We start from the raw sequence: 60,948 nt of genomic DNA on the forward strand, positions 1-60,948 counted from the left end.
TCCGTATTCGTTGCAAATACGGATTCTGTATATAAAAATAGCAAATGAAAGTTTACTTCTAAATAGCCTATTTTCTTGTAAGAGTAAAGAAATAGTCTGATCATATATTTGTCAGACATTTGACAATTAACACAATGCAAAAAATTTCCTGGAGTTATTAACGCGTTCCGCCTATATGACTGGAAAATACTGTTGAGAAAAAGGCGTAAACTGAAAAGCAAACAAACAAACAAATATTAACGTGCGTCAATTGCGTACAAATAAATCATTCAGTGCACAGAACGTGTAAGACATCCACCTGTAACATGCAGACGCACTATTCTAGCTCAATTACGCTTGTTTGCTTTTTAGCATACAACCGCAGATAAATAGCGAATACTTTACAATTGCGATTGACAATTAGATAGTACTGTTTTGCATTTTGCATCTATGGTGAATCATGTTATTTTGTAATTTCCTTTTCATTATCATTATAATATTTTATAATGATAAGCCAAACATGAGAAAATGATAAAGTTGAAATGTGATGTTCAAAAACATGAATTAATTATAATAAAATCGTGAATCTGTGAAGTTAAAAATCGTGAAAGTTAAAATAATTGTGAAATCACGAAGATGAAATCGGGATTGTCCACACCGCATTTTAAATTTTACGTATAGGATATCGACCGAGTACGAGGTCTTTCCTAAACAGAAAGATCGATGTACGAGGCCGATATCCAACTTACACACCGTAAAACTATATTGGCTTGAGCAATGGCTGGTCCGAAACATTTGATGTAATGCTTTAACACAACGCATATACAGGTAAGCTTTATCAACGTTCTGCTTAAATGCAATATCTATTTGCATTTAATTTTGCCTTTCCCTATAAAATAGTAATAAAAAAAGCTAAATGTGCAATTTGTCAATAATAAAGTGAATAGATCTGTAATAGAAGGTATGTTAAAGAGTGAATAATTATGTTGATAGTATTTCGTATCAGACAATGCAGATTCTATGACATTTGCGCCGGACAGTTGCCCCCCCCCCCTGTTTTTTTGCTGTTGTTACTTGTCACTTGTCATCTCGTGTATAGATTTTTTATGCCAATGGAAATATTATAGTTTATCACACACCCGTGCCGATTTTGCGACTCCGTAAATATGGTATTGCACGGCCGTGCATATATTTTGACGTGACGTCATTAGCGTTATACAAACATAGTGTAAAGACGCGCTAAATGTTGGCGTTATACTATATGCGCGTCAATGAAAAATGACTCTTATTTCACTTTAAACTGTATTTATTTTTGGTATGTGATAAATAGAATATTAAATTCGTGTAAGTTCATTTCTGAATTTATTGCACTCGTTGAATAAAATAATATTATGCTCGCCAGAGGCTCGCTCGTTATTTTGACTTTCAAAAATTTGCGTGAGAGTTTTTGTGTATTTAAGCACAATACAATTTCGACAATACGCGATGAATTTTGGTAACAAACAATTAAACCATAAAATATTTTAACATTTTTAAAACAGGGAGGGGGGAAAATGTCCGGCCCTTTCAATGATATGAGGGGGCAAATGTCTGCCACTGCAAAAAGGGGCAATTAAACTTCCAAGGGAACAACTGTCCGAAGGGCAATGTCCAAATACAAAGCAGACCACGAAAGACTTAAATGTACATGTATATTGGTGGCAAGTGTGAGATATATGAACCATAACTGTATTTTATATAGCAGATTATGAAATGTTCTAGAATAAAATATGATTGTTCATCATAAATCTTTTATACTAAATCACTTATAACTTTATTAACATTTAAAAATCGTAATAAGTATGCTGTGATTACTGCTATATAGTTTCATTGATGTCCATTTTGTTATATCGTGAACTTAATGACAAAACAACAACTTAGATTACTATTACTTTGTAAAATGACGCGATTAAATAAATGTTAAATGTGTCCTAACTTTGATATGTTTTTTTTATTCAAAGATTTAATATAGGGATGCTGGAATAATTGCTAAGTGCATTCAATAAAAATTAATTTGTATAAAAAATGTATGTCAAGACAGGAACATTATGACAATCATTTACATTTTATTTCAATTTTTAATTTTTAATTGCATTTCATGTTTTCTTTGTCTGCGCATTGACAGGTCTATTTTTCACGTGTATTTCATGACCGGGTCTGTCCGACTAGAATAGACCTGTGCACGTGCAAAAGATAGACCTCATAACGGACTTTCTTTTGTTAAACAGGTCTATCCGAAAAATATAGACCTGTCATAAACAATAGAGGAGGTGTGTAAGTTGATATATATCCTATAGAAATAGGCTATACATAATATAATACATGTACTTGCAGGTGTAAAAAAAACAACAATGATATCTCATTCATTCATTCATTCATTCATTCATTCATTCATTCATTCATTCATTTTTTCGTTCATTCATTCATTCATTGAATCAATCAACCAATCATTCATTCATTTATTCATACATTCATTACTCTTTTATTCATATATTATTTTATTTATTTATTTATTTATTTATTTATTTATTTATTTATTTATTTATTATTTATTTATTTATTTATTTATTTATTTATTTATTTATTTATTTATTTATTTATTTATTTATTTATTTATTTATTTATTTATTTATTTATTTAATCAACCAATCATTCATTCATTTATTCATACATTCATTACTCATTTATTCATATATTTCTTATTTATTTATTTATTTAATCTTTTTTTTCAGGAAACAAAGATTTGCATTTCTGTACACAAGTTTTGAATAGAAATCTTATGAAGTTCCGAATTCCCCAATTTTGATTCTTTTCGCGCGGTCTCATTTATGACATAATATTGTGTAATAGCCACGTGCTGTATTGCCATAATCGAAGACAATACTGATTAAGCCGGATATTGATCCGGATATTGATCATAAACGCAGCAGGGTATATCGAGTGTCGGTTTTCTCCGATTAGGTAAGTTAGCGCAATTGGTGTTGAATGTCTTAACGGTATTTTTTACTGTCAATTTCTAATATAATTCATGTACGAAATAAGGGAATTAAATTGTGATCTCATAACCGAGTCTCTATGTGATTTTGTTCCAGATATTATAAAGACTCTAACCCGTAATATTAAATTGAAACAGACATATCTGCTGTATTCTTTCCAATTTTTATGCAGCGTCGTGTTGTTGTTATCCTTTAATTTGGCGGAATTCGTCATTTAAACAAGACACAATTAAGATTTATCTTAAAGTAAACTTTGAAGTACCCTGCCGATATCTAAGTTAACAAGCTAGAATCAGATGGATGTCACTGGGGTGTATGTACATGAATTGTTGATAGATGATGTCAAATTATTCGAAATAGCATTTCTTGAAAAATATCATCATCATCTCCCGAGTTCCCTCGTCTCCCATCAGCCGTGTTTCTGCATAATTTATTGACTTGAACATTGTTCAGGACAGGGGAACATGACCGTGTTATGTAAATTAACATTTGTTAACTGGTTAAAATAAAATTATGTATTTGTAAAAGTAAATTTCTGTTTAAAAAATAAAAATTGTCGTAGTTTGATTTAAAAACTCAAGTTAAGAACATACTAAATTATTTATTGATAGTAAAATCACTTTTTAAATTGGACTTTTGAATTTTTACCGATACTCGAAATATTCTTATACTAATAAAGTTTTATTTTAATTATGAAATCCGCAGATAATGTGAAAGGATCTTTATACTTCATTTATGTGTATAAGTAAGTAAGAAAGTAATTTATTTATTTTAATGGGGATACGGACAAAAGACCCCCCCCCCCCGGACGAAGGACGAAAGACCCCCCCCCAAGTCCATCAAACAATTGTTATTGAGAATCTCGTCAGTTTAAATCTGGAACTTGATGTATTTTAACAAATAAATGCAATTGTTTTAAAAGATAATTTACATTAAGATTTAAATTTAAAGGTACAAAAGTTCTAATTTGATTTATTGTGTAATTCGTACTTATAATTCATTGATGATATGAATGTTTTTATGTTTACTTTATTATATATTGTGCAGTACAAATGTAAATGATATTTTCAGAGAATCGCTTTTCAAAGTTTATCAAGGAAATAAAAGTGAAAGGCGCATACTTGTCTAGATTTATTTGAAGTATAACCCAAGTTCCCGAACACTGGACGTGTAAAAAAAGATAGTAATCAGTCTGGTCTATGAACCTTAGGGGGGGGGGCTTTTGTTTGATGAACTGGGGTGGTCTTTTGTCCTACCTGTATTTTTGATGGGGTTTGGCTTTTGTCCTATGTGTTAATTTAATGGGGGGCTTTTGTTTTACCCGCTTATTGTAGTTGTAACAAAAATTTGTGTTATTTATACATATTTCTTAGCGCTTCTAAAACGTCTTTTATTATTATCATAAATATTGTTATTATTATTAACATCATCATCACCATCATCATCATTATTATTATTATTATTATCATTATTATCATTATTATCATTATTATCATTATTATCATTATTATCATTATTATCATTATCATCATCAGTTTTATTATTATCATTTATTATTAATATTATTATAATAATTATTATCAAAAAAATAAATAACCGATTGAGCATTAGAATCAAAGTTTTGCATATGAAAAAGTATCAATGGTTATGTTATACATGTATGCAAAGTTATCTTTTATTGATAGATGATATTTCCAATTTAAAATTGCATTATTTTGGATCGAATAAAGGTCTTAGTATGCTGGTTTCTTCCGCATTATAAATCCGTGGCATTATTAATGCTAAATGCTTTATTACACAAACGGTATCTAGGCATATCACGCGTTTCAAAACAGCCAATGAGTTTACAGCGTTGGTTTTGTATCACGTGAATCCTATCAACCAATCAGAAATAGCGCGGGCAAAATGAAAAAAGAAAAAACGGGATTGATAATGGATAGTTAATAAAATTCAGAATATTGCAAAACAAGGTAGGTTAAAAGTTATTTTTTATCGTTGCAATATCAATATGCGATCAATAGAATAGTTGCATTTTGTGAACAACAGCTTATTTCAGGGTTAAACAGATTTGTTTTTAGAAAACTTTAACACGTACTGTTTAATCTGTTTCGCTATCCAATATGGCCGCCGGATTAGATAATTAAAGCAGGGATGTATCCCTAAAAAAAAGGGATGTATCCCTAAATTTAGACCGGGAGGTTACGAGTTTGATTTTGATTTCTAAACTGTGTCTTGTTTAATTAATAATTTGTATGAAAAATGCAAAAACAAAAAAATGAAAAGGGCATTTGTTAAATGCGTTAATCATAACTTCCCTTCAGGGTAAAAAAGACACCGAGTTAAAAATTACGACATTTAAACATCGAAGATGTCAAGGTATTACAGCCCCTGGACATGGTAGTACAAAGGGATTAATCAGTGTGTGTGACACGACCTCTGTATGCTTGATTGGTCAACTGATTGGACTTTATAATCTTGAGCGATCTCAATTATCACTTAACATCAGGGGAAGATCATATCAAAAAGAGACACTCAAATTCTATTTATTTTAATAGTAATTTATGAAATTGATAGCCGAAAAATAGGTTATGTTTTATCTATTCAGTATAATAACAAAAATTATCAGATTTACAGATAAACATATTTTAAAAGAAAATTGCTTAGTATTTCTAAAAAGTAGGTTTATAAATTTTTAGATAAAATTGTTTCTCAGTCTTGATAATTTAACGAGCAGAATACTTGTATTATATTCGCAGTTTTTATTTTTATACAAATCCCCATTATTTGATGCAAACATAAGTCAATTTAAAGACTCCGCTATTTTCAATTTTATACACATTTTTTAAGTTTCTGTACACATGTTGTTATATATTTCTTATTTATATTAACCTATTCTTAAATGAATACAAATCTTAAACAAAAATAGGAAAAAAATATTTCTTTTTTATTTAAATCATTATACATTTAGATGAATAAATAAAATAAATATATTTGTCAAAATTTTTTATTTATATTAATACAAAGAATGACAGATACATATCTGTATGATTGCATGTAATATGGCCGACAGGTGTTAAGTTTAACAGTTAACTGTTAATTCACATGTAGGCTTTGTATTTATCTTCGATACATTGATTTATTATTGTATATGCTCTCATTACATACTTTTTATGCATGCATGTAAAATATTATTGTTTAATCAATATGCTGTTTGCATACGATTTATTAATAAACTTATGTTCTGTTCTGTTCTGTTCTGTTAATTCACTACCCTTGGTGTCAAATGATAATTGAGCTGCGTCACGACAAAACCAACATAATGGGTTTGCGACCAGCATGGATCCAACCCAGGCTGCGCATCCGCGCAGTCTGATCAGGATCCATGCTGTTCGCTATCGGTTTCTCTACTTGTTTTAGAGTTTGTAAGCGAACAGCATGAATCCTGATCAGACTGCGCGGATGTGCAGGCTGGTCTGGATCCATGCTGGTCGCAAACCCATTATGTTGGTTTTTTTCTTGACGCGGCTCATATGTTTATTTTTACATTGATACAAACCAGAAGTTTTAAAACGGTTTTGTTTGTATTGTTTTAGCATTAATAGTAATTAGCAAGATCGAGTTTACTCGCATTTCAGGACAGACAACTCTTGGTTTTCATTCGATATTTTTGGTTATTTATCTACGTTATTCAGGATTACCCAGATTTTAAATTGTATATACATGAACTGAGTTTTCAACAAAATTTAAATATTTTTTTCTTATTATAATTAAAACTCTTTGTTTAGTTTTTAAGATAAACATTACGCATAAGGTGATATCGCATGGGTCAGTCACAAACACGCGCCTGTTTGAGGTAACAGTTATTTAATATTTCATTATACATAAATTCAAACGCTTGAAAAACTATATTGAGTCTTTGTACATCACACATTTTTCGACATTCCATATATTGACTTATATTTCACATAAAGCAATATGGTAACACACGCACGCACGCACGAACACACAAAAATACATAACTACACATGCACATAAAAGTGAACACGTTCCTACAGTATTAACACTTTCGCACATGTGATCACTTATGAAATATTTTCAATGTGCTCTTTATCATTTTATGCTGAAGTTATATTATGATTTTTCAGGACAGTGTACAGCGTGTTTAAATCTTCTAGAAATGCAGCTGTGCCCTCTTTATAGCAATTATAGATGAAGCAAAGTATGGTAGCAAGTTATATAGATGTAAGTTCATGTATATACATTGTTGTGTTTTGTGAATAAAATAAGACAATTACACGGACGTACTGTCTGTAAAGAAGAGTTACCCAGACTCATATATTCCACTCTGTACTGACGTCATGTGTTTTATTCTTTCTCAAGGCAAAGTCAAATTTCCTTAATTACACGCATTTATTTTGACATGAATAAATGTGGTTAGTTATAAATACATTGGTTCTCTTTTATATCTTGTCAGAATCAATTCTTAGGCGAAATGATGTCACACTTCATAAAATGATGTCAATTAAGGCATTTATGATATAAGCATTTTGCCGCGCATTTGAAAATGCTGAAACATACTTGCTTTTAATATGCAAAAATCAAATATATATAAAATATAAGAATTAACTCGAAAACACACACAATGGTTTGATATAGATGCAATGTGCATGCGACTTTATGTTATTAAATTAGTTTTCTTTTCTTAATCAAAAATATGTATTTCTTTACAGTTTGATCACTTTTATATATGTTAATGATAGTAATTTATTTAGTTACTACGTGCGTAAGCCGCTTTGATAATGTGAGAGTGACGTTACATTTTCTTTTGTACATGTACACTAAAGTTAACAACATTTGTCTCAATAGGTAAAACAGGGTTTTCAAAGCGAATATAATGTAAGATTGAAATGTCTTGATGGCAAAGTTAGTAAAGTCATTAGAATGTCATACACATTAAATTTTATCACAAGTTCGAGCCTCACAAGTTGTCTTTTTAATTTTACATTAGAAAAATGAATTGGGATAGAAAGGCAGTTTTGTTATGATATTTAAAAATTTAGATATACATGCACGGATGATAGTGATTTTTATCCTGTATAGTGTGTAGTATGTAGTAGTCATAGTACTTTTGCAGTGCAATAGTATTTCGTGCAAACTTAACTATAGTTGAAACAGTCTGTGTACAGTATCATGCATTCCGTATAAGTTTGCACCAACTTGCTAAATAGGGCTAAATATAGCTACATTTAAAACAAAATGAGAAGTTAATAGAAAATATCACAGCATTTATAATCTTTACAATAAATGACACAAAACTTTCTTACCTGATTGATAATTATAAAGCAATATTTTTGGGGAAAAGGTGCAATCCGAGCCTAGCTGTCTTGCATTGATATTTACCACAACCTTACCTACTGCATTACGCTGAGAGTTGGTTAATTTGTTGATAATTTAATTTATATAGCTAGCCTGTTTGAAGATAATAAACACAATATGATAGCTGTTTTACACCTGGATAGTGGACTTGACCACCTCGTCACTTAATTATCATACTAAACGCACAGTACTTGTGCGCACGTGAAACATATTGCGTTGATACGTAAATGTTTCACGTGCGCACGTAATAGTCGCATTCGCATGTATTAACTAAAATATTTCCTATGTTATTTTATGCAATTGTCACATATGATACGTATATTTTATTATCTGAATTTGATTTCATACTATCAGATTAATGCTATAGGCAAGGGAGGATATTTTGATTTATATTTTGTGAGAATAATCACTTTATTTTTAGAGATGACACACTGTAAGAGATTCTATATTCAACTTACCTAGTTAAACAGTCTTAACAATAAAAAAATATTAATCTACACTATAGTATATTGAAGGTATTCATTCGTTGCTGAGATAGTTTTTGAAACAATTGAAATTGAAACAAACAATAATCCAAATTTGTTATGTTTAACGTTTTATATAAATGAGAAGTATAGCTGGGTATTCCGCCTTTTACTTAACTGGATATCATTGTGCAAACACGGATCTACATCTGAGTAGCAAATATCTGTACTTTTAAAGCCCTTTTTCAAACGAATTGACTCCTACTAACGATGCTAATATACATCGTAAAACGATCAAAAAGATTATGTCAGCACTTTTTCCCAATACAATGTTATTTTGTATTAATATATTTTTAATCAATAAAACACTCTTTACATAGAAGTAAGATACCATTATCATTTATATTACAGGTGTGAAATAAATATATTCGTAAAGGTTTTATAATAAAAACATATAACTTACCATCCGTCATAGATTAATCATTTCATTTAAATCCTGTGTAAATGGTTCTTTATCCTTAATAATATAAAATAATTTTGAAATTTGCGTTAGAAAAAAATGTATATATGTATACGCTCATAAAATGCTTGTGTATAGTCTTTTTGAAAGTTATGATAACTATTTCATGACACTATTTAAACAGGATTTTAAACTCTCTTTTTCAGATACACACATGCCGAAGAAGATTGTAATATCTGGAGATAACATTTCCTACATCACGAAATAGACACCGTCACACTGGCCTACGTAACATTCCTATAGATGATTGATATATTTAAGTGCTTTTAAGAACTGTGTTTGTATGACGAATTTCTGTGAATACGGATTTTTAGTTTTAATGATTATTATTAAAACTTTCTGTAATAATCAATTTGTGTATGGACTCATTTTCCTAAAATAATATGTGAATGTTAACACAAATGATATGAATATCTTTAAAATGTTTTATGGGTGTAATACAAGTGGCTCATAAAAATCATTGTTAAGATAAATAGAATCGAACTTCAAGTTGGTATAGTTTGTTCTAGATTTAAACAACATGCAATTCATAAAGGTTACGACTTGAAAATATCGAAAAATGTACATGTATAATTCGATCTCTAAAGAAAATGTCGCAGTGCGGATTTTCTCCACTGTGATACGTATTTCATGACTCTGTATCGCAACATACCGGTATATCGCCGTTCCGTTGCAACGCTACATTAATTTGTCCCTCTGGAATAAGGCTTGCAACAAAATATGACTTTTGTAGCGAAAACATGTTTATTTGTTTAATATATGTATACATATTGAATATATGTTTATGAAATAATAAATATTTAAGAGTGACTCGATTTGGTTTTTACTTTATTATTTGAAATACTCCAATTGTGAAGATAAAGTTCTTAAGCATATGACTTTACAGTTCCCATTCAAAATGTGTAATAAAACATGTTCTATTGTACAAGTCTGTATTTCGGTCATGTATACGTGTCACATATATGTAAATGCATGCTTTTGATATTATCTGTATCTTCTTTTATCAAGAAAATACAGCTCTGTATTCCCTGTGGACAACTAAAAAATGCAATTCCGTATATCTCCTGTATATATTGAAAATACGATTCCGTATATCCACTGTATATGTAGAAAATACGATTCCGTATATCTTCTGTATATGTAGAAAATACGATTCCGTATATCATCTGTATATGTGGAAAATACGAGTCCGTATATCCTCTATATATGTAGAATATACGGTTCCGTATATCCTCTGTATACAGAGAAAATACGAGTCCGTATATCCTCTGTATATGTAGAAAATACGGTCCCGTATATCCTTGGCATATTTATAGTATACTAGGGATAACAACCTTGATATAGTCCGTATACGGGATTTTATTCTCCGTATACTTCAAAAGTACGAAAAAATATACGTACATGTATATGGGGCAAATACGGAATTCCGTATATGCCTGATGCATATGCGGACTTCCCGTATACCCGGTGTTCCCTATACGGACTCGTATACTTGGTCCGTATATTCGACGAATACATCCCGTACACGCCCGTATTTGTCAAAAATACGGGACCGTATATTCCCGTATATCAGTATAATTTTCGCAGTGACATATGAAAAACATATGTTTTTAAACACATCATTTTCAAAACAAATGAAAATCGTATTTTATATGGAAGTCAAAATACATGTACTTCTTTATTTATATCTTACTACTTTTATGACAAATAAATTCAAAATAAGCGTTACTTTCCTTGTGAAAGAAGCAGCTATATGCTCTAAATCCATTGTTTTTAAACGATTAAAATATCATGTTTGTCTTTTTCTAAAGAAAAACAAATTCGCTTCTAAAGAATAATGTACCTTTATACTTACAAACAGCACGGAATTCGCTTGGACATATCTAAATGTTTGTAATAAGTAAGGAAAATGCTCAGCACAACATTTGTTCCAATGTCAATATAAGGAGATAACGCTACGATATTAGTCTATGCTTTGTTAAATACCTGCAGTTGATCCTGGGCTTGGCGTAGTTGAGGATGAACTAAACATGTTGATACTTCCTCCAGAACTTGCTAACGGTGTGTAAGAAGGTCCTTCGCCATACTGGATGGCTTTTGGCGGGAAAGATGTCGGCGGATTAATATCATGTGAAACACCATTGTCTATAACAATTCTAGGCCTATTATCTGCAGCATTTCCTTCGGTATTTGTGGGTTCCTCAGTAGTAGAACTAGTAGTTGGGCAATCGATTGTTTCCTCAGATAGTGGAAGTTTAAATGACGTCACAGGCTCTGTGTGAAATAGAGATAATAAAAAACGGTGGTACTGTGTGTTAAGTAACAACAGATGATTTGTTGTGCGTGTTTCGTTTAATGATATGATAATGCATACAGTAATACGACTGGATTATTAAACAAAAACTGCATCACGATGTTTCTATATTTTACAAAATCATCATCTACATTTCGTCTTGCAAGTTGTCAATAATAATTTGACATTTCTTCCATATTTTAGTTTGTAGGACAAACATTTTTTACGTTAGTCATACACAGTGCATACTACGTCTAGACCAATCTGACTAAAGTGCAGATCTACTAATTTCTTACAGGTAGATCTTATATTCGCCGTATATTTTCACCTTCATTATGATTCGGATTTCCCGAGAAAGCTATATTTAGCCATGCAAGCAAAAGGGTTTTTTACAGATAGGCATTTGAAGAAATATCAAAATTTCGTCGTGCGCGGAAGTAAAACAAATTCTTGATTTTTGCTACTATTGAAAACAAATATTTTGAAGTTCCCGAAATCGTGAAACCGACTCAGTATTGGTTTTCCAGCGGTTAAAATTAGAAATCAAAAATTGTGAAAGCTCGCCGATGACTGGCTGAATGTGACATCTATTGTTTATCGTCAGATCTTAATTTGGAGCTGATTTTAATCAGATTGTGACAAGACTTTCAGAGAGGAATTTTCTCTGTTAAAGAATATCGTCTATTAAAGTCATTGTGAGTATAAAATAGCATTGTATGAATAGGTTAACTATATTTTAACAAGGTTGACTAAAGGAAAACATTTTTATCAAATGCTTTAAACCATCTTATTAAAGCAACAACGTCAAGACGAATTGTTAACAGTGAACTGCCGTTGATTATTTACTTCTATTGTCGTACAAGGCAAAACATGTTTATAGTTTCAATTAGTAATTCAAGTAAACGTGCATGCATGTGACGGTTACTGTTTTAATATTTGTAATGTTTACATTCGGGTTCAGAAAAAATGAAACAACCATTCTTGATATAGTATTATTTAAAACATCATGTACCTACCTGTATTTTGTTCAAATATGTATTATATTTTTTTCTATCAGTACACGATTTATTTTCATCCAATATTAATTTTTCATAAGTTGCGGTAGCCATGAGTGAAACATAATAATTATGATATCATAATGAAAATGAATCCTATATTAATAGATTAAAAAAAATAAAAATCTGTTTATCATATACATTTTTTCTCTATTTTGACATTACAATTTCAAACAATTTTCCTTAAATTTTGTCTACTGGCAAAATTTAGAAGAAAAACTGCCAAGACCACCATTGAAAAAAACGAAAAAATATGTTTGACTGTAGTGAAAAAAATGTTTTTTCAGTGAAAATACGGAAAATTAAAATACGCATATATTTTTTATCAATATTTCTCAATATTTCATTCATAAGTATTATAATAATAAAGAAACATACTTGGAGTTGTCCCATTTGCACAGTCTTCATTCAGAGCGCCATCTATGTCAGCGTCTGTAATATAAACATGTTTATAATCTTTCAGTAAAATATTGTGTAGTGCAGAAATTTATTGAAATCTATCAAATTCTTACTGAATATGACTACTTTGAATTACATAATACACAAACTGCGTATGGAAAGGTGCATCCCCAATTTCTAGTTCAGTGAAGTTGGCCATTGTTTATATAGACTGCCAGTTTGTTGTTATTGTTTTTCCATTACACTATGTATTCATACTAACTCACATGTTGTGTATTGAACGTTTTACATAATACTATATGTGTACTCAAAACATGTTTAGTTTACCTTTTTAAAGGGACTGTGTAGCAATTATTAATATTTTCATACATCCAGTTTGAGCATAAAACATCTTATGTGTTAAGTCCTATTCAATATTTGTTATTATATAATAGCTCTCAAACAAAGTCAAACAAACTAAACATGTAAATTAAGTATTTTTTGAAAAATAAACATTGTCTGCGCAGATCTCGGGCACAGTACCACATTAGATTTAATATATTTTGTCATTCAAATGCACAATTCCGTACAAACTCATCGCCGGTTACCCATGGTTTAGAGCCCTTGTATCATATTTTAGGTCTTTTCAGTTGAATGTGTCAGAGTTAAATCGAATTCACATCCATGCAAAGTGCGTTAACTGGAGTGCGTTAGTTTGTTTGATAAGTGATCAGTATATTTATCAAATCATATTTTGGATGAAATAGGGTACAGAATAATCAAGTATTTTATTGTAACATAAGTCTGTGGTACTTAAACGCGCATTCTATAAGATATTTTAAAGCATAACCTAATAAACGAGACGATTTGTCCACATTTGTGATCCATTTGGGTTGTATGTATAAGGAGATAGACTTGAAGCAAGTAAGTGTTACAAAAGAAGGTGACCATATTTACCTATTTCACCAGGTATAATATCGACCGTACACTGTTCCTCGTCAACAAGACCATCACAATCGTTGTCAATGTTGTCACCCGGTACACCTTTAGTTATTGTGCACACCTTTAAAAAAAGAAATCAATGGCGATATAAAAGATATTGATTTATCTAAGAATATTCTTCGCAATGATGCGTCATAATAGAACAACAAGAAATAAGATAATAACAAAAAGTATATATAACAACAGCACATCATAGAACAACAAGAAATAAGATAATAACAAGGAAACAACGACTTGCCCTGACAGGGTCTGAACCTACGCAATTAGCAACTAGACATAAGAACACATGATAAAACATTTACAAATGTTAGAAAATTAAGACATTAAAACTGCAATACGTTTTAGAACAACAGCATACAATAAACAACTAAACATTATAGAGCAACAAAACAGTAAAGAATGAAAAAAAACATAATAACATAATAGAACAACTTGATACCATAGACTAACAAGACAATATTTAAGGACGTGATATTATAGAACAACAATATATTATAGAAATAGAACCATTTAACATCAACAAGGTATAAAGCACGACGAACAGAACAACAAGACATTAATGACTAACAAGATATCAAAGAATAATAACAAAACATTTTTAAAAACGATAACCAACTGATTATACGATGACATTTAGAAACAAAACGCACTACAAATGTTCGACAAATTAAAGATCGATCTAAAATTTACACAAACCTTCTTACTAGTGTACATCACATTTCCGGGAACAAACAGTTTGCCTGGAGACGTCATTTCAACAGTAAAGTATAAGTCTAGAACAAACGTTTTACTTGGACCGGGTTGTGAAATTGTATTGGCAGCAGGCAAGATTAGTACCTGAGGGATAACTGCACCATTTTCATCAATCGCATTTCTTGTTATTTCGTGTAATAAAAAGGATAAAAATCATCATGCATTATTCTTAACATCTTTTAACATTTATATTGTCTGGCAATATTGAACTGAGACATTTGAATATTCAATGACCTTTTGTCGATAATTATCGGACACAAAAGTAAATATGGCTTAACGAGACTTGTATACGATTTGTACGAGGGGGGGGGGGGGGGGGTAGCCCCCGAGTATAGTGTTTTGATGTTCTTTCTCTTTGTATCATAGACAAAAATAAAAACACGTTCCTTGTTATGACAATATGAAAGCCCAGAGAAAAGTAACAAATGAAGGAGCATCTGGATATGATATTTATATCGCTTCCCTTTATCTGTCGTCAAAATAAGTAAACCCCAGCAAAAATGAGCCAATCAATAGGCATGGTTTGGAGTGCGGGTAACTAATACCTGCACCCCAGTTAACACTGTGCATGTATATGTATACGAGTTTACACATTTTCAACAGACAGGTACATAAACTATGACACAAGCATAACTTAAAGTTTCTAACATAAAACCTGCCTATCTAGCCTCAGTGAAAAAGAGTTAAGAAAATCAGTTTAAAATTGAATTTAATATGTTTAAACCTTAATTCAACATTTTTTTAATACTAATATGCTGTAAAACTTGGTCACTATGTTTTGTGCTTATTGTACGACTCCAGTCCAACTATTGAAAGTATGAAACATTACATACATTTAATGAAATAAATAAAAAAACAACAACTGAAATTAAACGAAATGATTTATCAACTATTTTTGCATATAATTTAAAGAAAAAAGATCTAGAGAAAAAAATTTAAGTCGAAGATTTGAACTTGCGAACATGCTATTGCAATCGTACTTACAACTTTAGCTTTCGCTTCGTACTGATGGATTTAACTGTCTAGAATTTGCTATTATTATGTGGCAATATTGACCTGAGACATTTGAATATATATAATGACTTTTCGACGATAATTACATGTATCGGATGCCGAAGTAAACCGTACGCATTTTGATGTATGGTACAGTAATAGACGCGTGACTTAGAATTACCAGCATAACACTTGACTTACTTGTTTTGGTGAAGAGGTATAAGACTTTACGTTAGTTTCAAATTAAAAATTACAAGCAGGTTCGAATACAAAAATCATGTTTTTTATGTGATTTCATTTATGTTTTGCAAAACTTGACCACTGTTTATGCTTGCATAGCACTTATTGTACAATAACATATTAAAATTAATGAATTGAAAAAAATTACATTCATAAGAATGAGAATGAAATGTAAATAAGAGGTTGATATGAAACACACAGTGGTATCAGAGTTTTCAGACCTTTCTGTTGGAAATGTGTCAGAGTTAAATCGTATACCCAAACATGCACAGTGCGTTAACTGTACTGCAGGTTTTGGTTACACGAACTCAAGTTACTGCACTGTCTGTCGGGGATAACGTTAGACATCCTGCTCGTTGATTGGCTCATTTTTTGTCTCGTTGCTCGTTCATTTGTTTACTTTTTGCTTGGGTTTCATATTGTGGCGTAAGGGAACATGTTTTTTTAAACGTTTGCCTATGAAACAAGAGAAAACACTTAGCAATCTGATTTATACTTATGTTTTGGTACTCTTTTTATTACTCAATCAACACATGAATTAACAGATGCAAAAATGCAGTTCATGAATATTTAAGCTAAAAAGACAAAACTTTGTCCAGAATTCAAACTTGCAACTGTGTGGTCACAATTCCTTTGTCAGCATTAATTCTCTCGAAAGTCATAACAAATTACGAAAACTAACGAAAAGCTCACGAATATTAATGGGTATCTGGTCAATTTTGTCAAACAATATTTAATATCAATGCGTAAATCATGATAAAATTATGGAAACTAGCTCAATTTCTGGTAAAGCATCATCCTATCTACATGTTTCAAAGATATGAATTCATAACTTTATTTTATGCTTTCAGTGGGTTACTGATTTATCCGTGAAAATCATATCTGATAAATTAATGTCAGAGTGGAAATTATCAAAATATAATTTCACACTTTCCGAAGATGAAACTACAGTTTTTTAATTTTCCCCATGTGGTTCCTCTGACAATTCTGATATTGTAATTCTGATATTCTGAGAAACGAAAAGCTAAACTTGATAAATAACTTGAATTTCAAAAGTAATAGAAAAGAAAACTAAGTTAAACTTCAATTCATTCAAATTATCAATCGCCTAAATTTTTTGTTTTATTTTTACAGTCTGAAAAATACAATTCCTTCCACATGCAAAACTCCTCTTGATGAAATTTGGGCATATTTAAGTATCATACGAGCAATAAGTGCCTAATGCCATATAAAAACTTGAAAAGCAATGGCAGCCAACAGCCCGAAGAATAAGTAAACAACCCAGCGTTCGTAAGGCCAATTTCATAGCCGCCTTTTGAATGTTTACACATCTGTCAACACTTATTTATTGTCTGTAACAATCCTCAAAAAAGTTTTCTTTCTTTTAAAAAGATATATGACTAACAATTCCAAATGATATCCCTCTGAATCAAACACAATTAGTTTCCTCCAATGAAATACACAACTTTTAAAAATGGCGGCCGCTTACATTTAACAAAGTCAGGTATAATATAAATTCTCTGTAAGTAACGGAAAAAAGGTCGGATGGTGAGACTTTTTCTTTTACTACATTTGTTATTTTAATAATTAAAACAAACGATTATTCATATTGTTTAATAACATGAATGATATCACCGCCACTAAACATTGATTGTTGAACTTATTTTTCAGTACTTCTTGTATTTCATGAGAAATTCGACTAATAGAGGCTACCAGTGGGTAAAACAGATTTTAATATTTTAAATAAATATAAAGGAAATTTCGTTTTAACTTATTTTTTTTGACTAAAATAAAAAAAGAAAATTTGTTTGTTTATTGTGTAAGTTGTAATTTTATTTCATCTCGTGAACTTTTAAAACAGTATTATCACTCGTGGCTACGTCAGTCGTGAGAATACTGTTTTTAAGCCCACTCGATGATATAAAATTTCATCTTACACACAAACAAACAAATATCCTCTATGTATTATAGGTTTAAGAAATGTATGCATATTAACAATCCTTGTATCTATATATATATATAATTTTGTATGATATATATAATAATTTTGTATGACGTTTGCAAGATCGAGCTGACTATACTATCTATACGAAATATGGACATATTGTGACCTATGTTAGGATATTTGTGAACTTTAAGGCGGTGTATTTACTACTTACTAATATTTACAGCTAGATCTTAACATGAAACTATTTGAACGTATTGTTTCACTTATTTTAACATATTGATAGGAAAAAAATTATATTATAAAGTCATTATGAATTAAATCAACAAAGCCCGCAAATATAATATAAATCAATATTCTGCCGAGCAAACTTGCCATGCGTTTTTAGTTTCGACATTCCTAATGCATTACCTCCGCTTTGAATAGTTTTAAATAGTGCTAAATCTAATATCGAATATGAAACCTGATGTATTTAAAGTCTAATAAAATCAAATCTACACGGTGAAAGTATTTAAAATCATTTAAAATACTTTTGAGAACATTGTGCGAAACTTTGAAAACAGCCCATAAATTTGATAAATCATAGGGATTTTTGTAGTTAGGTTCCTAAGTAGGAGAATGGTCAGCAATACCTTGAGTCAAAACCTACTCACCTGCTGGAGCTGAGAGTTGCATAGACTCCAGTTATTTGAACCAATTTAGTGGCTTCTTACGATCAAACAAAGATAAAAGATGGCTGCAATTCTGATGGGAGTTGGGCCATATGAGCTTTACGCCGCTTTGCCAATATGCCGCTAACTTGCAACTAACTTTATCTAGATAATGGAATCTTACCTTGATTGTGGTTGAAACGTCTGGTCGACATACAAGTTATGAAAATGGTGCTCTGTTTTATATTGTCTCACTGGAGGGATAGCAATAACAGACGTCCAGAGATAATCTTTTATCTGGAGTAGCACTAAAATAGGTTTCGTTGATGAAATGTTGTAAACCTGAAGAATAAAACAAACTGTTAATATTATGCTAAGACAAAGGGACTTACGAGTACACGTGGTGTTTATAAGAACGAAGTATTTTACATTCGAAGTGTAGTGATCATATACGTTAGATATATAGATAGATATATAGATAAACAAATACTTTAAAGATCATGTATGTTGTAATTAAGGATGTAACAACACTAATGTAACAACACTTCTGTGAAATTTTATATATGTATATAATTATTCTTTCTTTACCAATTTTCAAACATCTAGAAATATGTTAAATATGTATTGCAAATGTTAATACGCATTATTATATATGTAATCATTAAAATATATGCATTCCTTTCTTATTTAAAAATTTGGATTAGACTTTATAGAAAATAAATTTCAGATTACCTCCCTTTATTTACATAAAATGTTAACTCGGTAATATCTTAACAAATAATGCTTTTGGAACTTACAATATTGATAGATCTTTATTTGAGCTTCATATTAAATTTGGACATGATTCCAACACATCCCCTTTACTCAGAATATGTCTCAGAAATATCTTTTTCATTTCTAAAAACTGTTTATTTTTGGTAGAAACCTGACCGTGTATATTTTATTATTATTTGCAGGAATCGATGACGGAAATGTAAAAACAAATGTTGGGCATGAAAAAGAGATGCATGCACAACATTGATATGCATTTTGTTGTTTATTAATTATGTTTAAGTATGTTAAATTACACTAGTTATATGGAAAGTGTAAAATTTAATTAATATTTTATCAATTTTGTGGCTTCAACGTTTTGACTACGTGCAGATAGGTTTTAATAATTTAATTAACGGTTTTGAAATGTATGCGATTTTTTCATTTAATGTAATATCGGTTGTGGCCACCTCTGGCTCCAAGTAGTGCGTCAACGCGTCGACGTATAGAATTGACGAAACGTTGAACAAGGTTATTTGGAAGATTGTTACATTCCGCTATCAATGCATTTGGAGGATATTCTGTGGGGCGTGATGTCGTCGGACATTTCTGCCAAGCACATACCAGATATGCTCTATATGGATTCATATATGCAGACATTGCTGGCCATTGCAAGGTATTGACGTTGGCTGCAGCTAAGCGAGCGCGAGTTATCCTGGCCGTGTGAGGACGGGCGTTGTCTTGTTGAAACACAACGGACCGTTTCTTTGCATAAACGGAATAGCCTCGGCATTCAAGACTTCGTAAATGTATCTCTGGGCGTTTAAGTTGCCTTGTATAACAATAAGCCGGGACTTTCACCCATTATCCCGCCCAATACCATGAAGCTTCCACCGCCGAATCGATCTTGCTTTCTAACACAGACAGGTGCAAACCTTTTGCCCTTTCGACGGAAAATTCTTACACGGCCGTCGGCATGACTGAGATTGTAACGAGACTCCTCTGAAAACAGGAAAGTATTCCAGTCACGCGCCGCCAGTGACGGTGCGCACGTGACCACCTAATACGGGCCTGACGATGGCGTAAAGTGAGAATACCGGCGGTATATGGGCGTTGCGCTCTATTCGGGCGTTGTTATGCGCGCACCCGATCGCGAATGGTTTGTACAGTTACGTTAAACGCAGGCGCGGTCAAGGTCGCCAGTCTGAACCTGTCACGTAAGTGAGTTAAAACAATTGCCCGGTCGTCCCTTTGGGTAGTTGCCTTTGGCCTACCTGGCCTTTTACAATCGTGCACATCACCTGTAAGTCTATAGCGTCTTATAAGTTCATGAACTGTGTTGCGACTGCAGGTAAACAATCTACTCACGTCAACAACAAATGCCCCACCCAGCAGCATTCATATTGCTTGATTTCTCTCTGCTTCTGATTGGCATTATGAAAGATATCAACTTTAGGTGTGATTAACACTAAATTGTTACTGAACACATGTATAGTGCCTTATATCACGGTCTATCTGACGTCGTTCAGCATGCCCGGGGTTCACGTGCAAAAACTAAAATTTTACGCTTAGCTGCATTCTACTAACAATACGCGGTCAAAACAAAAAAACGTTATTGTATAGTGTATCTAAAGTACACGAATACTCACTACACATGTTTTGATTTAAATCACAAATTAAAAATAATTTAAAAGAAATAAAGTATCAGGTTTCTATTGTTGTTGAGTATAGTTTCCAATAACATATTAATTTGCTATATACATGAACAATATTTTGCATCTTTAGTTCTGTAGGCAATTGGAAGAATAAAAGTAAATAAGTATTTGCACGTATGTCAGTATACTAATTTGTTGATATTTCAGTACCTTTACGACATATAACTGCATGTTCAGCGCTACTTTTGGAGCCGAAAACATTTAACATGCAATTAATCAATCACCTAAACTTTATTAAAGACATGTTTGACATTTCTAAAGAATTTTTTCTTTGAAAATACGTAATTTTTAGACATAATGTGCCTTTAAACAGATCTTCTATTCTTCAAGACTTGATTTATCATGTAAATGATATTAAAATAAAATACAGAGTACGGATTATTTTTCAGTGTAATGATATGAGTGATCTGTTTTGGACTATGATTAAAACAGAGTATATGCTTTCTAAAACAGAGCTCGTAAAATATGAAAAACAAGACCAACAGGGAAAGCCGGCGTTCAATGAACGCAACCGTCATACGTCCCAGCAACACGGGACCACCTGCAAGGAGCCGAGCAGGATACCAAACAAAAGCAGTTAAAAGGACAAGACAAATCCCGGACGCGTTAGATTATAAAACAGAGAAAACAAGAATCCCTAAAGAAATTCCAAAACGGCAAAATTGAAAATATCTCAGGTTTGGTGTGATTGAACCTATTCATGCACAAGCATTATTGGCTGCACTAAACATAGTTCGTATAATATTTACATGATTTTTTTATTTTCTAAAGTGATTCAAAGGTATATATGATGCCATAATGCAAAAAATAGCAGTTTAATATTGTTTACTGATGACCATACCATATCTGGAACGACTTTCCGTGTATACCCATTCCCATTAAGTTCGATTGTGTCTAGATTATCATAATTCCCGCGTATTGTTACAACTGTACTGTCCTCACTGGCGACTAGACGGATCTCTGCCTCTTCGTCGAATGCAATGTCTATTTCAGGAATGAAATGCTGAGTTCCCAGACTCTCGCGAGGTGGAATCTGAACCAAATAATTGCTTGTACCGCAAAACACAGCGCGTGGACGACCTTCTTGGAACAGGTATTGATCTGCTGAAGTTACTGAAATGATGAAGAAAGATGATTACAGACCAGACATGATATAACAATGAAAAGGGTACTGTTAAAGTGGTTAATTTTGCGACGTGGAAATATTTGCAATTTTTGCTAATTGAAATTATTCGCAAATATTTGATCGCGCAAAAATTATTTCTTTTCAGACAGGCTTTCTTCTATAATTTAAAAACACGTGTTTATACAGCATCTTTCATGAATAAGATTGACTGTTCAGGTAGTGAGATTTTATTTCACATTGCTTGTTTGTTTTAAAGTTTGGTCATAACAAATCACAAATGTTTTAATGAAACAAAATACGTGTAAATAATACAAATAGCAAAAAAAAATATTTCAAAATATGACAAAGAAAATTTGTCATCAGGTTCTTTATCATACTAACAATATATATTTCAAACAATTATATAAATAATAAATATATTTAACAACTGAATAGAAGGATTACAATAACAGCATATTCTTAACAAGTACCTGCTTAATTAATGATATCACTGAAATAAACAGCATTGAATTAAAAAACATGTTTTCGCAAATATTTCCGCACACAAAAAGTCCACTTTTTGACATTAGAAAAATGTTTGTGACGCATAAATATCCGCTTATGCACTATGTTCACGAATCAACATTTTTGATGATCCTATCAGTTCTATGAACACTTAAGTCAATTAGTATTTGTTTTCATAGAAATAGATAATCATTTTGCTCTAAACAAAGGCTTATATAATCAAAACGTGTCAATAGATGCTATTAAAAGACGTTTTTACGAATAGGATTTCTTCGATGGTGTTTACGGATTCATTCAATATAATTACGCTTAAATCATGCATTACTTGAGTGAACCTTACCCTACCTTCACCGACATTGACCTTATCTATGAAGATTTATTTCAAACGGATTTATTCTTGTTGTGTGTACTATAGAAATATCTTAAAACTTATATACATTTACATAGAAATGAAATATAATTAAGAAGTTGTGTTAAATAAAATGAATATTTTCAATTTTCTTATTTTCACTGTAAACTTTTTTCACTGCAATAAAACATATTTTCCGTATTTACTCTGGGTTCTTATCGGACTTTTGTCCTCTAAAACTAAGCCATCTTTATAATCGTAAGGTAAATACATGGAAAAAATATTTAATAAAAAGAAAATTTACCATTTTTTTCTATAATCGTTTTTTTTTTTTTTTTTTTTTTTTTTTTTTTTTTTTTTTTTTCATTTTCATCTCGTGGTAAGAAAATCATGATATTTCACACGAGCTACAGTGACTCTTGAAATTCTACTTTATATACCACTAAGTCTTGATGAAAATAAATTCCGTATTTAAAGAAAAGAAAATGAAGATCCTTTATTTGTTTTGCTGGAATTGGTTATTATCCCCAAAGATAAACAATAATATTTCAAAGTATAAACCATTATACCGTAAAGTGTTGTTTTGTTTGGTTAAACAGTTTAAGACAAATGGCGCCGAAAAAAGAATGATGATATTGGATAACCAAGGGTGTCAATACCAAGGATCAAACCAATTAACCTGATGGGGCTAAGATATGCAGTACTTCGAACCCATTAAATTGCCTAGATTATTGTAATTTTCTAAAAAAGCAGTGAGTATGACAACATAAGATGTTTAACAGAACTAATTCTATAAACATTGACTTAGAATTACCGAAGACGATAAAGAAGTATATCATTTATTTTAAAAAATATAAGTTCGAACACCGGTAAAATATAAGTCTTAGAACAAACTGTTATTACCTTTATAAGGTTTTGTCTCTATAACAGTCTTATGTGAAGAAATATTCTGCGAATGAATAGGACGTACATCTCCTCTGTAAAATAGATAGGAAAAAAAAATAATAACTACATGTACAGCTTTCTGACAAAATGCAAGGAAATAAGCAAGAATTTAGTGCAAAATGCTAGGATAAAAATGTATACATCATAATACATTTACCATCCAATCTCGGTTTACTGAAAACATCGCCTTCCAAAAACATCTCGTCATTAGGACTGTGATGACAGCATTCAGAGAAACACAAGCATTATGCACCTTAACTTACAAAGCCTTTCCCCTAAGGCTATAGACATACTAGAAATTAAATAACAACCTCATGATATTATTATTTTCTCTTAAAATCCCCTCATATTGAAAACCATGAAAATAAAATACCAAGTTTAAGAACTCATTTACGTTGTGTTCTATGTAATAGAGCTGTTGGTGATGTCGAAATTTATCGAAAGCATAGTCTAACTGGGACAGTCCGTGATGATGATTTATCTTTACCCGATCCAGCGACTCTCTGGATTGACATCACACAGAAAAATTAAAAATCTTTAATCGGTGAATTTTTTAACCCCCGAACGCTGGCAATAACTACGTTTTAGTCACTATAAGAAGAAAGCGCTGATAGAGCATATGAAACAAACATTCATTTCAGGAGACTTTCACTGCAATTTGCTTCATAAAAAATCAGAGATACAAAACTTAATAACTTCATATAACATGCATCAAACTATTGCAGACTATTTACATATATATCGCCAGAACATCTTGTTTGGTTACCGATCTTTTGTTTGTTTATTTTTTTAAGATAAAATTATAAATAATATCCTCGCAAGTTTTGTAACTGATCCCTTTGTACCTCATCGCATTAGATATCTATCGCCGTCCTATTGGCATTATCCCAAAAGAAAAATCCCAAAACAAAAATTAAAAAAACATATCTTTTGATGGACGTACATATCTGAAAGAGTGATCAAGGTGACTCCGCTTGATCTAGAAATATGTAACTTACTGGAAAAAATTGAGAACATTTATTATCTAGTAATGATCCTGGTCTTCTAACGATGCAAATTACAAAATTAATTCTAAACGTCGCTTGAGAAACAATAGATTACAAATATGTAACTATTGGCTCAAATGGTGTTCTATGGTACATGTACAATTCCAATGTAAGACAACTAGCTCATACTCGAAAACGTCTTAACAACATATTACAAACGTAAAACTACACTTTATAATTGGTCAGAAAGTTCTGAATAAAGAGAAAAGAGTAAACATTAAAATATGGTAGATAACGTTAGCCCACCAAAACAGAAATTTGTAGATAAAATCAATGATTACACAATAAGTCGAAACAATGGTGTTAAAATATCAAATACAATCCTTTAATTCACTAAGACTGGTGACCCTATACTAACAACTAACACTTTATGTACACATCTTTCAGGCAACAGCATACCAAGACAAGGGCAATCTACTTAACAATTTTTTTCAGACAACAATCAAGCAGTATATAAATAAAGAACGCCCTCCTCTAAACCCCGCACTATCTGCATATCTGTATCTTACAACAACATTACGTTATCATCGCAAGAAGTAAAAGATACCATCCTATATAATATTATTCCATTCAAAGCATCTGGTCTGGATTATGACTCGGTCCTCGGCATCTAAAAAGAAACACCAATTGAACTTGCTTACCAACTTTCTCTTTTCTTCAACAAAGTATTGTCTCTGTTGTACGCACCTGGTGAAAAAAGAAAGGAAATAGCACACACCACTCCTGTCTTTATTAAAGTCTGATTATTCTAACCCTTGAAACTAAAGTCAATCTCCTTTCTTTACTGTCGTGAAACAAATGAATCGTTGTGTCCATAGATGTTTACAACTTTATTATTCAAAGTAAAATACTCTCTTTTTTCAATCTGGATTTATTAATGGAGGTTCAAACACCAATAATCCCTATATACAATAAAATTTGTAAAGCCTTTGATGGAGGCAAAGAAATAAGAAATGTGTTTTTGTGACATCTCGAATGCATTTGACCGTGTCTTGCATAAAGGTCTTATAAGTAAACTTCCATCTATTGGTTTTCACGGAACAGTACTTTAGTATTTCTACTCATATTTTAAAATAGACAGAAGCAAGTCATTTTAGCAACCTCTTAATCTCATCGGTGCCTCTTTGAAGCTGATGTCTCACAAGGTTCAATTATTGGTCTCTTCCTCTTCAAATAACATAGTTTCAATTCTCTATTCAAGCACACGTCTCTTTCTTCATGACACTATCTTATTGTTGATACACCTCACACTACTGCATCATCACTCAACACTGACTTACAAACAAAAGAATCATTCATCGGCTAAATTGTCATCCAAACATATCTATCAATAATTGAAATCACAGTAAATGCGACGAATTCTCTTTTATAACTTCACAATATGCGCTTCGTGAACTCGTGATGTTGAAATAGCCACTGAATTCATAAATTTACAATGTCACCGCCCGTCTTTCGTACTACCTTCTATATTGTCGTATACTTTTGATATTTAAAGACAAGTACAGTTATCCACTCTACATTGTCCAATGACTTTTCAAAGACTTTATTGTCGGCATTCGGTGTCGTAGCAAGCGATGTAGCAACAATACCTTATTATAGATATTCTTATTACATCTATATACCCTTTTGATTACATTTCAGTCTCTTTTTTTCCAACAACTAGGGGAATGAATTACTATAAGTATTTTAATACTTGTTTCTATATTCATTTCAAAAATTAATAAAAAGTAATCACGTGGTATTTGTGTTTATCCTCCATGTTGTATGTAATGTACATGCATATTTTAGTGGCTGAAAAACTGTTTAAGCCATACTGTAACCCTTGGTATTTTAGTGACAATTTTACTATAACTTTAATTTTAAACATAAACACAACGCAACTATCGCTATGGTATCTTATATACTGTATACTTAAACAAAACACGTGTAAGTAACCAGTTAAATAGCTACCTAGAAATCTTTTCCCTTTTTATAAAATATACTTAAGGACAATGAAAACGCACGGTCGGGATAATTGCATTTTAACAAGGAAAATATATTTGAGCCGCGTCACGACAAAACCAACATAATGGGGTTGCGACCAACATGGATCCAGACCAGCGTGCGCATCCGCGCAGTCTGATCAGAATCCATGCTGTTCGCTTACAGACCCATAACAAGTAAATAAACTGATAGCGAACAGCATGGATCCTGACCAGACGCGGATGCGCAGGCTGGTCTGGATCCATGCTGGTCGCAAACCCATTATGTTGGTTTTGTCATGACGCGGCTCATTTCTTTTAAATATTTTTTCACAGTTTCATAACACCGAATGCATTTCGGTCATTTAGATACCAAAGTTATGAAAAATGATTGCATTTTAATGAAGTTATTGCATGATAAAGACAGTACCCGAAAAACAGAAAACAGATTTAATCAATTCATGGTTACTTAATGAAATGAAATTATTTATTTTTTTAATCTGTTAATTTCACACCTTTCTAGAAATGTTAGACACAAATGAGCAATTAAAATTCTTATGAAAATGAATATTAAACTATGCCAATGGTCAGTAAAAACTCACATTGAAATTGCATATACACACTTTTCCTCTATTAAAGGTGCTTAATTTCAAACAATACTGAAGATTTGCTAGCAAATAGTATGCAATGGTTCTACAAAAAATTAACCGCTGGATAGATTTAGGACAGATTCAGTCTGGTCTATCTTACAATCAAATTTTGTATTATCAAAGCGCCAACCGTTTTGGTGTCCATCGGTCTACAATTTCTCGGATTCACCAGCGTTTTATCACTACACTACAGGCCGAATAGCGTCAGATTCCACAGGCGACTATCCGCACCGTAAAGTCTATGAGGCGACGATGTACATCTGTAAGAGACGCTGATGGAGGATATTGTCGTTTCTAAAGATCCCGACGGTGACATTACGAATAGACATTTATGAGTGACTTTGTTTTGGATTTTCATTTTGGTTTTTGCCTTTGCTAAGTTTGCATTACTGTGATGAAAAAATGTAATTTTCGGATTTTCACCTAAGGTTCTTCGATTTACTGTTGTACATTTGATTTCAAACATTTTGAATTATTTTCAGTTGTTAAGTTTGCTTTTTGTATTGAAGTTATGATATATATCTAATGGAGTCGTTAGTGTTTTGTTTTCATGTAATAAAATGCATATAGTGCGGGCGTGCGTTTTCATTGTCCTTAAGTATACATATACATCAAACTAGTATAAGTATTTAAAATTTAAATACCACTCAAAATGAAATTGGGATTGTATTTGATTTACTGCAAATGTAGTCAAGCGCTGGCAAAAGGCGGCGCAATATACTCCCAGAACATAATTTGTTTGAGGAATGAAAGAAATACGAGGGCTGTTCGAAAATAATTGCTTATTATCCTCTATATCGTGATCCACGCGGGACACGATAAAAACCAATACATACCTGTATAGGGTTATTCAATACCTACACAACGGTGTATAAATGTATATGTTAGACTAAGTGTAAAAATCTGGAAACAAAGTGATCCCCCGGAAGCATTAATCACAACAAAATTACAAGACATACAATTTGCCATTTAAATACACGCAGTCATTGACCACTGTAGTAAAAATGGTTGGTAGAAGCGTCGACAAAAAGATTGAAATACGGGCTTACATCAAAGCTCGCTCAAAAATGGGTTGCTCTTTGAAGCAGTTGATGACTAAACTCTCTACTGCTTATGGGCCTTCTTGTGTGTCTAACGATGGAAAAAGTAATTTGAGTCTGGTGTAGAGTGCATCAAAAATGTACTAAAATCAGGTAGGCCAAAATCTCATCTCGCAACGAAATCGTTTCCAAAATAAAGGATATCATTGACGGAGATGCCAGATTTACAGTTCGTGATATTGTACGAAAGGTAGGCATATCACTATCAACGGTTCACTTTATTTTAAAGAAGCATTTGAAAGTCAGAAAGATTTCTGCTAGATGAGTGCCACATCTGTTGACCGATGAGCAAAAGAGGCAACGGGTTAAGGTGGCCAAAAAGCTGCTTCAAATGTTTCCAAAATAATGCAAAAAACAGTTTGCCAATGTCGTCACAGGTGATGAAACTTTGGTCCATTATTTTGAACCCGTCAGAAAAGTTGCAACAAAATCTGGACCACTAAACACAACAAACGCCCAATAATTGCCAAACGGTCTTTAAGTGGAAAGAAGGTTTTGTATGCAATTTTCTTCTCTGGTGAAGGAGTTGCAATAAAAGTGCAGGTGACAAAGGGCAAAAGTATCACTGGGAAGTAATACAAAGACGTAGAAACTGAAAAAGTATTATAAGAAACGACGCCCTGTCAATGGTTTTAAGCATATCGTCTTCTACATGACAATACCCCCGCTCATACCTCCGCAATAGTTTCGGCGTTTTTGAAAAAAGAAACAGTAACTGCTTTGCCTCACCCCCCGTATTCTCCAGATAGAAAAAAGCAATACATTTCGATCATCCCTCGTAATTTTTCAATTAGGGAAAGAAAACTATTTCATTTCAAATACATTTTTAATGCAAAAGGCCTGCGAATTTGTAAATTTTTCGTAGCGGTCCTCTATGCACTGTTGTATGTCAAATATCTAAGCTCTGTGCCTTGTAGTTTCTAATGTTGTTTTCTTCCTATTTGCTTTTCTAAATTAACTTATTAAACTTCGGAGTGAGGCCAATAGGACTACAGGGTGATGCGTTATGCAATATATCCTTGATCTGGTCATTGGAGTTTAAGTGAAGATTTTAAAAAAATTGTTTATTATATAGGTTTATATAAAAGAAAACCCCAACTACCTCTGCATGGCATTTTAAAGCCCTAGGGGATAATGAGTAAAGCTTTTGTAGAGGAGTGCTTAACGAAGTCACCAATGGAAAATTTCTAGCAAGTTTGATTGAAATGATGATTTTATAATTTAACTACGTAACACACATACACACGCACGCACACACCAATACACACAGAGATAAAATCGCTATATATGCCATCGCATCGCAGGTGCTGCCTGTGGTGGCATAAAAAGAAAAGGTAAATTCACTTGGATCATAAATAAACAATCAAATATCATATTGTTATAGGCAAAATTTACATGTCTATAATCAACCACTGCTGAAGAAATCTCTGCTCTCTCCACACCATTACCCAAAGTATTTAAAGGGACTCCACTGAGGTATTTTGAAATGACGGACTGGAAATAATTTTTCAAGATTAATGTACCATTTGCTGTAGGTATTGACTTACAACTTGTGTGCAAAATTCCAGATCATCCTCTCACTCCGTTTGTTCCAGAATAATTATTCCAATTGTAAAATATCACTAAAAAATTGATAACCGTTGCAACGCTTTTCACTGAATTGATAAGAATAGCAAAAGAAATACGATTAACAATGTATTTTAATGATATTTCCTAATTATTTTTTGCATACAGTTCTGTTTTTAAGTGCCGAAGCAGATATATGTAAAAAATCAAAATTTTATGTTTTTAGGCTTAAAACCGCAGTGGATTTCCTTTAATGTTGAAATACTCACCATTGGGTAACACGTGGTAATTAGGACCAAGGACATCAACGGGAATAACAGAATAGCCATAAACGTTTGGACTGCCGTAATGTACTGCGTAAACTGAAATTTCAGCTGTAGCTCTAATGAATAATACCTGAAAAAACATGGTTAGTTAATTAACTCATATTTTATTTAAGTCAAATTTTTGTAACATATTCACATTATAAATATAATACATTTTATGTATCTACATTTGAAAAAAAGTTATATATTAAAACAAACCCATACCTAAATGTGAATAACAGGAGACTATTTTAACATTCCTTAAGGTCAGTGAAATGTGTATTACTATATATTGGGTTATTTTGAATTTAACATGAATAGGAATCATACATAAAGAGCCACCATAAAACATTCTACAGTTTGCCAATGAAATCGCTCTATTTTTTTTTTTAATTTTCCGAAATATCTACCATACAACTCAACTGTATGTATTAATTTTATACGTTAAATTTTAAATGGACTCCGCCTATTCAAAAATGCACTCGATTTCAATTAACGGGGCTAACTAACTATAAGTCGGTTGTAGTTTATATACGACGAAATCTTGACGAGGTCGCCGACACTTGGTGGGTAAGACACTCTCAATATACCCCCTATGGTCAAGATTAAAATGATATGTATAATATCGCCATACTGCCATCTACCCATATATTAAGTTTCATAAAAATGTTTCCAGCACTTTTTTGAGTAATCACAGATATTGTTATATTTGCCATAGTTTAAGTCTATTTGGTTGCCATCGCAACCAAAAGTTTTCAACATAGGAAAAAAAGAAGACGTGCATAATTTCCAGACTTCCATCTATCTATATATCGACATTCATAAAACTATTTTCAGTACTTTTTGCATTATCACGGGATCCAGTAATGTGGACGGACGGACGGACGTTCCAACATTTTGGCTTTAGGGGCTATTTTCTTTGTTATTTTCTTTGTTTTTCTTAAGGGCTACTAGCCCTAAAACCTTTTGATCACGGAATGAACCTATTGTTTCTCTTTTGTTCTCTTTACTGTTATATTGCCCCTTAACCCAAAATGTTTGCAGACGGACGGACGGGGGACCGACAAGATGGACGGAGGGTAAATCTTAAGTCCCCTATAGTTAAACCGGTAGGGGACTGATAAACTTTTTTCAACCTTATAACACTAGTGTATTAAAAGTATTCGATTATATTTCATTACATTTCTTAGTTAAAAAGTAATCCAGTAAATTTTAACACTTTTAAAAATAAACAGATTTTTTACATTTTATTATTTGATAAAGGTAATCAATTATGTTCTAATTACATTTCCTAATTTACTACAAAAGTACAATGTTGTTTTTTGTTTTGTTTTTTGTTTTGTTTTGTTTTGTTTTTTTTCAAAAAATTGTAAAAGTCAATCATGCTGGTCAAATGCAAAAACCCATGCTGAGGCTTCCCAAAAAACTAAGTGGGTTCTTTTTTATTTTAAAGGTAATTCAACCTGTTATCTGGAAAAGAACATTCAAGTATACAAACATATACGTGATGGTACAGATTATTTCGCGGTATTAAACTGTTCATTTATTCGGGGAGAAAATATGCGAGCAGCTGCAAAGCTCAGTCGGCAGAGCCACGGAACCGTATTCCGATAATCCCGGGTTCGGGTTCTAATCATGAGACATTGGGCACCCAGATGGGGACAGGTTAGGCTACAAAATTTTTTAAAACTGACAATTACATCTGATCACAAATTTTGTCCCTGACAAAAATAAGTAGTTGATATACAATAGAATTAAGTTTCATTAAAAACTACGCATGCTGTCACCACAAAAACGTGTAGAAGTCTTATTTTCTTGTTTTTATGTGATAGGATATTTTGTAAACCTTATGTTGGTGCCTGAGGGGTTTCCATTAAGGGTTGAGACATCAGAATTGCTGCCGCCGTTTGTCAACGCATGATCGGAACAGGCGACTGAATGGATTCGAATTTCTGGAGTCTATGCATCTCTTTGCTCCAGCAAGTGATGTGCTTTTGACATCTGATGTTGCTTAAAGTTTGTAACGCCCGAGATTATTGTGAGCCGTAAAACAAACAAAACAAAAACATGTTAGCTTTTTTTTTTACTTTTAGGTTCTTTGATTTCCTCTTTTAACATCAGAATCTTAAAAGCGTTGTCTATAGAATACTAGCAGATGTGTTTCTATTTTGCTCATTAAATTATATGAAATTGCTGAATGCGCGTGCCTGCGCGCGTGCGGTTTGTGCGTGTGTGTGCACAACTGTAAAACACCTTTATTTCATACATACCATACGTATTTAATCACTTTGAAGAATACTTACTTTACTTGGAGCGGTCGTAATCATCGATGTACTTGAAGTAGAAACAACAGGTTCTTCTTTTAGGGTCCCATCACTGTCATAAACTTTAACATGAACATTTATAGTAGGGCTAGCGTTTGTTAGAAATATTTTTGTGCTTGTGCTTGTAGAAGTTGGTACTATAAATTCTATGCCATAATTATCAGCATCATCTGCAGCGAAAATATCCATTAATCATACTTATTATTATAACTGAAACATACACGTGTACGTATGTGACTGTTTTATATAGTTTGTTACAATTACTTTGTTTTCGACCATTTACAAATTAGTCTTGCATACACTGGTGCTAGAATATAAGAATCTACACCGGCTGCCGGTACAGACCGGAATATCTAGCTCGAGAGTAACAGTTTTAGGCGGTAACGAGGCTCTGTCGAGAGCTAGATATTCCTGTATGTATCGACAGCCGGTGTTTGATTCTTTTTCTTGCATATCACATATCAACTATTTTCAGAACGGAAATTACGAAAAACTGATATATTCATTTCGCACTTTTTTCTTTTTAGTGTCCAGCTTTATTTGTCATCCAATGAAAACGCTGTATTTCTTCAAAATTATGTGCGTTAATTTTCATAGAAGAAACAAAAACCGATACTATATCGAATTCGTCCATAGTCGACTTCTATTTTTCATAATACTTCATATCTATTTTTCATAGTATACTCAACATCACTAATTCCGCGTCATCATTTATCTCACTGGTAATGGCATATTTTATGTGACCAGTGTTATAATTGGTCAGAATCGACATATTTTTATCCAAACACCTTAACAACAAAGGTTTTGTGCAAAAATAATTTAAATCTATAGAATTTTACGTAAAACGGAACATTATTTTACAAACTTCTGTAAAAGAACAACAATAGTCCATTTAGATTGTGCATACGTCTGAAACAATCATCATTTTCTAAATGTTCTTGTTTGTTGAAAAAATAAAATTTTGAGTTACAATGTAAAAAATACTTTTATATTTAAAATCATGCAAAATAACTTAAAGAAATTTTAACTGAAACATGAAAAAACTAAAATAAAACACCATTACCGCGAGGTAAATGATGACATACGGTTTTCAAAATGGCCGGACACACTGTTTACATCTGACAAATTAAAACTATAATTTTGATGGAATTATATTGTTGTTTCTTGTGTCATATAGCAGAAAAATGACTAAAATGATACAGTTTATGACAGTTTTTGTATTGTAAGTTTAATGTTATTTCTAATTCGTAAAACAGGCAGAAAATGTTTTCCATTAAAACCACGCTTACCACTTATTATTTTGTCACAGTCTTTTCTCCGGCAAGTCTGAAAAAGAGAAAATAGATACCGGTAATGTATTTTTTTTTTCTTCAGAAAACTATTTCTTAACAAAAATAAGCATACAGTAAAATCACCGCTAAAAACAAGAAAATAAAAGTCTAATTATACAAAATGATAACAAAATAAGTCTAATAAATAAATAAGTCTAAATTATATAATTTTCTTATTGTAGGACCATATATCTGAAAAACACATATTAGACAAGTGTCGCGTATGTCTGCATTCCCAGCGGTTCAAGGTATAAAAAAATTCTCTACGCTAAAATTCAAATCTTAGGTATTTGATTGGTAAGTAATTGTAACAAAATGTACACAGGCCAATCAAAATCTTGAGAGGTTGAGACAGAGTTATAACCACCAAAGCCAGCGCTATTTATAGGAACTATACCAATATAAACAGGACAGAAGGAATTCACTATTATTACTTGATCGTAATAAATTGTAATATTATAACAAGGAATTATAGTTTAAGTAAAAAATAAATACATAATGTTGATAACAGTTTATTTGACATTGATTCGTGCTAACGATTTCGGCGGGTGGAGGTATTCGACGCAGAAGCCCGGTTGATAAAAATGGCCGTTTGCTTTGTGGCGTTAAGTTTATGACTGAATTTTTTAGGCTGAAATGTTTTACTGGAAACACTAAAGAAAACTGAGTCGGGAGCCCCAAATGGTACTCTCCAAACTTATTACACGTACACGGTGCCAATTCATTGCCTTTATGCAAAACACTTCTGCTTCACGTTTGACGAGAGGACGCCACTTTTGCCTAAATTTGGTTTAAAGCACTTACAAACGTGCTGCAAAACGACCCCAATAAATACAACGGTGGGCTATGGCAAGTTGTGACAATATTGACAATTTATTTACAAAAATCACAAGTCCCACAAATACATCAGCCAGTATACATACATAATTATAAACAAATACATAATGGATAAACGGCTATATTAACATTCATGGAATGATTATATCTTAGTTACAATTAGGTGAGAGAAAAAAGGGTACATCTAATATGCATGCTGACAATTGTTTTCATGCTGATAAAAGGCAACATTATGTCTCAGGAAGAAAAGAAATGTTTCCTTCCTGTAGCAAATTACAGGTATAGTTATAACACTATGGCGTAATATACATGTTACTAAGTACATTAGGACACTAGTCGGACAGTTGAAATTGGTCAAGCAAAATGCATTTTAGTTTTATATATGTTAAGCTTTTTGTGGCTTATTGTTACCGGAAGGGTTAGTCCCAACAGCTGCGCGACAGGAATCAACCTCGTCAGCGTATTTTTGCACAAAAAGTTTGTCATTTCAAATAAGGGATTATTTTATAGAGTTTGGCCGGAGATTAAATTTTCGAGATGTGCTAAAATAGGTTAAGCTTGATTTTGACTGCGGTCAAAATATGAATGCTGATCAATTTACCCAAATGACCTGAATAATTAACATGATCCTTATAAACAAGCGCATACACGATTCCAAGTAGTTTAAGCGTTTGACAGTGAATCGGACGACCCGAGCTTGATTCCCTGTGCGCGCACTGTTTCACTTTCGTTGTGATTGATCATGAAAATTCTTTCTACGGTCATTCGCACTTGCTATCTCTGCTTTCTGGCATCAAACAGAAAAAAATCAGTTTCTTTGCGAATGTGAAGGCAACTCTTAGTGGTTAAACAGTTTTGACAGCCTTCCAGGAACGATGCAGTGGCTGAACTGTTGCTCTGGTATATTCAATGTGGTATACTGCCGTGGATCCGGGAGTGAAAATTACAAACACCTCCACCACTCCAAGGATGCAACTTTCACTGTGAACTCTTTTTTTAAACGTTAGTTAGATCAAGTATGCCAAAAATAGCGTCAGCGCGATCTTAGATATTATTTGACTTATTATTTTAAGTTACGCACTTTTTTGTTCTTTAATTTACCTTCAGAAAACGGAGAGTTATTAATTGTTTCAAATTCATTTTATTTGTAATCGCGGAATAAAGGGACTTATAAGCTATTGAAATTGACTTTGAATTAGTGTTTCTATCGAATAGGCATGTGTAACCAAAGTCCACTAGACACAACTCGGATATCAAAAAAAAAAATCGTGCTATATAGTAAAAAGTTAAAATTATAAAATGTTTTTCACAAACATCGATGATTACCACGTTTTTCTTCTTTGGAAGAGAAAAAATGAGTGTTATGGCATTTAAATAATGGTTTGTTTATTAAAGCATGATTGTCAGATGCATGTTATCCCTGGGTTGTTGAAACTTTCGTCATAAAGAAGTAACGTTAGCATATAAACAAAGTACAAAGGAGTATTTTGACTTCAGTACAAAATACTTAATTCCTTAAAACTGCAGTTATTGTCATAAATGCTACAGAAGAATGATTCGGGTAGTTTGCCATTGAACTAGCTGAGGTTGTGCAGTATACGCCCGAGAAAATATCATTGACGAAAATTATGTCTTAAAGGGAGACACAGGCAAAATTTTCACTTCTTCGTTTTGAATTAGTCAATTCATTATTCTGTAAATGTCCTGAAAATGAATACACTAGGCAGTCCCAGGAACAAAGCTTTTCTTTTTATAAAAAATAAATGTTGGTTTCCTTACTTGACCCTCGTGGATTAAGATTTAACAATAGTTGTCATAGTGAACCATGGAAACGTTAAAAACATATCAAATGAAAATGGGTTAGACTTGTTTCAATCATACAATATCTACAATATATGTTATTGTTAATCCCAGGTTTGTTCAAATCACATGACTTGTTTTAAATCTACTTGGTGATTCTGCTGGCGTTTAAATTTCGTTCAACATATAAGATATATACAATTATACAGAAATTCCTGCTGACATTTTAAAAAATTTTAATTTTAGCGTGGATTAAAATACATAAGATTTTTCTTTTATATTTTTGTCATTAATTGCTCGAGTGTCCCTTTAAAGACAGATCGCAATTTTAATATTGTAAATTGATTTTTCAATCATCTTTAAAAAGAAAACGGAACATTGTTTGTAGGTTACAAGTTAACCTATACGTTTTTATGACTTGATTTCATTTGATTTTGATTTAAAAGAAATCTAAAGATGTTATCGGGAACTTGGAAAATTAGAGTTATTCCAGCTTATCCGTGGGTACAAATACACTTTTTAACGTTTAAGCTCCAATGTACACTACCCTGTCACAATCGATTAGTCAACCTTTTGCGCTTATTTTCGAAATTGGGAAAAAAAAGTTAAAATGGTAAAGCCCCATTTACATGTACACTGTCCGATGCATCCCGATAATAAAACTGCATGACCATGTTGACATCAGTCATTTGGTTAAAAGACAGCAGAGATTTCACCCAAAAGACATAGGAAAAAAGTCAGGAAAACTGTGATTACAACACCTACAGAGGTTGAGGTACCTTTGGAAACGACTCAGAGAAGAACAGTAATGAAAACTCGCCTCAGATGAAAAAGCAGAGAATAGCCCTTCTTCGTCTTCCCTTAACAAAAGTATCCAAATTAGCACTTCATGTGTGTATATACCTTTTCTTTAAATTGCCTGTTGTCAGCATGAAGTCATGACGCCATCGCCTATCACCGCTGTACAACCGGGACTTGACGGCTATATCTGGGACATTACCGGGTCCAACCGGAGCGTTGTCGCAAATAATTGCAATGTACCCTTGCTCTACAGTTGCTCTACATATTTTTACCGTCTTCACAGGTTCTCTGTCTTTTTGTTTTGACATTGATAAATACGCAACCCGGTTAACTAGGGTTTGTCACGGTATGGATGCGTCACAGAAACGGTGGATTCCCGGCGATTCCCGGTGCCAAGTCGATAGAACACGGTTGTCGGCCACCTTTCCAGTAAATGCCGGTGAAGCCCGGTTATAATTAAACATTTTAATACAACCATGGCGATCTCCCGGTTTGTCCTGGTTTTTCCCGGTTCACCAAGGTTCGCCCCGGTACTTCACGGAACAGCTACGGCCCCACGCCGGCTAACAATGGTTGATCCCGATTTCCTAAATCGTGGCAAACCGGAACGCAAAATCGGACAGTGTAAATGGGAACATATTTTTTTTTAATGTAATGATTATAAAAGATGATCATTTTCATTAAAGATCCTGTAACTCATTATGTATGGTTTTATATTATAAATAAAACGCTCAAATGAAAATGTATCAATATTATAAGTTCAAAAAAGCATTTTGTGTAAAGATATTACCGATTTTTCATTTCATGTTAATGAAGGCAGGTAATTAAAATTTCATTTTCGATAAAGTCAAATTTCTCAAAAAGAAATGAATGCATATATTTTAATGTTTACATATGTTAACTGTGGACAAATATTTTCAGCACATATTTTACACAATTCTTAGATGTTTCAAAATTGGTTTAGAAGCATAATTACATACATATATAAAATTACACATGGTGTGGTAACACCCTTAATTACAACATACAGGACATTTAAGGTATCACCAAACATTGCCAGCACAACTTACAATGACAAACACACTTACCAACTGTAAAGTTCGCACTGCCTGAAAATGCCGCCATAATCATAACATCAAAGTCAAGTTGTACACCTGGGACTTCAAACGTTCTGTTAAGCGTACCGTTTTCATACAGCTGAAATGTTTGTTTCTATCAATATCGGATTATAATGTAGTAAATATAAGTAATTGTCTGCATCCTAATTACATACACAATTTCATGTTAACCTTTAATACAATCTCATTTAAATCATATCCTAACTGTCGCTTCACTACCCTACGCTCGTAGGATCTGAGTAACGATGATCTGATTTTTAATTAGATTGCCTTACTAAGCATTGTCTGTTATCGCATTGGAGTACAAAACAATATTCTTTAAATAGAAATTTAAAGCAGTTCTAACGATTCATACATGAATTACATAGACATTGAAAGAAAATTCGAGCTCAAAACCCTCAAGCATAAAACTTTTGTTTTATTTTTATTTTCATAGATCGATGTGGGTTTAAGGTGGAAAATTGAACAAAAGATAATTTAGAAATAAACTAAGAATTAAATTGAAAATCGTATATTTGTTTTATTCTTAGACCGATATGAGCTAAAAGCGTGGATCATAAATGTTCTTCAAATTTTGTTCAATTAAAATAAAAAACCCTTCAGTAAAAGGATTGAGGGAAAGATCTGAAAATAAAAACCACGTCTTTGGTTAAACCTTTAAACCAAAAATTCATGAAAATAAAAAAAGCAGTCCCGCCATGGCAATAAAAATCGGGGGTGTATATTTTAAAACCTTTTTATTTTGTTTATAGATAAAAAAAAATATATATTATAGTTAGACTTACAAATTCAATTTCAGTATCTTCAGCTGTAATACTCCATCTTATTTCAAATTCCTGTTTAGTTGCAACGCAAGGGCTACTTGCTTGTCTGTCATGAAAGTGACTACCATTTGGACATCCGCCTGGGCATGACAATAATAACGATACCATTCTGTGTGAAATCTAAAAAGAGAGCGGGGGCGAATTAATTTTTTTAGAAATCCTGTAATCCATGAATTAAAATGATAGAAGAAATATTGAAGGAAAGTAAAACAACGTTTGAAGGAGGCAACCTCAATCAAGTCCTGCTCAATGAAGTTAAACAAGTTAGTAAAGTCATAAGGAAATCGCTTAAGTGTTCTTTACAATAATCTGAGGTAAAAAAGGTACTATTAATTGTATATTTCTTGTTAAAGTTTCCGAAACAATGCTAATTGGCTTTAAAGGGATACTCAGGTAAAATAATGACAAAAATATATAAATGATCTTCTGAACTCAAATCATCCTAAAATGACATTTCTTAAAGCCACAGCATGAATTTCTGTATAAATTCTATTTATTTTGGGTTTGAAGCTTAAACATATCTATATATGTTCAACGAAATTTAGACGCTAACAGAATCTCCGAATATTTTAAAAACAAGTCATGTGATTTGAACAAACCCTGGAAGTTACAATAACAGGTATTGTGGATATTGTATGATTGAAACAAGTCTAAGTAATTGATTTGACATGTTCTTTAACGTTTTCAGAGTACACAGTGATAACTATTGTGAAATATAGCGCTCTAACTTGACCCACGCGGTTCAAGTTAGGAAAACACCATTTTATTCTTTATATGGAGAAAAGTTTGGTTCCTTTGACTGTTTAGTGTATTCAATATGAGGACATTTACAAAATAATGAATGAAAAATTCAAAACTAAGAAATTAAAATTTTGCCTGTGTCTCCTTTCAAGCTTTTAATTAATTAATTAAAGTGTTCTTTACCAATTCCATTAATTTATTGATTTATCCATTAATTAATTAATTATTATTAGTTATAGACACATAGGCCTATGTCAATGGGTTCATAACAGCAAAAATAACAGCTATAAATAATAGTGATCACGTGACATTGAACTTTTTTATTCTTTCTGTCGTACACTCCGTTATTTTCTTTTTGTTTCAGAAAAAAAATACTGCCTGAAATAACATAATTATTTACAATTACTTCCAAAATGCCTTTTTTTATATTAAACGTTGTTTCAGCTTAAAGCTTTATTCAATCTGAATGTACTTAAAGCACAAAACAACAAATCAACAACAAAACAAACACTTAAAATTTTAATTTCTTACGTAGATCAGTTGGGGACACATGGGACAGAATATTAAACCAAGGGACATATAAAACAGAGATAATTAACACCTATATAGTAAATATTAAATCGTATTTTTGCGCTAATTTTAGCCCTGTTTGAGTGACCTTTCAATTTTGTGTCAATTTTTACAGTAAAAAAGGGCTATTCTGGAAAAACGGAGTCAGTAAATGACGTAAAATTTTGCATACAAGTTATTGGTCTAAACCCACATCAAATGGAACATTAATCTTGAACAATTATTTCGGGTCCTGTCATCTGAAAACAAACCTTAGTGGTGTCCCTTTAACTTAAAAATGTAATAAATACTTACATGTGCCGTAAACAATTTCCTTTGGTCATTGGCTACCTTAAACGTGACTGCAGCAACGCCACAAGTTGTCACACTAAAATGAATTGGTGAAGCACCAATTACAATCAACGTTTTGGAGTAAATCTCTCCGCTGGTTTTGTTTGGTGTTGAATGAAAATTGACGACTGAAGTTAAAATATAAATAACTTTTAACAATGCGAAATTTAATGATTCTCTGTTCTAAAGCTGTCCACTCAGACTAACTTAAGTTTCATATGTGACTTGGTTAAAGCCATGACTAAACGTTCTATTTATCAAAGCGGTTTTGAAAAAGTCATTGTGAGCGAGTGAGTGAGTGAATGAGTGAGTAAGAGTGAGTGAGTGAGTGAGTGAGTGAGTGAGTGAGTAGTTGAGTGAGTGAGTGAGTGAGTGAGTGAGTGAGTGAGTGTGCGAGTGAGCGAGTGAGTTGGTGAGCGTGTGAGTGAGTGAGTGAGTGAGTGAGTGAGTGGTATTTACTGAGAACAGTTGCTGTGTGTGTTGTATTAACATAATAATACAATAATTTTTTGCCTTTTTACATCGGCCGGCAATAAAAAAAAAAGATACAGTCTATTAACAATAACTCTTACATAAATCATCCTTTGTACAGTTGTCCTCATCCACTTTACCATCACAGTCATTATCCACTCCGTCTCCTGGCATCGGACGAGTTCGAAAACATTCCTGAAAACACACAAAAACATATTTATTTGAAACGTTACCGTTGAAAACATCATGCTACATAAGTATTACAAGGAAGGCCACCTAAGGTCTTCCTTCACCAGTCAAGATGAAAAAAACGCCATATGACCTTCACAGTGTTGTGCGACAAAAAAGCCAACCAAAAAAGCAATAAAAACATATAATTTTAACTATAGATTTCTTGATTCTTAATTCTAGTAAACACTAATATAAATACATGTATGTATAATAATACTTTTTTACAGAGCATGCATTTATAAGTATATTTAATGATACTATACGTGAACTATCAAAGACGAGAAAACGACACACAAAAACAACACGCATCATTTAAGTATGCAGAAGATTAAAACATTATTTTTCCCGGTATCCTATCTTAACATATAATTTGCAAACAATTTTGTGATCCGGCAATTTTACTGCAATTATTTTGCTTCTTTATCTTCATTTTATAAAAAGAATATAGCAAACATATACAACGGGTCTGACCCATGTTGGAAAAATTAAGAACAGTATACTATGTTCAGGATCAAAACAATGACTCTCCCGCAATCGAAACGGGTCTTATTCGAAACAAGATTTCTACTTTTATGGTGGCTGATTTACGCCATGTCGTGTTTTCGCTTCTTTATCTCCAAAATGCGAAATGTGGAAACACGAATGAACTTTGTCGTCTCTTCGTGTTTTCGCATTTTCTGATTTTCGAGGCGAAAAAGCGAAAATACGACAGAAAAAGGGCGACAATACGAGACGTTAAATCCGTCGTCTATTTGCATTTCATCTGTCGTGTTTTCGCTTTTTTGCGTTCAAAATACAGAAATGCAAATACACATTTCGCAATGTTACATAAAAAGCAAAATTACGACAGATGATGGAATGCAAATATATACGAGATTGCATGTGTCGTATTTTCGCACTTCTTCTGTCGCATTGTCGCCTCGAAAACCCGAAAAAGGAAAAACAGGAAGAGAGGACACAGTCAAGCTTTGTCGTCCTTTCGCGTTTTCGCATTTGGAGGCAAAGAAGCGAAATTACAACATGGCGTAAATAAGACACCATAACAGTTCGACATTGTACCATTATACCAAGAAAATAAAAATGTATTACCTCATTGTTCCATAACCAATTCGCTGCTAAAAGGACTGCCGCCCTTCCTTTACAATAGCCATAAACAGTACGGTTTATTCCACCTACTGACGTTATCCTTTCAGTTATTTCTACCTTAGGTTTATTTTTTACCACAAAATATTCGCTACCATTAATTGGTGTTTGTGTGATATCAAACATATTGGTATCCCATGGTACTACGTCCGAATCTGCGACTGCTGTTAAAATGCTATCGTCACTTGCGTTTAGAAAACAATCGGACTTAACTTCTTTGTCGGTCCATTGCTCAACGTGGGGTACAAGCACCATGGCAGGTTTTCCTTTTACTATGGACGTGTCGTTATAGATGTCAATAGACATAATCTGTACAACAAGGATTGGCTTTGTTGCGACGATAGTACTGTGCATTTCCCAGTCAATCCTTAGCTCAACATAGTCTCCCGCGTTAGAAATTGTGAATGGGGAATATCTGAGGATGTGAATTGTTGTATCTGCACTTTGGGTTATAATCTTTATGGCATCACCTGCGTCATTGAGGACATTTGTAGCTACAACAAGCTCAGTACCCCATTTGTTAACAGGAGGAATTTGCTCAATCATGCAAGCGTCATCTGGACCATCTCGTGCTCCAATAAACACTGCTATTACGTTATCAGATGTTATGTAAGTGCCTGATAGATCAACTTGACTTTCATTGCTTTCAATATGCAATACCTCGTTTTCGTTTAGTTTAAACGAAACTGGGTCCCCAGTGGTAATACTTTGTCCATTGCAAGTGACAGACCCTGGTGGGATATGCTCGGGAAAGACAATCTGAAGCGATGTGCTGTCGGTAGTACCTGCCACAGCAATCTGACAGTGACCACCTAACGAACAATAAGTAGAAACATAGTATTCTGTACCAAGATGCTCGTCTGGAATAGCAAGGTACCCGTCGGAAAGATTACCTTTTGAATCGGTTTGATACACATGCAGAGTAAATTCTTCGGAAGATTCAACCTTGACACCGGTCGATGAAAGTTGAAAACCATCAGGAATTAGATCCCTACATTCCGGTGATGATGCTTTTATCATTGTACCGTCAGGTGTCCATGTACAATTCACTTCGTCAACTACATTTGGTTTCTCTGATAAATCCTGATACTGTAAAAACCCATATATTCCATTTTCAATTGGTGCTGAAAAATTTCTTCCAAGGAACGCTGTGTGGTAGACCATACATTCTGCAAATAATTGAAACCTTTTTACAGTTCTAATTTTAAAAAAATCGACATGTTTTTGTTTGATATTGAATGCCTGTTTGTCTGTCTGTCTGTAAGCCTTCCTGTCTGTCAATTATTGTCTGATGTCTGTTAAAAAAAATAAAAAAATCAAGTTAACATGCAGGAGTTGGTTAAAATATCTGGCAGAAGATTATCGCATACCTGCAAAAATGCTCCTTATCTTACGGTTTTTTTTGTTTTTGTTTTTATAAATATCCCGTCGACTCGAGGGTAAAAAATGTTTTTATTCTAAGAAATCGTTAGAACATCAAAACATAATGTAGCGAACCAAAGATGGACGTTCGTTCTAGATATATTTAATAAAAACTGTTAAAGTTTTACTTTCTAGTTTAGTACTAAAAACGGGATAAAGTTTTTTCCCCTTATATGCTCCCACTAGGACTCCCAAGTTTTATCACGTTTCCAGGCTTCAAAACATACAAGACTGGTGTAAGAAAATAACATTACCTGTAAGGTGGATTACTGTCGCTAACAAAAACAAGGGTACCATCACCAGGTCGTTCATTTTCTACAATATAAATGTTTTATATTTTCAACATACGTATAGAGCAAATCTTATAAGTTTTCAATTTCTGTTCTATAAGGTAATCTTACTGTAATGCTTTCCCGTCAATAGTTTCTAACATTGGCCAATATCGTAATAAACTGATCATTTCCGGAACGTTATTTTTCAATAATGTTAACCGTTTATAATTGTAAATAATTAAATGTCGAATATTTCGAGAAAAAAAAAACGTTCTTGAAATAACCAATTTGCTATGACATTGGACATTGTTAGAATTTTTGGCGGGTAAGCATTGTAACACCGCACTTTGGGGTCAAACGCACTTTGGGGTCCGACCCCAAAGTGCGTTAAACTTCGCACCGCACTTTGGGGTCAAACGCACTTTGGGATCAAAATCGAGAAATTGACCCCAAAGTGCGTTAATATGCTACATATCAACGCACTTTGGGTTCAAGAGGTCTAAAAGTGTCATCTGAGTTCTGCTTAAATACTGAGTACTGACTTATTTTCTATCTTCGACATTGGAATATTTGAGTTGGAGTTCAAGATGGCGGTCAATACTTTATGATGCTTAAGTGATAAAAGTATCATTAATGTTACCACTTGAAATATCTAAAAATATTGTTCATATAACAAAATTACGGTGGCATAAAAGTGACATTTACATTTTTTTGTTTTTAGTTTTGTATACATATTTTATTTTAGTTTTGCATACATATTTTTTCAGTTTTGCATTCATATTTTATTTTTGTTTTTCGTACATATGTTATTTTTGTTTTTCATACATATTTAAGCCAATCAAAACAGCCTTCAAATCTCAACCTATAGTTGAGTAGAAAACTAGCAGAGTGGTTAGGTCACATTTCGGCCCATTTTTGGAATCGGCCCAGTCGTTTTCGGCCGACCCTTTTCGGCCCATGTTTTATATTATATGTATTTTATTTAATTATTTTTTTTATTATTATATACTGTTATATCAGTGTCTATTTGGAAAGGGCTGTTGATTGGTGATCAGTTATTATTCCATGAATATGCACCACTCAACCCCACCCCCCTGAGAATTGAGAATTATGAAACTTAGGTCAATTCCTTAGCACATCCAGATAATGCACAGAACTTTATGCCAGGTGTGCCGGCTCAAGGTCGGGGTCACAGCTACAGGTCAAAGGATAAAGACTTGGGTTTCATGTCCGCTCCTTATCTCCGAAACCCCATGAAGGATTTTAAGGCACCTTGTGACAAATGTTAACCACAACGAGACCATATGCAGAACCTTTCTTTGGGTTAGCGCGGATACTAAAAAATGAAAATGTTGGTATTTGCAAATGGGGTACTGTAATTTACAGATGGCGAAGTGTTTGAAAATGGTGTATAACAAATGGTGTAATTATCCAAACCTCTACTTTGCAAATGGCGTCATGTAAAAATATATACGAAAAAACAAAAATAAAATATGTTCAAAAAAAACTAAAGCAAACTAAAAAAGAATATGTATGCAAAACTAAATTAAAATGTGTATGCAAACTAAAAAAGAATATGTATGCAAAACTACATGTAAAAAAAATATCTACGACAGCAAACAAAAATATGCACGAAAAACAAAAAAAAGTATAAAAAAAAATACAAATGTCACTTTTATGCCACCGTTCAAAATACTCTAGTACAGAAATTGTGTATTCCTAGAATTAAAAGATGCTGCGAAAAGTATCCCGTTCTGTCGGTCATTTACTTAATAACTTTTGGTGCCATATTGAGACCCATTTTAAATATGTTGGGAATGAAAAATGAAAAATGCAGTTAATGTCTTTTTCCAAAGAACTATAAATATACTTAAATTTTTTTTCGATCGGACTATAAATAGTGATTTTTACAAAAACATTATAAGGCTTATCAACAAACTTAAGGGTTTTTGTAATCTCAGTAACAACCGTTCGCCAGAGGCTTTTTTATGGGAAATCTAATTCTTACATACTTCTTAAGAAAGAGCAAACATGAATTTTATAATGTTAAAATAATGGTATCTGAGAAATGTAAGATGCTTGTTATCTGAATAAAGTAGCGATAACTGTGATATTATTCGTCAGAAGAAACGACCACTGTAGTATTTGACTTCCATATAAAATACTAATTCACTATAACTGTACTCATTGCCAAAAAGCAACAGATGAAAAAGATGGTTCAGGTAATTGGCCAATGTGTATTTTTTGGATAATATAGAAGAACATCAAAATAAAAAAGCTTTTAAGAAAAACAAATAAAAGCATTATGTGCCTTTAAAACGTTATTTTTAACCCTCGGGGGGATCAATACCCCACAATCTCCTATATACCCCCAAAGAGAATTAACATTATTCTGAAGCTCCGCTCTTAATGTGCGACTACTTAAATAGTTGATATTTTTAGTACTGCCTGTACGACTACTACTTAAAGCCGCATCTACACCTAGTCAAGTTTCTTATATGTCACATTTAGCTAAATAAATTGCCCTTTCAACATATTATCATTTTACTGAAATGTCTTACTTAAATTGCCCAGAAGTTATACCTTTGTCTATGCTAAGACTATCATATTTCTTAAAAATGAGTAAATAAAAAACAGGAAAATAATGCATTTAGCTAAAAACAATGGAATTAATGAAAGGTGTACATTCTTTTAAAATAAATTGAAAATTTGAGAAAAAATATTTTAAGCTTAATAATTGATACAAATTCTTTATTTGGTGATTTATTTGGTGAAAGTTCTTCACTTACTAATCAAGATCATTTAAATCCCTATTGATTCTACTATAATTCAGGGCACATGTTTGTGTCTATTTAATGCCTTGATTTTTCTGTTTACCATTGGCTTTGACTACAATATATTATTTAAAACATAATAAATTTAATTTTCTATGACCCCAAAGTGCGGTCGTTTGCCTGATGTTAAAAAAATGCATATGTACCTGTTTAACGCACTTTGGGGTCGAAATTGGACCCCAAAGTGCGTAACGCACTATGGGGTCGGACCCCAAAGTACGTAACGCACTTTGGGGTCGGACCCCAAAGTGCGTTTGACCGCAAAGTGCGGTGTTACAAAGCATTACAGAAAAACTACCTTAAGCTGGTGCTAGGGAATCGGGGACAGTGTACTTTCCAGTATTGTCAATGTACAGGCTCAATTAAACAGAGTCTTCATTTTTAATTTTGATGTTTTGAGTCTTTCTATAGGGATTCTTTTTTCTCTATTTTAGACGATAGTTCCATTCATGCCCCGAATCGCTTTCACATTTCTTCTAAGTTTGGTATTCTCTAATCATTTAAATCACCAATATAAACAATTATATTATAATACACGGACAACAAATCTTAACATTTTAACTATTCCCGGACGGCGAATGTCACTTTCGTTGTGATTGATCATGATATCCTTTCTAAGGTCATTCACACTGTACCTCTGCTCCGACAAGTACAGAATTTATCAGTCCCTTGCAAAGTGAAGGCAACTAATAATGGTTAACTGCTTGACAGCCTGTCAAGGAACGATGCGGTGGCTGAACTGTGCTCTGGTTAGTTCAATGTGACTTACTGGATTGAAGCTGGTTGAACACCACCACTACCACAATGCAGCCAAAAGGCAGGCTTAACTTGACAAACGCATCGATGTTCATATAACATTACTTAATGGTAAATTGCAGTAGTCTACACAAGCATTGATGTTTAATGTCTTTTTGAAAACTAACCAGTGTGCCTTCCTTATGTTAAATAAGATTTTTTTCTACATCCAACTTTATAGGATATAAACAACTTTATTATCGATTGTGAATCTATATTCAATTTTTCCTCAAAAGATATTAATTCCTTTTTACAATTAGATCACGAATATATGCTTTGAATTGTTTCTTAATATCAATTCAGTTTCAGAATTTTCAGTTAAGATTTTTTCCCTTCCCTATCCCTGTAAGCATTGATATTTACTCAAACTTACCCATTGGTGGGTTCCCGAGGGACGGATATTCCGATCCGAACCGCAAACATATGTCAGATATTTTTTCTTGCATATTCTGCCATATTATTTCATATTTAAAATGGTTTCCCTCAATATGATGTATGTTCATGGAAATCAAAGTCATTTCATCCCTAACTATTTTCTTACAATAGCGTATGAACTTACAACTTAAATAACAAGGGCGAAATGACGTCATCCTAAGCACATATTTCCCTTCTAAAACGACGTCATTTTAACGCGGTTCATTTATAAAGTGCGCTAAATTGTCGTTGTTGTTTGGCACGCGACTCATCTGGCACTCCCGTGCCACACGGGTAAAACTCGTGGAAACGCCAGTCTGCTATGCTTTTACTGCTGCTTTCCCTTTTTTTTTTCTTTTTTTTTTTTTTTTTTTTTTTTGCTGTCATATTTCGTTGTCATTTTTTTACACAATAAACGGGAATAGGGGAATATAGAATTTGTAACGAGCTCTTTTTCATAATGAAATAAATTTATTACTGACAATGTCGTTGAATTCTTGGTTTGTATTAATATTTGATTCCCGCCTAAAAGTGACGCGTATTGTTTAGCATATAATCAACCAGTATTTGGTTTTTGTTGTAGCAATAAAATATTCACATCCCGTGGTCGGAAATGTGAGGTTCTGTTCTCTTAAATCAATTTAAATTTAAATCAATACAGATCAATTTGAAAACCTATGAAATAAATATTTCAAACTTGAAATAGTACAGTTTGTTAATTAAACCCATTTTAATTGATTTTCAACAGCTTTTTAATTTTTCCATATATTCCGGATGGATCATAAATCATCGTATTTAATTGTTTATTTGCGCTCGTAGCAACGGGTGTTGGAGCACATAAACTTCGTGCGGCTCTCGGTTAAAGAGATATGCTGGTTTCCGGTATAACGTATGTTGGTTTAACGTCCATATGAGGACGATATTGACGCTGAAATAACGCTCTTTTCTCCGTACCACTTCATTCTCTGAATTAAAAGGGTCCAATATGAACAATATACATTTTTAACAATTCTCTTGATAAAATATCGATGCGGGAAATTTGTTCATACAATCAAAAAATCTTGACCTATAATTATGAACAACTTACACGTAATTTGTATTTGGCGACGAAGAGATTTTCAGTATTATGGCATATTTTTATTTTTTATATGGAACACATATCCACATATGGATCACAATTTGAATTATGGCCATAATAATCTTCTTTAAAGAGCTTACTAAGGCAGGGTCTGTGTGTATGTTTTACACCTTTACGGTTCCTGTCATTTTCTACATCGGTATGTAAGATTTTGACACACATAGACTATTTAATATACGGTAACAAAAACCTTACCTAAAAAACTTCACCGAATGACAAACTTTCGAGAATCTATAGAAGGCATTTCGCATTTTTTAAATGATAGTTCCTTTAACAACATTAATTCAAAATTGTAAAACTTACGGCTTAATTTCCGGAAATTGAGACCTCCATACGATCACCGGAAACCAACATATCTTTCTAACCGGTGCACGTTTCGGTGAACCATATTAAGATCGGGCCTAGCAACTGTCGTAAATATGTAAGTTGTTTTAATAAAGATAGCAAAATGTGCATGAAGAACGCTTTGATTGTTATTGCTATTATGTTTTGAGATACTTCGCACTAAATATTGCCTAATGGTAAATCGAGTATCTCGTATTGTTTTTAGTTATAATTTCTCAAAATGTCTCATTAGCATTTTGTTGTTTAGACATGTGTACTCATCATTTACGTTGGTTCAACCTATATGGTACCGAGGCTTAACACGTTGTTCATTCAAATTTCGCTTTAGGTGTTATGGATGTGTTATGGCCAGATATATTCAAAGATATAATATTACAGATAAAAACGTTTGACATTCTACGTAATAGAAAGAGTATCGAAACACGAGGCTATTAGATTTGCGGGGTATAAATCATAGCCGAGTGTTTTTATGTTCTTTCTCTTATATATCATAGGCAAAAATAACAACCCGTTCCCCGTTGTCACCATATGAAACCCCAGAAAAACAATAGCCTATGAACGAGCATCTGGATATGACATTTATATCGCTAGCCCTTTCTCAGTCGTTAAAATAAGTAAACCCAAGAAAAAATGAGCCAATTAATGGGCATGCTATTGAGTGCGGGTAACGTATACTTGCACTCTAGTTAACTCACTGTGCATGTGTATGTATACGATTTAATTCTGACACATTTTCAACAGAAAGGTGCCTAAACGATGATACAGTTTACACATTTTCGACCGTACAACTTACAGCACGCTGTTACTATTTAGAATATACGGAAACAGAATAGTATAGGTTGGCGTCTGTTTATTTGAAACGTATGCATGCAAGCGCAATATAAATAATACATACTAATTATTGAATATTGAACAAAATATTCCATAAATCATCTTATGTTTGCTGTGAAATCTATGTTTTGATCTCCAAACCATTTTATATGTTTCAATTTATACTTGTTATAAGCATCGTGCTATGCTGGATGCAAATAAATTATTCGTATTCGTATATGACGGTTAAAGTTTAACGATATACGAAAAAAAATCATTGAAAATAAAAAAAAACATTAAAGCGGGAACAAGATGGTGTCGTATCAAGAAAGCAACTGGTTGTAAAACTATTTTTGACATATATTTTACATTTTCTAAAAAGGGATATGTCGAACCAACTAATTGATACGTATGTGTATGTTTTTATTTATCTCGTGCGCACGAAATTGTATCGTATAAGTATAATCGTATAAGGTCGCGCGCATGATAAAGAAACTCGTACTCAAGACATTGAAACTCGTGCGCTTGACTAAATTAACTCGTGTTAGTATGTCGTGCTCGTGACACAGTAAATCGTTCTCACGGCATAGTAAAAAGCAAATTTAAAATTTGGCGAGGTTAAAAGGTTAAAAATATCAGTGTATCATATTTTGACCTTCATTACATTCAAGGGAAAACAATTCACTAAATTCACAACAGAAAAATGGATATAAGCTCATCTATATCATGTATAAGCGACTATATGGTGATATATTACTAAAACAATAATTACGAAATTAAATATCAGGTCAGTAATTTGAAGTTAATTAATTGCCTTGTAATATACTTCTTTGTACCTTCTATTATTATCTATATAGATTTATCTTAACTGATTCACTAATTAGATTTAAGAATGTCAAGTTTGACTTGTGAATGCAATAGCGTTCGGTATCATAACATTTTTAACGTTGATTATACAAATGTATCGTAGTTCGATACTGTTTGGAGCTATAAGCTTATTGAAACTCTCTTGAACCCCTTCTTGGAACCAACTAGTACTAAGCAATGAATGTAAAGTTTCAAGGAAACAATTATAATTTATTAACTTTGAATATCCCTTTTACTCATTTCAGGATAAGCTTAAACAAATATTTCACATAATTAAAAATAGAGAGAAAAGATATATTTAATGTTAATAGATAATATTCGATGAATGTATATAACAACGCTAATGAAAAATATATACATATATAATTCACTATGATTTAATAACTTACCTTTGTTGTGAACATGTCAAAATTCTTGTTGATAACAACGGTCTTTAGTTCGACTCCGCCATTCTCAACGTCCCGTTTCCAACTAAATGCAATGTCATAACACACCCAAATATCAAATTGATTGCAAAGTCATTTAATTAAATATGCACCATATAGTGTCATCAAATCAGTGATCCGCAACTGTCTATATATGATAACAGTTTCCGTCGATGTGTATCGATTTCTGAAGGTAAAGTCATTTTGTTGAATAGTTTCCATAGAATATTTAATGAAACATGGCAAAATATGAAACAATAAACGCTGAAACTCTATAAAAAATTCATGTATGTAAATTTTGCCCACATAGCAAACAATTATTTGTTGAGAGAAAAAGGAAGACATGGTTTTTAGTTGCAAAACCGGTTTTCTGATTTGAATATATATGACTTATTTTAAATGCATTTCGATTTTGAAAGTATTGAATCAGAATTATAAATAATATAAATGCATCATTTGAATATAGAGAGCAGAGGAGAATACTGGTATCAGATGCAAAGCTTCGGATATTTCTTATCTCATATTTGCTTAAAGGCACATTATGTCTTAGAAATGCTATCGTTTTTTATTTCTCAAAAACTTTTTTTTTTTTTTTTGGTATCTTTTTACAGTTTGGTATCTTTTGTCATATACATAGATAAGTCTATCTTTTGCTGATTTTGTTATGTTGGCAGTGTGTATAATAATAGTGAATAAGTATTTTGTACGGAAGTCGAACTACTACTTTGTGGTAACTGGTTCAACAAGATCCGTATCAATTCAATATTTACTTAAGGAGATAGGATTGGTTTCACTTTCAGACAGACGACAAATTCAAAAACTAGTTTTAATGTATAAAGGAAAATATAATTTATTACCACAATATCTTATGCAACTTTTTCCACCATCTGTCAAGGTGGCGTTAGAAAACCATTATTCGTTAAGAAATAATAGTGACTATATCACTTTAGCCAGACGTACCGAAATTTACTCAAAATCAGTTATTCCATCAGCTATTCAATTATGGAATAATCTTCCGACAAACATTCGCGAATCACAGTCGCTAGCTTCATTTAAAAACAAGATTAAACAGTTATATAAACCTCCAGTAGTTCCATCTTTTTACTTATACGGAGATCGTTCCTTAAATGTCCACCAAACCCGAATTAGAAACAATTGTAGCAATTTAAATAATGATCTTTTTATTAACCATTTAGTTTCAAGTCCATTATGCCAATGCGGCGCAGACATCGAAAATGCGGAGCACTATTTTTTCCGATGTAAATTGTATACTATTCATAGACGTATATTTTTTTGAATACCAGGTCATTTCATCCTCTCAGTAGTCAGAAATTATTACACGGTATTGATGGACTTGCAGAAGCCGAAAACATAAGGCTATTTCAAGAAGTGCATAATTTCATCAAAAGTAGTAGAAGATTTACCTAATTTTGTTTACACATATACTATACTATGTATTTATTTTCATATTAAGTTTATTAAAATACTGCTGCAAATCAAGGTTTGGTGCGTTTATTATAGTGGCAAATTGTTAATGGCATATATTTTTTTCCATTTTAACTCATTAAGTCATTTTGTGATTTTCTTTGTTTTTTAGGTCTACCAGTTAAAAAACATGAAATTAATATCGCTTATCATATAAATAAATATCTCAGAATTTCTAAAAACCACATTTACTTACTATGTTACCATTAAGCCAACAAGATTGACCTTCATAGGACCCTAGATAATGTTGGTATAACTTTTGGTCCAACCCTTTTGTATGTACATTATATTCATGCTAAAGATATTGATGTTAGATTGTGTAAATTAATCATGTACAAAATATGCAATAAAATATTATTAAACTTTCAATAAACTACTTTGTTTACATTTGCTACCTTTACGACTCAGAGCTGCTTCCTGAGTAGTTAAACATATGACATGCTCTTAATCCATTATCAAAACATTATTCAATTATGTTTAACTTTTCTAAAAAAAAAAAGAAGTATGGATTTCTTAATTATACATGTTCTCGCTGCCAATAAGAGACCAATATTTAACATTGTTGTATATAAGAATTCATTTAACATTATTCAAATAATATGATTAAATACTGGATTAAAATCTTAAAACAAAAGCATACTGTTCTTGTTAAATAAGGTATTTAATGTTAAAAATAGATGCAATAATAATCAAAGCACAGAAGGCGCTGAATTTGTTTGGGTTTTAGAATGTCAGAAAGGTGAAGGGTGTGAGATTATAAACCAAGGCTAATTGCAACACTGATATTCAATTCAATGTTTATTTGGCTTGAACAATTTAAAAGAAGAAAAAAATAAAAGAGTTGCCTTATCTGGGATTCCAACCCTAGACCTCTCGCTTCTGAAGTCTGGACCACGGGGAAGTAATAAGATATCAACCTGAAGCAAACATATTATTCTAAATTAGGGTTTTTAGTCATTAATTTCGAGATATTTTGTTCACGGTATACCTGTTGTTTCACACTGATGTAAATAAGCATGTGCTATCCTAGAGTCAACATCCTTACTTTATTTTTCAGAAAGTCTAGATAACAAATATTAATGTTGGCGATCACAAAAAGTCCGAAGCTTTACGGAAATAGCCGAGCAATTTTCATTTATTAAAATGATATTCATCCGCAAGCAAAATTATTTGAATCTATTACCGGTAATACACCCATTGACAGTCTCTATATGAACTACGTAAATAACCGAGGTATATCGAGTGAAAAAGTACGAGTTGTTTCCCTTATCTTCGAGTAAAATGCTAAAACAATGCAAATTTAACCGTTTTTACACCGCTAGTTTGGGCAATTTAATGTCCGATTTTAAAATTTATTACACCAATGAAGAGTTTGTGATCCTAGCTTCGTCTCAATATTTAAAATTTCAACACATTGTTTGACACTAAATGTATTTGAATTTACGGTTGAACCTACCACATGTCAGACCATGTCAGACCATTTTTACACACATTTTATACAGTGAGATACGCAAACGGTTTTCTTTACTCGCAATTCTACTGATAAGTATAGGCTGTCGTCTGCTAGTTCGGAAACTGTCAATCAGTGTTTTTGCTGAAATGTTTACGAATTACACAATATTAAAAAACTCCCATCAATCGGGAACAATTTTTTGTTCCATAAGAGGTTTGAAAATTAATGCGCCTGTCATTTGACAATCTTTACGCAGTGATCTCCCCTTAATTTTTCGACATTAGTGTACTTATAAGGGGAAGTAACCGCTTCGAGGAATTCGTGACTACTTTCGGTTTTTACACAAAAAAAACATATCAGGGTCTGAAATTTCGCTATCATTATTTGACGACCCAAACAAATTGTATGGATAGGTGAAGTCCGTTTTAGGTAAATATTGATTTGCTGCTCTAGCAAAGATTGTGTCCTTTTTTCAAATTCAAATAACTTCCCTTGTTTACTTTAAAGTGCTACCTTTTCGATATAAACTGCCGAACTGACACCATTCTTTTGATACACAGTCTTATACAATTGGGGAATAGTAGGACTGAAAAAAGACATTTCTGAAAAAATGAGTCACGTGCATATTTATGTAATATATAAACTAATACACCTAAAACTTTATATGAGACGAATTTTAGAGATTTCTTTTCTTACATATAAATCCTTTTTTTAATTGTCATAATAATTATGTGTTTTACATTTACTTCAGTGAGAAATAAGTGATCAAATGGTTGCACAATGGTGAGGCAGTGGGATCTAACAGTCCCAATATCACATTGAAAGCTGTAGCGTTACCTAATGCGCAGCGAGATGATTCGGGAGAATACCGTTGTGAGGCCTTTCTTGGAACTAAAACTGCATTTGGGACTGTCAACCTCAATATTGTCTATAAGTGTTTTCTTTGGTTTGAAAGCTTTAAATATAAATTGAACGCTTTTAACAAAAAAAGTACGAATTTCAGAACATTAAAGGCCCATTATGACTCAGAAATGCTTTTACTGTTATTTCTTAAAATCGTTAAAGCTTTGTTGTCCTGTTGTATTTTCCAAAACGTTACCCATAAGCAAAATTATCTGAACTATATTTTGCTTCTTATGCTTTTTGGCTATTGGTACAGATATTGACTTAGTATTTTGTTCGGAAGTAAAATACAGTTTGTTTACAGTTTGCTCATTTTATGTCAAATAATAGGGATGTAACGGTTAGAAAAAAATGCTAACTGTTTAAACGACAATGTAATAATCGTGTTAAACGTCTAGACGGCCGTACCAACACCGTCTTTAAATTTTCATCCCTACGACAAGATAAGCCATTTTGTTCGCATTTTGTTGTACAATACATATCCGAATATAGAGTAACTATTTTCCACTAGGATCTAACCGTATTCGATCAGATCGTTGTTGGGTACAACTAAAATACAAACAATTGTCATATCTTGTCACAAGAAAACAGGGTAATATTAAGAATCAGAGCATAACTCATAAAGCCTTTGAGATATCAACATGAAATTTCATAGGTGGATAGATCTCACTGAGGAGGTATGCAGTGCACAAGAATAATAACACTACCCTTCAAAATTTTTCAGTTATGGCCCTTTTATTTTTCACCTGAGTGGAGCATAACTCAAAATGTCTTTGAGATGTCAACATGAAACTTCATAGGTGGATAGATCTTATTGAGGAGGAATGCTGTGCGAAGGAATGAAAACTCTTTATTTTATAATTTTTGAGTTATTGCCCTTTGTTATTTTTCATACTTTTTGTCCGGAGCTTATCTCAAAACGTATTTTCGGTATCAACTTGAAACTTCATAGTTGGATAGATCATATTGAGGAGAGGTGCAACGCAAAAGAATGATAACTCTACCATGCATAATTTTTTAGTTATTGCCCTTTGTATTTTTCAAACTTAATTTTTGTCCAGAGCATAACTATAAAAGCATTTGAGATATCAATAACTTCATAGGTAGATAGATCTCACTCAGGAGATGTGCATTGCACAAGAATGATAACTCTACCCTTTATAATTTTAGTTATTGCCCTTTGTTATGTTTCATACTTAATTTTTCACCTGAGTGGAGCATAATTCAAAAAGTCTTTGAGATGTCAACATGAAATTTCATAGGTGGACAGATCGCATTGAGGAGGAGTGCAGCACACAAGAATGATAACTCTACCCTGCATAATATTTCAGTCATCGCCTTTTGCTATTTTTCATGCTTAATTTTTGTCCAGAGCATTACAAAAAAAGCCTTTGAGATATCAAAATGAAACTTCAAAGCTAGATAGGTCTAATTGAGTAGGAGTGCAGCACACAAGAATGATAACTTTACCCTGCATAATTTTTTCAGTTATTGCCCTTTATTATTTTTCATGTTTAATTTTTGTCCAGAGCATAACTAAAAAAGCCTTTAAGATATCGACATGAAACTTCATAGGTGGATAGGTCTAATTAAGGAATAGTGCAACACACAATAATGATATCTCTACCTTGCATATTTTTTTCAGTTATTGACTTTTGTTACTTTTTATGCTCTATGTTTGTCCAGAGCATAACTATAAAAGCCTTTGAGATATCAACTTGAAACTTCATAGGTGGATAGATCGCACTGAGGAGTAGTGCAGCACACAAAAATGATAACCTACCCTGCATTTTTCAGTTATTGCTCTTTGTTATTTTCAGCCATTACTACATATACATTCTTCCAATGAGCAAACACATTCGGGCAGGGATGGCCATGTTGACATGGCTCTTGTTCATTTATGGATAGTGATTTTTTTAACCCCACTTGCATTTATCGCCAGCAATGTTCAGTGCATTCTTTTTGCATTTCAATTGATGTTATGGATAAAAGACAGTTAAACTTTGAACGGCTTCTTACAGTGTACAGGTATGTATATATAGTATCGGGGTGAAAATTGTATTAGGCTAAAACATGCAAGTTTCGGTTCAACATTTAACGGCTTCTTAAGTGTACATTTCGGTAGGCTAAAACATGTATTATAAGTTATACATTTGTTGTTATACGACTATACCCCCAGCAGAACTAGTCTATTAGAAGACACTTTTAAATAACCGTTACTTTCCTAGTGGGTTTAATACAGTTGAAATGGATGGTTTCCTGCTTGGGCCAGTTAAAGGACACTTCTTGGTATGTTATATTTTTTTCCTATAGTCTTGCTCCGCCTGTCTGTACTTTTATAGATAAAGTATAGCATAAGTTTACATTTTCGCAATGAACTTTTCGCGCCATTCAACGTTGAATTTGTCTTATGCTTATACTTTCTCATACTTAAATCCTCGTGCGAATCAAAATGTAAAAATCTTGGCGATGATTAACCTTAATTTTCGCATGTTTTTGCCTGAACGGTAACATATTTACAGTACCAGTATCTAAAGTTAAAGTTCTTCGAAAGAGAATGTTAAATCTCGCTACTTATCTATTAACAAGAGCCAGCGCGCCCGACTGTTCTCAGTGCTTGATAGTAAAACAAGAGCCTGAATAATGTTTATTTTTTAAGTTTTTAAGTTCAAAGGACCATAGTTCTGTCAAAATTCATATTTACAATAGCTCTTCTACTTTTCGAATAGTCGAGCGTAAACAGTCAACAATTTAGTCAATCTTAAATCGTTAGAGATATTTTAACTGCCTCAAACAGGATACCATAGAAACTGACTGAAAGTTGTAGCAATGAATCAAATCAATTGGATGGCCATTTCGAGGAACAAAGTTACTGTTGATTTTAGCATTGACGAAACTAACAATAGTTCGTTGGATGATGCTAAAACTCTATCATTGTTGTGTATATCGTCTGACATTACAAAAAACTACAACATTACCATGACATTTACTGTCCCATCCCAACTCACAAAAAAATCATTGGCCATATCCAGCTGAATATTGTCTCAAGCTTAGCTTGTAAATAAGGAAACTTACCAAATTCGGGGTCCAAAACGTTATCCATTTATCCATTTAACATTGACGCAAAACATGTTTAGAGACGGTTTCCATGTTGAATGACTTAATAAATTCTTACTCATGAAGGCAGGCATTTTAACATTATTTATCATGAATAAAAGTGAATTGTGTCCGATTGAAATAAGTGCACGAAAATTCCGTGCGCTACACCATTCACTGCCCTACGCTTTAAGGCCATGCAAATATTTTCTATTGTGTTATATTTTCAACGTGAACATACATTTAATTTCAGTTAGATTTATTAATATTTTATATTTATAATTAAATGCGTTTATCTGTTTTTTACACTTAAACGTCGTATAAGTCGGATACAGTTACTCGTCTTTTCTTCGAAAATGCCATGTTTCAGACGTAAAGAAGACAGTTCGCTAGGACAAACAACAATTTTAATATCCTCGGCTTCGCCTTGGACAATTTGTTGTTTATCCTAGCAACTGTCTTCTTACGTCTGTAAGATGACACTTTCGAATCGAGGTTAACCAAGAACGAAAAGTTGGATTTTTCTTAAGTTGTACAGGCTACCTGTACCAATGGCTTCATAATTTACACACTTACTTATCCATACAAAGTATATGATCTGGGCAAGTTACATAAATATTGCTTCCATTTGCACCAAGTTATGTCCCTTTTCAGCACTTAGTGTACATGATATTGCCAAGTTATGTAAATGTGCCATCCATTTTCCCTTTTATCACTTTTAAAATAGGGCCTTGTATAGTTAACCTATTCCGCCAAGTTGGATTTATCAAAAAACTTCACCTAATTACTTAATATATTTAATGATATCTTTCATATTTGGTAGGTGGATACCTTTAACGGTCCTCTAATTTTTTGTGGCGTTAGGCGTCTCTAGGTCAAGGTCAAGGTCACTTGTGTAAAAAAAATAAATCTTAACATTTCTGCTCATACAGCCTTTATTTTTAAGTTGATGCCTTTCATGTTTATAATAGTCATACCAAGGGAGGTCCTCTTCCTTTTCCTTTAGTAAGGGGTCATTTGGGTCAAGGTCACCAATGTCAAAAATAGATTTTTTACACTTTTACAGGTGTATTAACCTTATTCTATCGACAGATGTCGTGTATATTTTGTAGGAACATCATAAAAATTGGGGTATTCTCATTTTGATGGAGGTAGGGGTCAGTTGGGTCAAGGTCACCAGTGCTAAAAATAGATTTTTACACTTTTGCTCATACAGCCTTTATTTATTGACAGATTTGTATTATAATTGGTAGGAAGATAACTTACATGGTATTCTTCCTTTGGATGGTGTTAAGGGTGAGTTGGGTCAAGGTCACTAGTGCTAAAAATAGATTTTTTACACTTTTGGGGGTTTGCCCATACAGCCTTTATTTTAAATATTGTTACTGACAAGAATCTGAGCCGGGAGCATTTGTGTTTCACAAACACGTTCTTGTTTTCTTGTGTCATTGTTACAGGAATCAAGCAC

At 32.7% G+C, this 60,948-nt stretch overlaps 2 protein-coding genes across 2 annotated transcripts; both read right to left on the reverse strand.

Moving 5' to 3' along the window:
• Nucleotides 1-11,352: 11,352 nt before the first annotated feature.
• On the reverse strand, nucleotides 11,353-33,213 carry LOC132739760 (uncharacterized). The gene is made up of 10 exons (XM_060727550.1): nucleotides 33,004-33,213; nucleotides 30,665-30,791; nucleotides 24,560-24,575; nucleotides 24,031-24,104; nucleotides 21,990-22,261; nucleotides 18,868-19,025; nucleotides 14,799-14,976; nucleotides 14,058-14,163; nucleotides 13,101-13,154; nucleotides 11,353-11,648 (listed from the first exon to the last, which is right to left on the reverse strand). Exons 1-10 carry the CDS (start codon nucleotides 33,211-33,213, stop codon nucleotides 11,353-11,355), a joined length of 1,491 nt encoding a protein of 496 aa, XP_060583533.1.
• On the reverse strand, nucleotides 33,016-52,709 carry LOC132739758 (uncharacterized). The gene is made up of 9 exons (XM_060727548.1): nucleotides 52,508-52,709; nucleotides 44,898-44,958; nucleotides 43,168-44,390; nucleotides 41,949-42,042; nucleotides 41,341-41,504; nucleotides 39,697-39,855; nucleotides 38,882-38,990; nucleotides 34,314-34,350; nucleotides 33,016-33,194 (listed from the first exon to the last, which is right to left on the reverse strand). The coding sequence occupies exons 1-8, from the start codon at nucleotides 52,520-52,522 to the stop codon at nucleotides 34,328-34,330; spliced, it is 1,848 nt and encodes a 615-aa protein (XP_060583531.1). The 5' UTR covers nucleotides 52,523-52,709; the 3' UTR covers nucleotides 33,016-33,194; nucleotides 34,314-34,327.
• Between the last annotated feature and the right edge of the window lie 8,239 nt (nucleotides 52,710-60,948).

Source organism: Ruditapes philippinarum, unplaced genomic scaffold, assembly GCF_026571515.1.
Source record: "Ruditapes philippinarum isolate M1 unplaced genomic scaffold, ASM2657151v2 ctg10009_1_1_1_1, whole genome shotgun sequence".
NCBI classification, from domain to species: Eukaryota; Metazoa; Mollusca; class Bivalvia; order Venerida; family Veneridae; genus Ruditapes; species Ruditapes philippinarum.

Bases quoted from the DNA above. Each gene is read 5' to 3' on its own strand.
- LOC132739760 (XM_060727550.1), bottom strand. From the start codon at position 33,213: ATGGATATTTTCGCTGCAGATGATGCTGATAATTATGGCATAGAATTT. The intron at 30,792-33,003 runs GTAAGTATTCTT...ATGTTTTTTCAG, and splicing joins TTACGACCGCTCCAAGTAAA to GTATTATTCATTAGAGCTAC. The intron at 13,155-14,057 runs GTAAATATGGTC...TTTATATTACAG, and splicing joins TATTATACCTGGTGAAATAG to ACGCTGACATAGATGGCGCT.
- LOC132739758 (XM_060727548.1), bottom strand. The intron at 41,505-41,948 runs GTAAGAGTTATT...TTTTAACTTCAG, and splicing joins CTGTACAAAGGATGATTTAT to TCGTCAATTTTCATTCAACA. The intron at 39,856-41,340 runs GTAAGTATTTAT...CTCTCTTTTTAG, and splicing joins GGAAATTGTTTACGGCACAT to ATTTCACACAGAATGGTATC.